At 39.9% G+C, this 50,526-nt stretch overlaps 1 protein-coding gene and 1 pseudogene across 1 annotated transcript; one reads left to right on the forward strand and one right to left on the reverse strand.

Moving 5' to 3' along the window:
* The first annotated feature begins 5,538 nt into the window (after positions 1–5,538).
* LOC101570439 (liver carboxylesterase 1-like) lies at positions 5,539–36,313 on the forward strand. Its single transcript, XM_012515968.2, has 14 exons — positions 5,539–5,572; positions 6,525–6,729; positions 11,215–11,359; positions 14,070–14,203; positions 16,958–17,111; positions 17,886–17,990; positions 21,931–22,035; positions 23,676–23,714; positions 26,165–26,305; positions 28,092–28,172; positions 28,436–28,583; positions 34,478–34,609; positions 35,752–35,824; positions 36,119–36,313. Exons 1-14 carry the CDS (start codon positions 5,539–5,541, stop codon positions 36,300–36,302), a joined length of 1,680 nt encoding a protein of 559 aa, XP_012371422.1. The 3' UTR covers positions 36,303–36,313.
* A 12,123-nt stretch (positions 36,314–48,436) lies between these two features.
* On the reverse strand, positions 48,437–49,033 carry LOC101584432 (annotated as a pseudogene).
* Positions 49,034–50,526: the final 1,493 nt, after the last annotated feature.

The following is a 50,526-nucleotide window of genomic DNA, read 5'->3' on the forward strand; positions in this document are numbered from 1 at the left end:
TTTTTGCCAAATTGAATTATAGTATCTGTAGTACAATATTAGAAATGTATAATTATAAATAGACTAGTCAGATTTTGTTGTTTGTCAGTTAGCAGAGATCTCTTGAAAAAATAATTTGAAAGGAATAAAACCTTGTCTATAATGAATATACTTCTTCTATTTTATTCTATCTTAAGAATACTGGTAACTTTTAGCTCAGTTTTCTTTATATATGCTACTACCTATTCAGACCTTTGGTTCCAGTTTTGTTTACTGTCACCTGGGCATTTATGGGTCAAATCCTGATATAGGCCCCAGAACAGATCTAGCCTCATCTTTGTCTATGGCTGTAGAGCTATGTTTGAAATGTCATTGTCACAGGACTACACACCAACTCCCCAAAACACAGAACCAAATTTTCCAAATCTGAGTTCACGATACAATTGGACAGCTTTCTCTGGTACCCATACAGGTTATTCAGCAGTCTCTGGACAATCATAAACATACTCTCTACTCCAGGTAAATAACAGATTGCATCTCTTCTATTATCCAGTATGGAGATCTTTCCAAAGGATCCTTCCTAATTTTTTTCTTTTACCTGATATAATTGTCATTTGGCTGCTGTACTTCCATCTTTTGTACAATTTAAAAGTTAATAGTATATATGGCCAAGTGAAGTCTGTTATAAGGTATGAATATTTAAGGAAAGATTCCCCCTTTTATTTTTGTTATTAAATTTTGATTGCACAGTGAGGATGTTTAAAAATTCCTTGACCTTCAGAGTTACAAGAAATCTCCATAGTAAAGGAAATACAAAGTTTTGCAAAATCGTTGGAAAGCAGCACTTGTATGTGCTGGACTTGTATATGAAAGTCCTAAGTGCTAGTGGGCAGCAAAGGGCACTAAAGGCATCTAAACAATGTGTAATGACCTGCTAAGCTGCTTCACCAGTGCAGGCAGAAGCAAAGATAAACCCTGAAGAAGTGTTTGCTGAAACTTGCACCCAATATAAAGAAACGAATTCAAGAATGTGAGTGACATCTATTTGCCAAAGATGATTAGGTTGTAACCCTCAAGGGTTGATTCCCATAGAAGGTGAGGGAAGGTACGTTATACATAAGGAACCTTGTTTAACAATTTAAACAAAGGTTAAATTGGAACAGGCCTAAGAACTGTTTAAATAAGGCAGAAGCATTTTGATCAAAAGTGGCTTGAGAAACAGAAGCCTGTAGAATTGTACCTGAAGGAATAACAGTGACAGTAGCCAGCAATTTGTCTATAGCAGCATTTTCCTCAGTGAGAGACCCTTGCAATTGGGAATGGGAACAGACATGATGAATAAAACAAGGAACATGACATGACTGTATGACAAGTAGGACATTGCAAAGTAAATGAAAAAGATCTTGACCAGTGTGTATAGTGGCAGCTTTTTGTTTTTGGATTTTTTGCTGTGCCAGGGATTGAACTCAGGAATTTTCACTTCCCAGGCAAGTGCTCATTCTACTGAGCTATCTCCCCAGTCTTATAGTGGCAGTTTTAATGTGGCATGTGACACCACAGACATAAGTACTAAGAAAAGGCTAATTTGAGTGGATAAATAATCTCACAAAACTCATACAACTGCTTATACTTCAGTCTTTTGTGCAGAAGATAAATCCCTATTCTGCATTCTGGTAGAGGAGGCTGTTATGTGCCCTCCCCTATCTGAAAATGATCCATGAAAATTGTTATGAAACTGAGCTTACTTTTGAGAGAGAAACAAAGGGTGTTTGGGAAGCAAAATTGCACTAATTTATCTGAAGAATAATGACAAGCAATAACACCAGAGGTGTTAGCCAACATAATCTGCAAAAGAATGAAAATCATCATAACCACTGATGTTGCAGCTTGATGCTTGCTGTCTGCTGCTTTCTGCTGCCACGAGCTCTTTCTCTTCTGTGATGCCCCTCTGCCGTACCAACCTGCCATGGAGCCAGCTGAATATGGACTGAAATCTATACAAACTGTGAGTCAAATAAACCCTTCCCCCTTAAACCATGTGAATTTCCCCATGTCCAGCAGAGGACAGCACTGGAACAGAGGGAAAGTTTCCACCCAAGATCTACTGAGCTGTGCCTGAAAGATATTGTACAGTAGAAGTCATACCAGATCATGAAGTTAGGAGCCTATAGTATATATTTTGTTATTTTTTTCTGAAACATTTAGAAAGGGTAAACAGTATAATCCATGGCCTGAAAGTATATTCACAGGCAGAACAGAGATCATGGGATGCACTTTTATTTTTCCAGATTTTGTATTTTGCTTTCTAAAGCCAGGCATTTGGGGATATACATGAAGAATTAATGGATAAACAGATGTTTGGATAATTAGAGGTAGGGGTACTGGAGATAAGAGCTTCATTTACTATAACTGTATTCTCTTCTGAACTTCCCTCTTTAAGAAGGGAGTTCCCTGACCCTGGAGGTATAGAGCAGCAGGCAGAGGCATTGGCCAGAATGTTGCAAATCTACAGGCATCAAATGGGGCTAAATGAAGTGTAATATTGTTTGTGCACTTATGAGCCTACATATTTATGAAGCTCCAGCTCAAGGAAGCTAAGGGATGAGTCCTAAATTCCCAAATAAACAGCTCTGGGGATGTGAGGTGATCTAAAATTTACCAGTTTATTCTGAGGACCCCAGACCAAAACTATGCTGTACCTTAAGACACCTGCTGCTGTACCCGCCACTGAAAAGCTCACAGTACACTGCACTAAAGGTCCCAGAGGGAAAAAGTCTTATGTAAGAAGTTGTTGTGCCAGTTTGTGGCTGGCTGTAATCCAACAGTTGAGTCTGAACTCTAGATAAAAGAGCTTTGATTCAGGCTAGGCCACCTAACTTTGAGCTCCATCAGTCCTCCCAAGAGCTCTGGGGAGGGGGAGGGGTTTTATTTTTTTAATCACCTTATGATTAGGCAATCCAACTGCCTGGGCAAAGCTACAGGAACTGAGCCTCAGCATCTGAAGTGGGACATGAGAACCCCTTCAGAGTTACTTCAGATCTTGCAGGGTGTAGCAGCAGCTGGCCTTCCATGATGAGGATGTATGCTCTGGTTCTGGCTTCTCTCATGGCTTGCAAACCCTGGGGTGAGTCCCTCTGAAATGCAAACCCTTGGGAGCACATTTGGAAATCCTTGTTCTGGAAGAGGTGGGTGGTGATGCTGGGCAATGACAGTTCCACATTCTATAGAGATGTTCACTGCCTGAGTTTGGACTTGAACTTGGAGCAGCCCCGCCACACCTAATGCTACAGAGACAGCAGAGATTCACTGCACACAGCAGTCTCATGAGGGCAATAACCTAACTTCACCCATGAGAAACTAAGAGAGGTCAGTTTATTTTTTCTTTGATTCTTAGCTCAACTGTGGCCCAGTTTTAGAAGATGCTTAGCAGAATAATAAAGATATCAACGAAGGAGCCAGTGTGGAGTTCTGAATCCCAGTTCAGGACTTCTAAGCCATGTGTCCATAAGTGAGATCCTTCCACTGTCGTTGGATCTCTAGAGAGGTAACACCACTGAGGGAAAGGGGAAAAGCCAAAGTCAGGTGGGAGGCATGAGGGGAGTGTGGACAAGGACCTTTATCAGGGATTTCTTTAAAAAGAGGAGGAGAGGCAGGACGCAGGTACAAGGTTGGGTAATTTGAACAACTTCAGGGAATTTTTAGGCACAGGGACTGTTAGTACGATGTCTGGTTGTGCTTCATTAGGGCAAAGTGTACAGTGGCCAGAGATATGAGACCTTGGTAAAGAAGGAGATGTGAGTGTGGGATATAAATGGAAGGGACCTAGGGAGTGGAGTCTCTCCAGGGTCAATAAGGCCTGAGATATAAACATCAGATACAGAAATTAAATAATTCATTAATATAGATATATAGCAAGGAACCTTAACATATATTTGTGCCATTTATTAACTGAGAAACTGAGATTCAGAGTCTCCCCCAAGGATTCCCAGAAAACCATGTCATGGTCTATCCCTGGTTACTGAACCCACAGTAGTACTCAGGTCCTGCCTAGAGACCCCATCTAGGTATTATCTTCTGGTCTTTGGCCATAGAGAGATTTAAAACTGCCTGTAAGGCAGAATTCAGAGTTACCCAAATTTACAGTGGAGCACACCTCCACTACTAGTTACCCTGGAAATACCAGCCACTTCCAACTTTAGGAAGTACACATAAGCTGTTTCTACTTCCTCCTTTTCATCCTCTGTAACTTGCCTCTCCTAAAGCCCACACAGCAAAGTTTTTGAAGGATTGAGTTAAGGGAATTGAAATGCACATCTGGCATATAGTAACTGCTCAGTGTGTACCAAGTCCATGTAATCTAAGAGGAGACTGTTATTGTTACCATCATTGGTTAAGCCTCCCATACTATTCACATGTATACTCTGGGCAGTCTTGCTTCTACCAACCTCATTTGGCTGGAAAGTTGTTATTGGGCTAATGCAGACCATGACTAAAGATTTCTCCCTTGACTTTATCCTCCTTCAGCTCTTTGAAGCATCAGCACTCCTGCCAGCCCCTCTTCCTCTTCTCTCTGGGCTTCCCTGATACTGTGCCCTTCTCCTGCCACCTCTCTCATGGATGTACTCAATGTCAGCTGTCATTTAATCTCTGTGCTTTATCCTTAGCTGGTTCCTCTCACACGGGTGTACTCCAACACCCACGTTGTGCACCCTCAGCTTCAGGTGGATGCCTCTGTCTCCTTTCAGAGACAGAAAGACCTCCTCCTATGGCATCTTCTCACCAGGATTCCCACTTACTCCTCCACTGCCCCTGTCTAACACGGAGCCAGCATCACACACAGGCACTTGAGTCCCTTTCTTTCCTTTCACTTCCCATACAGAGGCTGTCTTCAGAGCTAATTACAGGCATCACTGTGTGTCCTCACAAAATTATTCTTGTAGTTCTCAAGGGAGATCTAGGATCCATGCAGAAGATTTGAAAAGAACAAAGAAAACATTAATCCACATTGTCACCACCAGTGGGCATCTCAGTATACACATACACTTGCATTTATGATGAGATTATGTCCTGATAATCTTGTGTTCAAGAGGTTGAAACCTATTAAGATAGAACAATAGAAGTTGGAGAGAGTTGGTAGATGCCTCCCGGGAAGTGTGGTTCATTGTTATCTGCAATAATTAGCAACAATAACAATCAACCGAAATCCACAGTATGTAATTGACTATTGATACCAAGAGACACTGAGTCTGCTTTGTAATCTGGTTTCCTGTAAAGAGCTTTCAAGGCCACTGGCTGTCTTTTTTAAGATCAAATATGGATTATGCTCTTCTGTTCTGTCACTTAGTCTGAGGAGGCTGCTGACATATTATTTATATTTGAATTCAGGCAAGTGGAAGAAGACTATAAATCATGTCCAATGAGTCACTATTGTCAAATTGAGACTGTGGAGGCAAGACAAGACAACTGCAAGATGGCCATGATTGTGTGAAAATCTACCTGAAAGATTCACTCTCTCTGATCCCACATGGGTAGAACTAGGACTGATGAGCAACTAGGGAAATGAGGAATAATTGTCTGCTTCGCAAAGAGGGAAGTAAAGCAGACAGGAACAAGAATTGTTAGAATAAAGCAGACAGGAGCATGAGACCTACTCTTATTCCCCTCCACAGGCATTCTTAGAGTCATCTGAAGAATATTCTGGAAGCCTATTATGTCCTCTAAGCCAGACTATTCCTGCTTACTTGTTTGTTAAATTAAACCCAATCCCATAGCCTGGCATATGAGGTCCTTCCTGGCATTCACCTGCTCGCTCTGTGATGATCTTTCATGCCCCATGGCCTCATCTGGTGGAAACCACAGGACACTTGCTTTTTCCTACCTAGTTCCTGTCTTTCTCTGTTTTCAAGTCTCAGCACACTCACTTATGACTACTTTATACCCCTGCAGCTTCTATCTTCCTTTACTCACTCCCCGCTGCTGCAAATCCATGATGGGACCAATCGGAGCCCTCATTCACTCTGCCAACTCCTTCAGCACCTTCCTAGCTCTTCTCACAAGCAGCAACCTCCTTCTTCTCAGAATTCCATTAAATGTTTGTGTGGCTCCACCTCCTACAAGCTCAGTCCCCCTGAGAATGGGAGCCACTTCTTCTTCATTCTCTCCTCAGCATGTACTTCAGCACCAGAATCTTAAAAAACACCAGCTTACAGAAGTTTATGCATGGGAAACTCAAGGCCTTGTTCATTCTTCCTTGCAGCACCTCTCCCCTTTTCATTCATTTTATAGTGAATGCTTTTATGTCTCAAATTCTAGTTTGTTCTTTCAAGCAGCCCTCTGAGGAAGGACAGATTTTCTTATCCTCATCTCACATAAGAAACTATTTTCCCATGTTTATTTTACATAAGAAGCCTCCTATTTTACATATAAGAGGGCTAGATGATGTAAGCGATTAGTTCAAGGTCACTGGCCTGAATGTGGCAAAACACATCTGGACTGGAGAAGTAATGTTCCCCTCTGATGAGTCTTCTCCTCTCCTTGTCTGACAGGGGATGTGCTCTCTCCCCCAGTGGTAAATACTCTGTATGGCAAAGTTCTGGGGAAATACTCTATCTTGAAAGGATCTGCACAGCCTGTGGCCATCTTCCTGGGAGTCCCTTTTGCCAAGCCCCCTCTTGGATCCCTGAGGTTTGCTCCTCCACAGCCTGCAGAGCCATGGGACAACGTGAAGAACGCCACCTCTTACCCTCCCATGTAAGCTGGTGAGGCAGTTTTGGCATCTTTCAGTGAGCTTGTTTGTTTCAGCATGATGCAGAAAAGACAAAATCTTCCTCTAAGTAGCTCACACTTTGGTCTGAAATCCTGGAGAACACTATAGATGTTTATAAACATCCACAATCCATCACATTTGTGTACAGCTGTTTATTCAGCACACATTTATTATTTAAATATTTTGTGCCAAACACTTTATAGTTTCTCAAAAGCCATTTATGAGTGAAACATGGATTCCTAGGGGGCTTCCTGGAACTTACTAAAGGGAGAGAGAGAAACAAAAGGTAAGGTTTAAAAAAATGAGTAACATGATATGTTATAGTATAAGTAGTAATTACTGTTTTGGAAAATAATTAGTTGAAAAGGTGAGGTCTGTAAGCAGTACTCTTTTCTGTTTTATCTTGAACTTGACTAACAATTTGTGTGTGGCAGGACATACTGATCTTGCAAGTTCTTCACTCCCAGCTGTATCTAAATTCAATTCTTCAGTAAGCACAGAGGAATGGTTCATGTTCTCTATCCAACCTGCCAAGATTGGACAAAAAAACAGTCCCCACTAACCCCCATGCACCACACTTTTGTAGATTTTTTTTTAATTTCTTTTTCGTTATCTTACTATCTTCCTTTGTGATTAAGAGGTTTTCTCTTGTAGTACTTTTGATTGTTTGCTTTTTAATTTTAGGGTATCTATCACAGATTTTTGCTTTGCAGTAACAAAAAACTTATAAAAACATCCTATAGTATAAATATTATAAATATTTTAAATTCATGGCACCCTAAGTTTGATTTTAAAAAAAAACCCTGCACTTGGCATCTATTCTTCCCATTTTAAATTTTTGAAATCATGTATTTTTGTCTGGTTATCATTAACAAATACATGTAGCTACTATTTTTAATAGCATCTTTTTAAAGATAGAAGTTGTATATGTAGTATAATTATAATTTTTGCGAAGTAATACCTGTCTGTTTATTTACCTGGCTAGTGAAAGTGAACAATCTTTTCATTAAAGTAAAAAATCATGTCTTACATTGGTATCATTTTCTTTCAGTTTGGAGAGTTCCCTTTAAACCGTTTTGTAGGATGAATCAGGAGAAAACTGACTTGAATGCCCTTGGTCACATATAAATAACCTTGGTTGCTGTTTGTCTGGGAAAGGCTTGGTGGAGCGGCCTATTGCGATGTTTGCTTCGTTTCTCTCACTGCATTCAAGGTTTTCTCTTTGTGTTCAATTGTTGAGTACAGGATTATACATCTTGTTGTATGGTCTTTGGAATTGATATTAATATGTGGGGCCAGGGAGATGGCTCAGTGGAATAAACACTTGCCTGGCAAGAGCAAGGGCCTGAGTTCAATCCCCGGTTCCACCAAAAAAAAAAAAAAAGTGGGTATTATCTGTATATTAACATATTCCTCCAGGCTTGGAACATGCTCTTGTCATCATTCCTTCTGACCCTTTCTCTTCCATCCCCTCTTGAACTCAAATAACATGAATATTTGATAATCATATTGCTGATTTATGCTGGTCTACAGAGTGGTGCAGTTGAGGCTTAAGGGGTTTTTTGTACTTAATTCCTTATAATTTTTTATTTTTTTATTTTTGCTCCGAATGCCTTCAGGGCAGATTTGGCTGCCTTGAGTTCTGGGGATCGAACCACAGCAACCTGAGCCTGACTGCTTTGTTGAAGCAGCCACTTAAAGAGCTGAGCTAAGGGGCAAGCCTCCTCCTTATAATTTTTTAAAACCAATTTTGCATGCTTATGCCTAGTAATATGAACAGCTAATGTGAAGACAGCATTATGCAATATAGCAATCATTGTTGAATTCCTACTGTTTTGTTTGGGGGAAGTTCTGCATCTTTTCTCATGTTTCTTCTTTTTCTTTTCTTTTTTACTATTTTGTATTCTCTTTAGATAACAAAAAATTTTTAAACCTGAATGTTTTATCCTTTTATGTTGTCCAATAGATCTCATCTGGACATAAGTTCACTTCATTCCTTCATATTCTGCTTTTGTCATTTATGTTTGCTTGGAGTTATTATCTTTGATTAGAACAAATTTGCAGAATATAACAATTACATTCCTTGTGGGGAGCTTGTGCAGATACATAACACATCTTAGTACTTTTCATCCCCTCTCTCTCCTTCCCTTCCAACTCCCTTCATCTCTCCAACCCCCTCTTCCACTTGAAAAAGATCTAACTGCCTATTCCCTATTATGTATCTTTTGTTTTGCTCTTTAATTTATTTATACTTTGGGTTTTCATGTAACAGAAACCATGTAACATTTAAACTTCTATGTCTGATTTATTTCACTTAATAGTATGGTTTCAAGATAATACATTTTCCTACAAATTATTCAAGTGTATCCTTTGTGGCACAGTAGTGCTCCATTGTTTGTAAATACCACATTTTTTTAATCCACTCATCTGTTGATAGACATATTGTATACTTCCAAGATTTAACTACTTTGAATTATGCTGCTGTAAACATGAGTATGTATGTATCCCTGTAACAGGATGTTTTAAACACTTTGGGGAAGATATCTAAAAAGGGAACAGCTAGGTCAAATAGAATTTCTAGTTTTAGTTTTTGAGGAAACTCCATACTGATTTGATAGTGATTTCACTAGTTTACATTCCCACCAGCAAGGTGGAAAGGGTCCTTTTCCTCTTCAGCCTTACTAACATCTGTGACTGGTTGATTTCTCTATGACTACCATTCTTTCCTAGGTAATGTGGAATCTCAGTGTTGTTTTAATTTGTAATTTTTTAATGACCAGTGATGTTAAATATTTTTTTCCATGCATTTGCTGGCCATTTGTATTTCTTCTGTGAAGTGTCTTTACATTTCACTTGGCCATTTTTGATTGGGTCTTTTATTTGGGGGAGTCTAATTTTTTGAATTCTTTATAAATATTTTATATATTAGTCCTATGTCTGAGGAATAGCAGGGAATTTTTTTCTCATCTGTAGGTTCTTTTTTTGTTCTTCACTGTGTTCTTTTTTTGTAAAGAAGTTGTTTTAATTTGTTATGATTCTATTTCTTGATTCTTATTGCTATTTCTTTTGCTGGAGTATTGTTCAGAAATTTCTTACCTATGCCTATGACTTCAAGAGTTTTAGCTATATTGTTTTCAAACAGATTTAGTGTTTTTGTTTAAATTTCTAGATGTTTGATTTACTTTTATTCTAGTTTAGATATGGCCTTGGATTCAGTCTTCTCCATGTGGATAGCCTTTTTCCCCAGCTTTGTTTATAGAAGAAGTCATCTTTGCTCTGGTCAATAGTTTTTGCCCTCTTACTTCTCCTCTGTGTTCACAAATAGTCCTCTTTCCAGTTCTCTACTTCTTTGTTCCACTTGATGAAGTCTGTTGTTGATGTTTGGTAATGCACTTTTCATTTCATTCAGCTGTACTTTTCAGCTGCAGAATTTCAATTAATTTTAACATTTCAATCTCCCTGTTTGATTTTTTTTTTAAACGGAACCAGGGATTGAACTCAGGCCCTTGCACTTGCCAGGGAAATGCTTATTCCACTGAGTCATCTCCCCAGCCCCCAGTTTGATTTATGAATCGTTTGTCTTCATGCTCTTGAAATCTTTCAAGCTCTCTTAAAACAAACAAGACCTTGGTTATTTGGAATTATTTTTCTAAAAGACGAGGCTTGTCCCTCACTAACTGTCACTCCCTGGTGCCTAACACTGTTCACTGAGCTCATATTTTTCTGAATATCCTTGATAATTGTGGTCCTGTTACAATATCTGCACACTGATTTCCAAAGACTTTAAGCAGACTTAGTGCTGTGCTCTCTGATCCTATGATCTTTACAAACATAGGCATTGTTGTCAGCCCAGATTTGCAATGAATCTTATAAGGATTCCATGGCTGCTGGGGCTCTCTGATCCAGATAGACCTGGGAGGGAAAGAACCAAGGACGAGACCCACACAGTGTTGAAAGGTGCCCAGGGGCACAAACTGAAGCTGGCCTCAGTGGTCAGAAAGACACATTCCCCAGCTCTTTCCATGTAGAGGAGCAGCTGCTTGACTGCTGATATAGCATCCAGACCTGAGACTAATTCACCTCAGAATCTGCTGCAAGGTGGATAATGGTGAGCTCATGCATTGTACTATGGATAGCTGTCCCATAGCAGTGCCTTGTACAAGTCAGATAGTTCCTTCACAATCACAGAAAGGTTTAGAACTGAGATCAGGCCCCCTTGTAATCTGCTGCTTGATTGGGATAAGATGTCAAGGGTTTCTTACTCTGCATAGCCTTTGGAGACTCTAGGAGTTCCCAGAGTCCCCACAAAGACACCTATATAACCTCCAGTCCATTCCTGTGTCTTGGGTCTGGTTATAGCAGCCCTACTGATGGAAATAAACCACCCTGTTAAAGGCTTTGTCTGGGCTCAGGAGAACTTGGCTTATATATGTTTCAATCTCAGGGCTTCTTTCATCTCTCCTCACCAGGTGTTCCCAACTTACAGGAGAAGGGCCAGTGCTCTCTGAGGTCTTTACGAACAGACTGGAAAACATTCCTCTTGAGTACTCAGAAGACTGTCTTTACTTAAACATTTACTCTCCTGCTGACCTGAAGAACAGAAGCTGGCTGCCGGTAAGCAATGGGAATAAGGGCTCCACCCTTGAGACTTTCAGCATACAGAACATTTCAGTGTAGGTTGGAGTGGGCAAAGACAACCCAAGGCAGAGGTATCTTGGTCCATACCCCTGGCTTTATTTGACCACAGGAAAAAAAAATGTGTGATATCTCAGTTTCCTGCAGTGCCATCAAGCTTCCAGAAGAGATTGCTACACATATAAAAGGCATATTTTATTTTTTTCTAAGTTCTCTCAAAAAATAAAAAGAATATTATTTTTTCTTTAGTTGCTAGTTTAAGAACTTAATGTGCATCTCATATAAAAAAGTAATTTCCAATAAAATTGGAGCTTAGAATAATCCTTGAGACAAACCAGTAACACAACTTTTTTTTTTAAACTCAGGGTTTGCACACATTACATAATAGCTTTACCTATTATGGGGTAGCCGAAGCTATACCGCATCCCAAATGCTTTCTTTAAAGAAAGATCGAGGAAGGTGAGCTCACGTATTAGAATAAATTGGACAAGAACTTTTGTTTGTTATCTTTAAGCCAAAAGACTAGGTAATAAAACCAACTGTGTTGCCTTTGCTAACATGCCAAGATACACCTGTGAAAAATTTCACTGTCTCTTAACAAAAGTGTTAGAAGGAGGAATCTCTGATAACTGCAAAAGTGCTTCCTTTTTCTGCCAGCCAAACATCTAGGATTTTTTATTGGCACTTTCTTCCTGCATTGTATGTAACACAGCTCATAATTTGTGAGTCAGTAATTCAAAATGAAGTAGGCTGTTACTTGCATGCCAGATGGTTGGGAGGATCTACTGAAGGAGAGGAACCCCTGGGCTATAAGGGGGTGAGTTTTAGGACCTATTAGGTCTCCCAAGTACATCCTGATTTGGACCCCAGGAGTGAGGGAGCAGGTTCAAACTTGTAGATTAGAAGTTGGTCACACATGTGCTTTTTAAGGCATAAGGACATGGGGACAAGTGCTTCTGCCTTCTTTCATCCTTATATTATGTATTCGTTGTCCCTTCATGCACAGACTTGGGGGTTTGGATAACATGAAACCATGACTACGTAGACCCTACTTTCAAAGATCTTGCCTTCTGGGCTGCACAGATACATCTTAAATTCTTCAGCACATCATTGCCAACCAGCCTTGGGGTCCAGTTTTCAGTCTCAGATTACCTCAATTCAATACCTACACTAGATACAACAGTGGTCAAAGGTGTGAGATAAATATGGGTCCTGACACTCTGTGTCCTTCTATCTACAAATACAGATTATGGAACTACAGAGAGAGGGTTGAGTTTAAACCCCATGTCTGATTTTGCCTGGATGAGACCCTTGGACAATTTTTATACTTCTTCAATTCTGTGTTTCCTCAAATGGGATTAGTTACATATGAGTACTCAGTGATGACTGCCAAGATTTATCTTAGTCCTGGCTAAATACACAGAGCCAGGGCTGATGACACAGGAGGTGGAACTGCAGGATCTTCTTCTTGTTCTAACAGCCACCTTACTATGCTGTGGCCAGAAGGCAGGTTAGCAATGAACTCTGGGTCCAGACAGCCTGGCTCAAATTCTGATGCTACTGCTTATTAGCTGCAGGAACTTGGACAGTTTAAGTACCTCAATTTTTCTGTCAATGGGGCAAATATTAGTACCTATCTTGTAGATAGTTTATTTCTTAAAGTACATAGAACTGTTTGTGATATATGGTTCATGTCATAAATTTTTTTATTTATCAAGCAATACTATTATAATGTTAATTTTCCACTCATTATTTATGTCTAATAAGAGCTTTTAAAAAACAGGTTAAGAATTGTTAGGGCTGGCCTAATAGCTCGGCAGACTAAGGCACCTGCTTAGACAGGCATAAGGGCTGGGGTTCAATTCCAGACATGCAGTGCCAGCTCCACCCCTGGGGCACACTGAGATGGCAACTGAGACTAGGCATGGTGGTATGTGTATATAATTCCAGTGCTTAGGAGGCTAAAAACAGGAGGATCACTATGAATATAATCTGTGTAGTGAGACCCTGTAGAACCTGTACTAAAACACATTTTAGAAAATGACTGCACCTCCTTATTCCTTCAAGTCTTATCACAGACTTGGCACATAGTAGGCACTCAGACTCAGATGTCAGTCAAATGATGAAAGGCTTCCTGAAGACAGGTAGTATGAGCTGGAAATAGGAAGTGGGTAGAATTTGTGCTGCAGAGAAGGCAGCAGTTAGACAAACTAAGAAGAGACACCATCAGACGCATGTTTGATTCTTAAGAAATCTGTCCTGCACAGGGACATTGAATTCACAGATAAAGGATTAACTACAATGAAGCTGAAATACCACAGCTGCCCCATAGTTGCATTCATCTAGCTGAATGGTCCAGGCATAAGGATGTTAGGGTGTTAGGAAGAACATGACATCCTAAGCCCTTTCTAGTCCTGTGATGGCATTCTCAGTTTGGAGGGTCCTATGAGGGTGTGTCATTGGGTCCAGGAGGAAGGCAGGTACCCAGTGGGTGTCAAGTAGGGGAGTATCCAGGGCCCAATCTGAGAGATCTGGGGAGGTGAGATTGCTTTACACAATCTTATTGGGTACTTTGGACTTTGGGTTATAACCTCCTTAGTCTTGGACAAGAGATAGGAAACAAAATCAGACAATTCACCCTCTGTCCTTCTTGCTCTGCTTCTTATAACCAGTATGGTTGTGTCTTCAGGTGATGGTATGGATCCATGGAGGTGGTTTATTATCTGGTGGGGCATCAACATTTGATGGAGTGCCACTTTCTGCCCATGAGAACGTGGTGGTGGTGGTCATTCAGTATCGCCTGGGAATCTGGGGATTTTTTAGGTAAGACACTGGAGTCTTCTCACTTCATATTTCTTATACACAAAAGCTTTTAACTGAGTTGTGGTCTTGCAAGTACTCAAAGGGATCTTAGATATGTTCCTTAATAAAGCATCTATATTTCTTTAAATTTGGACCTCACTTACCCTCTTATTGCCTAGTCAAATTTGTCCTCTTGCTTCTGACTTTTTGCTACCTGTGAAGGCTGTTCAACTCATCTGGTTCCTATTTATCCCTCATGACCCAGTTCTTGTATCTCTTTCCCTTCTGTTGCCCTAGCACACTGTGCTCCTCTTTTGTGACACTGAGAAGGCAGCAGAACAGCTCAATTTAAATATATCTTCTCAGGGAAAGGAAAGAAGTTGCTTTGTGGAGCGAACTCAGTGAATGCTTATAAGTGAAGGAGTGGGTGGCTGGAGAGGGACACTGTCAGAACATCTGACTCCAGCAGGTTGTGTGTCCTGGAGAAGTGCAGGAATCCCCCAGCTCATTTCTTTGTTGGTATTTGGCACACGCAGGATTAAGATAATAGTTCCTTTTCTCTACCACATTGCCTTGGAGTAAGAACCAGATTTTCTGCAGTGTAGAGTGACTGAGTACCTCTTGAGGGTGTGTGCCCCAGAACATATGACCTCTAGATAACTGACAGGTGGTCTGGGGCTGGAGCCCTGGGCACAGCTAAGAAGACTATGGAACTGGAAGAAGCTTCAGGTCTACTGTTAATGGGTTACCCTAGGCCATATATGTCCCCTTCTCAGGTGTCACTCCTTTCTCACTCAGGGACAGTGTTTCGGCTTCCTGTTCCAGTAGCCAGCCACAGAGTGTTTCTCCAACCCCTCCCCCTCATCTCTCTTCTGCCCATTCCAGGCATGTTGTCATTTAGCCATGCCTTTGTGCTGTTCAAGGTCACTTTGGATCAACCTTATGTGACCTCCCAGTAGCACTCATAAATACCAGTCAGCCTCTTTAAAATGTTCTCTTCCCCTGTATCTGGCCATTTATCACCTCCTACTTGCTCCTTTTCAGAACTTTTGCTGGTTTTGATCACTCCCAATCTCAGGTTTCTGTTGTCTTTCTCTCTTCTAATTCCCTGAGTGATCCCTGTGTATGGATTTCATCTTTAACTATACCCTCTTTGTCCCCAGAAAGTGTGTTGGTGACCTTCTATTAATGGGGACAGGTTGAACCCTTGATTCCCACTACAACCCACCCCCAAGCTCTCTTCCTTTCCCACAAGATCCACTGCACAGTTGCCAAAGCTTTATCCTTCCTGTTGCTCAGGGCAAAGTTTTCAAGGGCAGCCTGGACTTTCCCCCTTTTCTGCACCCATATCTAGTTGGCCAGCAAATCTTCCTTCCCCCACCTTTAAAATATATTCACAAGCCAACTCCTTCTTACCTTATTCCTTTCTTGCATCCTGTTCAACATTTTGTGTCCCCAAGCCTGAACGTTTCATATGCTGGCTCCTCCACAACATAGTAAAATAATTGTTCAACACAGATTGAGTCTGTCTCACCTTTGCGGAGGAGTCCCAGCTTCCTTATGAGGACATCTGTAATTCCAAAGGCAGGGTAGTTTCAGGCCGGAAGCAGAATCTCAAGCTATCCTTGGTTAACAAGCTCACAGAAAATGCTCTAGGCTTTTGCTTCTAAACCATCATGCTCTGGAAGGCCACTGGGCCTGTGATGGGAATGGCTATCTCACAGCTTTATGAGGTGGTCTTAACTGGTCCTTTTTCCAGTTGTCCCAATAATTAACGTCCCTGCTAATCTCTAACAAGTAGTCACTTAGCTCATCCCTATATATTTTTTCTTTGTTTCTCTGCTATCCAAGCTGCAAATTTTCTAAATCTTTCCACTCTGCTTTCATTTTCTCCCCAGTCTTACCCTAAGTCTGGCTAAAAGCAGTCAGTGTTATCAAAATCATAGCCTGAATGCTTGATGCATAGAAATTTCTTCCACTAAATAAATCACCCTACTACTCTCAAAGTTAGCCTTCCATGAAGCCTAGGGCATGGATCTAGTTCATGACAGTTCCTTGCAATAATTTAACAAGGATAAAAACTATATCTCTACACTTTTGTCATTTGATCCCTTAAGAGAATCACCCATAACATACCACTTACAGCATTTTAGACATTTACTAGTCTCTTTCTCCAAACTTTCCTAATCTTTCGAAAGTTACTTCCACATTTTTAAGTAGAGCTGTATCAATGAGCCTACTTTTCAGTACCAGCTTTCTGTACTAGTCCATTTTCCTCTGCTATAGCAAAGTACTTGAGGTTGGAAACATCATTTTAAAAAGGTTTAACTTATAATTTTGAAGTCAAAAATTTCAAACAACATGGTGCCAGATACAGTAAGGATCTTTTGGCTGATGGCAAATGCCACCATGATAAGAACACAAGTGACAGTAAGAGAAACCAGAGAGTAAAAAGGGGCAAGTCTTGTTCTTTTGTAACTCACCGCTTTCATAAGCTAACCTAAGCCCCAAGAATAACTAATTACTAGTTCTTCATAAAGGGATCTTCCTAAAGGGAGATCCTCCACATGCCAATCATTTTCCTCCAGTGTCCATCTATTCAGAGTCCTACCACTTTCCAAAATCATTATACTGGGAACCGAGCCTCCTGCACATGAGCCCTTGTGCAACAAGCCGCATGCTACTGTAGCAAGCCCTCAGGCCACCTGAGGTCCCAAGAGCTCTCCATGATATCTCTGTCCCTTCTCCTTTCACCCTCTCCATGTTTTCTTACAGCACTGGGGATGAACACAGCAGGGGAAACTGGGGGCACTTGGATCAGGTGGCTGCACTGCGCTGGGTCCAGGACAACATTGCCAACTTTGGAGGAAACCCAGGCTCTGTGACCATCTTTGGGGAGTCAGCAGGAGGTGAAAGTGTTTCTGTTCTTGTAAGTGTTCTGGCAACCAGACCCCTTCCCAGGTTTCATGAGGCTGCTGTCAGGATGTGCTAGAGATCAGCCAGTCCAGCTATAGGCATCTTTGCTGACAAGTCCTGGATTTGGGTCTGACTCTGCTCATTACACTGCATCAGAGGGTGGAAGGCCAAGGTCAAAATCTCTCCTTCATTCTCAGGAAACTCATTGTAAGGTCCTGGAGCCACAAAAATCTCTAGCTGTATCCGCACCTTCCTCTTATACCTTGGATGTCTCTCTGTCTCTGTCTCTGTCTCCCTGTCTCTCCTTGTCTCTGTCTCTCTGTCTCTCCTTTCTGTCTCTCCTCTCTCTCTCTCTCTCTCTCTCTCTCTCTGTCCTTCTACTTCCTAATTATTTAACACTAAGGCTTACTTTACATAGTGGTGGGTGTGGCTGAATGATCATTGTTTCCTGAGATACGCTCTGAATGATGGAAATGTTGAAACATAACTTGTGTCTGGAATTTGCCAAGCTGTCATTCCATTATTTGGATTGTCAGGATATGCCACAAATGTCCTGTTTGGCACCTGACTCTGGAATCTCGCTCTCCCCTCTTAAGGTTATGTTGGGGAAGCTGAGAGTTACAGTGAGTCCAGGAATCAAAGAAGGCCAGATGAGGAGCTGTCATGTGTACTGAGTCCCAGAGTCTCCTGAGCTAGGCTAAGGCCCATGAAAGAGCCTTGAAGGAGAGAGTGAGTCACTGAGCATCCTCCCTATGAGCATAAATTCTCCTCTACACTTCCCTGCCAGGTATTATCACCCCTGACCAAGAACCTCTTCCACCGGGCTATTTCTGAGAGTGGTGTGGCCCTCACTCCATGTCTGTTCAGGAGGAGCACCCAGCCTGCAGCTCAGGTAGGTCTCACCTGGACAGCCTTTCACCATTTCCTAAGTTGTGGAAGAATCCACAGGGGCCTTTCTGGTAATGGGATTCAATTGAATCATCAAAGAATCACTGAAGTGGCAATGGTTGAATCTGAGGAGAAGCAATCCCCAGTACCACAAAAAAAAAAAAAAAAAAAAAAAAAAAAACTAAGGAGAAGAAGACACCTTGTTTGTCCTCCTAATTTATAACTAGAGCACTGGGGTAGAGCATTAAAAACAATGCATCAAGTGCAGAGGTGGAAGCAGAGCTCACATCATTAGACAGCTGGTAAAGCACTCTATTTACTGGCCACTTTTATCACCAAAGTGCATCAAGACAGGTTGCTGGGCTGGGCAGTAGGGAGTGGCCTGTGATTATTTCATAGCTCTATCATGTTCTGACACCTACTTAAGTGATATGGATCTGGAAGGATTTCTCAGGGAAACTTCATGACCAGGGTTGCTTTCTGCAGAACCCACCCATTCATCCACTCAACACATAGTTTGACATATCCATATGCCTTGCAACCTTTCAAAGTATCAGTTCCATTTGAGGAGGTTGTGTAATTATGCAAATGATATGACTTGAACTATGACACAATGAATGAAGGAGAGATAACAGAATCTGATGTTCTAGCAGAGCCCTAAAGAAGCATTTAGCCTAAGTGTGGTAGAAGGGTTATTAGGAAACACTTTCTGAAAAAGTGATACATGAGGCAAAATTGGAAAGGTAGACACTGTGAGTATAAGACAGTGAAAGAAGACTGATATGGCCAGACCAGAGAAGCCAGGGGAAACTCAGAAAGAAGGGATGGTGAGAACATAGGCAGAGACCATACAGAATGGAACTGTGATAAAGAGTTTGTATTTACCTGAATAGCAGTGGGAGGCTAAAGCTAAGAGTGTTCAACATCTCTTCTGAGGGACTTGTCTGAAGACTCTTCTGAGGACTGGCTTTTCAGAGCACTATGCATTGGAGCTCGTGATGTGGAGGGCTTGGGTTAACCTGTGAGAGCTGGTGTTGGTGGAATCACTGGTGTAGCATCCATAGAGAGCAAGAGGGAAGAAATGCAGGCACCAAGAATTTGTAGAATTTAGAAACAAAAATGCTAGTACATGTTGACAGTACATAATGTTTACGTTCATCATAGGAAGTAGGTATATATACTTAACATACTTTGATTCTTTTTACTCCCTTGCTCCCTTTCCTCTTCCCTCTCTAGATCCCCTTCCCTTGTTATCTTTCTTTCTAATTTTTTTAGTTTATACTTGTGACACATGATTAGCATGATTAGAATGATTATCCATCAGTCATCATGGATAATTGGTACAAATCCTTGAGACATCTTAATTACTTTTATGTCTAATTCCCCTTCTTTCTCCCACCCATCTTCCATCTCTCGGTCCTTTTCCCAAAAGATCTATCTTTCTGTTTATTTTATCTATAGTTTATTTATAGGAAAATATGTACCTTGTGAAAATTTGACATTAAGTGAAGTAAGTCAGACACACAAGCTTAAATACAAGATCAGACTGTGCATGGTGGTGAGTGCCTGTAATCCCAGCACTTGGGAGGCTGAAAACAGGAGGATCACTATGAGTCCAATCTGTGTAGTGAGACCCTGTAGACTCTGTACTAAATACATTTTTTAAAAAACCACAATATGGTTTCTCTCTTAAGAGAAATGTAAAGTATAAATAAAAATTAAAATAAAATAATTTGTAGAACTTTTGAGACTTTGGGTTTTTTCTAAATTCTTCAATCATTTATTGATACAGGGTATCACTACACAGCTGGAACTCAAGGTAACCCTCCTGTCTCAGCTTCTCTAGCACTGGGATTACAGGCACATGTGTGCCACCACACTTGGTTTTGGTGGCCAGCACAGCATGCTGCACCAGGGATCAAACTCAGGCCTTTGCTCTTGCCAGGCAGGTACTTAGACTGCTGAGCTATCTCCCCAGCCCAGAAAATCTTTTTTAGATTGTGTTTTCTAAGGTAACCTATGGTAAGAAAGTGTTATAAGAATTGTTATACACATGTAGGCTGATCACCAATCTGATTTTGACAATTGAGTAAAAATATTTTTATTCATATTCTTAAGATTAGAAAACTTGCCCAAATGGAGCCTAAGTGATTAAAATTTTAAATTTATATGACTACACTGGTGTTCTTTCACATAGTTTTATTTTTTATTTATCTTTGTAATGTAATTAGTACAGGATCTCACTGCACTGATCAGACTCATAGTGATCCTCCTGTTTTCTGCCTCCCAAGTACTGGGATTAGAGGCACATGTTACCACGCCCAGTATTAGTCACCATCTCAGCATGCCTCAGGGGGTGGGGCTGGAACAGTACGCCAGGGATTGACCTCCTGGTTGCTGTGCCTACCTAAGCAGGCTCTTTAGCCTGCTGAGCTCTCTGACCAACCCCTTCACATATTTTTATTTGAGATTTTGTTCTGAATTCTTTGATTACTGGCAACATGGCAAGGTTCAATTCAAGGAGGAACTTATTATTCACAGAAACAGAGGTAGCAGGTATGAGGTAATAATTTGAGCAAACAGAAAAAAGAAATTACACAGTGAAGGAAATCCAACATTTTTGCTCTATCGCTTTCCCTTTCCTGATTCCCTCTTTCCCTCCTTTTCTCCTTCCCTCCCTGCCCCCTCCTTTCCTATCTTCCTCCCTATTTTTCTCTTCCCTCTTTCCTCTTCCTTCCATCCCCTACAACCAACCACATATGAGGTGCTGGGGATCTCAGACATACTCACCATGGCCCACCATCATGCAGCATGTCTCAATCTATCTAAGACTTCTTCCTCTGCCAAAATTTGCTTCCAGTACATATGACCACCACATCTGTCTGTGGGCATAGAAACTCCCCTTGGGTTTCAGAGTAGTAGCTTTTTTTTTCTGTTTTTGAAAATGAGCAGTTTACTTAACAGTTCTTTCTACTGATGAAATTCAAAAACAGCGTTATAGTTAGGGATTGCAGAGGAAAGGAATTAATACAGGATCCATAAATTAGAGGATTATTTTATAACATTAACCCAAAGAGTCAATTGTAAAAGAGCACAAAGATCTGTCCACACACTAGAGACCCCAAGAATCCAGCTGAGGGCTCAGATCTCACAGCAAAATCCTCCACAAGTCTAGCTGAAGACATAAAGTCCACAGCAATCTCTTCCATGAATCCAACTAGAGCCCACAACAATGTCTCCTGCAAGTCTGAATCAAGGATCTGTAATGGGAAGGCCCAAAGAGCAGTGTGGAAGCTGGAAAGTCTGTAACAGCAGGATGAAGGTTCTGTGCCAGCAGACTTAGGCCAAGGGGTCTGCGCTGAAGCCCAAAAGCAACACTCAGGGTAGAGCTCCCTTGAAAAGAACCACAGCCATCCTCAGTGACAGGAAGGACCTGAGCTCCTCTGATGATGAGAGCAGCTAAGTTAATATCAGGAAAGCCAGCACAATGCACTTCTCTAGAGATCAACAACACACCATCTTTCTCTAGTTCTCTTTTTATGCTGTTGGCAATAATTCTTAGCTGGGTCTTCCACGCCCAGCATCACACTGATTGAATTCAGCTGTGTGTCACAGAGTGACCTTTAGTTAATTCACTACAACCACAAAATAGAATTTGGGATTCCATTCTTACAATACCAATCCATACTGCTCTTCTTCGTATATTCAGTTTTTAGATCATCAAACCATTTTAACACTATAGAAGACTTAGCTATTGTCAAAGTTTTAGTAACTAAAGAACACTGTGGAAAACAGACACAATACCTCCTAGTGTAGAATATTTCTGGCTAGTGCTTCCCACTGTTGCATTCAAAAATGTAGCATGAAATAAAATGCTCCTGTCTGCACTTATAAAGGCAAGGGACATTTCTCGTGAACTCTTCTGTTGCCTGTGATCTCTGCAGCAAGTTGCTATTATGGCTGGATGTGGAGCCACCACATCAGCTGCCATGGTTCACTGCCTGCGCCAGAAGACAGCTGAAGAGCTCTTGATGGTCACACTGGAAATGGTAAGCATGTCCATTCTCCTGGCCCTGCCCTGGCCCTTGGCCCTTGACATCAGCACATCAGCTCTCTTGCTCTAAATAAATCGCCTGGGACAATCTCTCACCTACTGAAGGTCAGCCCTCCTGATCCAAACTGGGAATTTTGTATCTCCATTTTTATTGAAAAATACCTTAAATACTAAAAAATACCCAAAAATAGCATAACAAAATTGTATAATTTCCCAAGTCCCAAAACATAATATTTTGCCATTATTGTATTCAGATCGATTTGCAAGAAATTAAATATTTTATATTCACAAAAGTAACAACCCTCTTTAATTTTGAGGCTTAAGATACAAAAGCAAAAAGCTTTTATTAAAAATGTCAATATAAAAAATGTCAATATATCTAATGGTTGATTAACAAGCTATTTAAATTATAATCTTATAGTGGTCCAGTTTTCTAGATTTTCTGAGATTCTGCTTTAATTATGATTACATGATGAACATTTCTCTACCCATTCACCCATCAACTATCTATCCATCCATTTTTGTGTATTAAATAATTATCCATCTATGCAGCCACTAATCTAGACATTCCATTGATATACATCTGTAAATCAAATATCCATTCATCCATAATATTTTATTCATCCTCCTTCAATAATTTTAAAATCCATGCATCTTTCAGCTATCATATCTTTATCCTCTGTCACTATTATGACAAAAGCAATGATCTATTTATCATTATTTTCTAGTTTTCATCCTCTATTCATATGTTCATCCAATTCACCAATACTCCATGTATTGAACCTCATACAGCCATATACACCTGGAACCACCCATGCTAAATGTATAGAGTAAGACCGTCAAGGGAAGAAAACAGCTATGAATAGAGCAAGTGCCTGCTAAAAAGAGATTGTCCAAACAAAAGCACATCCAAGTATCTCATGAATTAAATGAAGTAGGAGCTCAGAGAGAGGGACATTCATTATAGCCAGTCAGAATGCTCCATAAAGGACATGACACTGCAAGATTGAAGGGTGATCACGTCAGGCTGTCCTCACAGGGAACTCAGACAGGATACACATCCTTAGAATATAGCACCCAAGGTCCATAGAAACTACTCATTCGCAGGGCAATGGCATGAATGTGAGCTCTGCACTCACCCAAGCCTTGGGCTCCCTTTCCGGATCTTGGAACCCAGAAGATACTCCTGTATCTTCATGGCAGCCCTCTAGAACAGAAAGAGCTGCCTGTATGCTCACAGATTAAGTCCATTGTGACTTTGGGGCTTGAATCTTGATTCACAGTTCATAAGGTGACTGAGGTTATGCAAAAATTAAAGTGCAACTGCTTTCTAATGCCAGGAAAGAAGTAAATGTTTTGTCTTCATTCTTAGTGGCACAAGATGACCCAATTTATAAGGAAAGTCATTACAATAGCAGACTTCCTTCCCTGAGCTCCAGGAACCTTAGCTTGAGGTCTCATAGTCTATCCTTCCCTACAGTGCCTACCTCTTCCCTGGCTTACTCTTATGTGCTTTACTCATGCCTGATGGAGCTCATGTCCTGCCCACAGATGATAACTTTTTGCACAGCTCAGAGAAAACTAGCCTCTCCCCAAGGAAGCCTTCTTACCCCTTGATCTCCCTTTGTTTTACAGAAATTTTTTACTCTCAATTTACATGGAGACCCCAGAGAGGTAAGGTTATTTGCTTTTTTGATTACAGATTTTCAATGTTAACACCTTTAAGCACCTACTCATGGTAAATGAAAGCACTCTCCTTTGAGGAATTATAGTCACTTCTTGAGTGTATATCTCTAAGGCAGATAGATAGGTAGTGACTTTCTGCTTAACACAGTTAAAAGAATCAGATGCAGGATTGGAATCTACTCCTCTGAGTATCTATCCATCCATTTTTGAAATGAGATCAATTCACCGAGTTGGCAAAGATTTCCCAAGCACACTCTGTTGTAGCAGAACCTGGTTTAGTAACTAGGACGTATCAGTTAAACAGACAAGTTTCTCTCATATGCATGTGACATATAATTGTACCCAGAACCATTTTTCCAGATGTGGACATGTGAATCAATTTCCTCTTAATCTGTGACCATGTGTTTTCATCAAAGGTAAAATTTAAAATTAATGCAGTTATCAATATAATGTTAGCCCATCCCATATTCTTTCTTCATGGTATTCTGAATCAAGGCATCTTGAGGGTAAGCAGCTTAATTTCTTTACAAAGTAACCTTTTGTTAATAAGAACTCTGTTGATAGATGGATAGATGGGTAGACAGACAAATAGGTACATAAAAATGTACAGTTGATCCTCATTGTCATAAATTATGTTTTTGCACCTTTTTCGCAAAACTGTAATTGTGACTTCCACATGAAACACACACCAGGCCAGCCAAATAGCTCAGTGGATTGAAGCACCTGCAAGCAGGTCTAGGGGCTGAGGGTTTGATCCCCGGGCCTGCCATGCTGGCCCAGTCCCCAGGGCCACTGAGACAGTGATTGATATTTACATGGTGGTGCATGCATGTAATCCCATCACTTGGGAGCTGTAAATAGGAGAATCACTACGAGTCAGATCTAGTGGTGAGGCCTTGAACACACTGTAGACCCTTCCCTAAAATACAGAGAGAGAGAGAGAGAGAGAGAGAGAGAGAGAGAGAGAGAGAGAGAAAAGAAAACAAATTTAAAAACACACAGTATTTTATGATTCTTAGCATACACAGGCAGAGCAGTGAGAATTGAGTCATGTGACACACATGCTACCCTTTGAAATAGAATACAGCAAGGCTCTCCCTTGTTTCCTCATGCAAATTAGGACTGTTCATTTGTGGTATACTTAGAGCCATGTGGAATGGAGTGCTTTATTTTCACATTTTAGTGTTTTGTTAGGTGTCTGTTTCAAAGAACACCCAGCTATCATGTTGAAGAGCTCTCTAAGGTTTCTAAACACAGGAGGCTGGGATGTACATAATACAGATGATGCAGGAGCTTCCTTCAGGCTTGGGTTATGGTTCTGTTGACTGTGGGTTTAATATCAAGTGAACAACATAGTTCATTCAAAAGAGGAAGAGATTTAACCACCTGCAGGCGAGGCCACTCCAGAGAACGGCAATATAACATCAATAGTATGTAATACTACTGTGGAAAGAGATAAGTTTGTGAATTCATAAAATGATGAATTATCAAAAAGTATAATGGACAGTATTGTTGGGATATTTAAGTTGAAGAAAAAGTCCTTCCTGATTGGTATTGATCTTTTATCACAAATACATATTACATATGATTAATTCTATGGAATAAGTGTCTTAAAATAAAAACTTATACGTATAACAAATGACAAAAATGTAACCAGAGGGTCACTCCTTAATTCTCCTGAGTAATGACTCAGCCTTCAGTAATTCAGTGTTCATGGCAACTTTATAGAGCATTACAATTGTGAATAACAAAAATTAATTATAGATAGTAATATATATGATAAGTAGATGGATAGATAATATATATATGCATTGAAAATTGAATCAATATTATATATATGTGTATGCATATATAGACTGAATTAATTATCTAACCTATCTGACAGATTAAAGATTCCTAACTTGAAAATATGAAATTCAAAATCCTCACAAATTCAAAATATTTTGAGAGCTGAGAAGATGGAACAAGTGCCCTTCACACACACCCTACAGATACACTGAAAATATTGTATAAAATTGCCTTCAATTTCTGTATAAGATGTCTATGAGAAGTAAATTATTTTCACTCTTGAATGTGGATCTCATCTGTAAGTTCATTATGTCTCATTATGTGTATGCCAATATCCCCAAAATCTGAAAACTACGCCAAATTAGAAACACTTCTGATAACAAACATTTTGAATAAGGAGTTCAATCTGTATGTACCTTCAGTGAAATTTTCCACCCTTTTTTGACCTAACCAGTGGCACTGCTGGTCAGTGTTCTACCCTCTAAGGTCACAAATACTTGGCCCTCTTTTTAAGAGTTTGAGCTTCAGTGGGCCCTACTCAAGGCCATTCACTTCTACCATGTGGGCTTTGCCCTCAGATAAGCAGAGGGAAGGACATAGGTGGCTCCTGGATAAGTGTAATCACAGAAAATTGCTTCTCTCTTACCTAGAGCTACCCCTTTCTGACCACTGTGATTGATGGAGTGGTGCTTCCAAAGGCACCAGAAGAGATTCTGACTGAGAAGAACTTCAGTACTGTCCCTTACATCGTGGGAGTCAACAAGCAAGAGTTTGGCTGGTTTATTCCAACGGTGAGATTGAAGAAGTCTCTTAGGTGCATCCTCAAACTCTTATCAATATTGGATCCACTGAGCTCTTCTGTATCCAAACCTTTTTTGAGTCCAAGACAGATGTCCACTGGGCAGGAATAGACATTTCCTTGGAAACCTGCTCTAGGATGGCTCAGCTGTACCCTAGATTTTCTGTGATCCCTCATCCCCAATTTTCTATGTTCTCTTTAGAGATTCCTTAAGTGCCCTGGATGGGAGACCTGCAGAAATTGTAATTATGTGGGTGAAAGGTGAAAGGTCCCTTAGAGGAAGGAGAAGGAGCTCGGGTACAACAGCACCCACCTTGGGCCTAGACTCAGTTCTTCTGTAAATCACACATGTTCTCAGGGCCATCATTGGAAAGGCTCAGAGAAAGTCATTTCTTCAAGAGTTAAAATTGTTTTCTTTAAAAAGGGTGGGGGAGGGGGCCTGCGCCTTAGCTCAGTTCTTTAAGTGGCTGCTTCAACAAAGCAGTCAGGCTCAGGTTGCTGTGGTTCGATCCCCACAACACAAGCCAGCCAGTCATGCCTTGAAGGCATTCGGAGCAAAAAAATAAATAAATAAATAAATAAATAAATAAATAATAAATAAATAAAAAGGGTGGGGGAGATTTTCTTTTGTTGAAGATAAAAAAGACCCAGACTAGAAAAGGTTTTACTTACTAATACAATCACAATAAGGAAAGCATGAAGCATGACCTGAACTCACATCCTTAATGCCAAAGATTAGAGCTATTCCCATGCTAATGAGCTCAGGGAGGCACTGTAGATGTGAGTGAGGGATAAGTCCACATGGCTAGACCACAGGATCATGCACACTATCTGGAAGAGGAACGGACCCATCTCTTCAGGACAGGAAGCAGGGATGCTGGTGAAGTAAGTCTCCCCCTAAACCTAGGCTATGATCTCCCTAAGTGTTTGCATTTCAAAGAGACTTTTAAAGCTCTTTAATTTTTTTTTCAACCCTGTTCTTGAGAAAAGTTTTAGATGAAAAATTGATTCAAAAGCAGAAAAAGGGTTAATTGTAAGTTTCCTAAAGGAAGATTTTACAGGAGGATTCAAGGGACTATGTGCACTTCACCAGATGTTGACTAGAAGAAGCAGTAATTTCACTTGCAAACACTGATCTTTCTCAGGTGAGCAGTTGGAGGGTCTCATGGCCTTAAGAGGCCAGGTGAATGTTGGACCAAGTTTGTGAAAGAAGAGATTTGAACATCACATGCTGAGATGTCTGCAGTTTCCACTTCAGGAATCTTGGAGGCTACTAAAGACCAAAGACTCTGGACTCTGGTCCACGAGAGATGGTCTGTGCCCTCTGCCCCCCAACTCCTCCATTCCAGCTTTACCCTGGTCTAAATGTTCCCTTGATGCCTGCATGAACTTTGTATGAGTTATAGCTTGATATATAGAGATAGGGAGTGATAGATGATAGTCACATAGATGATAGATGAATAGATAGATTGATAGATAATAGATTGATAGATGATAGATAGATAGATAGATAGATAGATAGATAGATAGATAGATAGATAGATAACAATAGACTGGTACAACTTTTGCAAAACATTTTTAAATAGGTTTTGTACTTCTTGAGTTTCTGGGTAAAAGCCCCATTTAATTCTTTAATTTTATTCAATTCAGTGAAGACATTGGCCCATTAAGGCCTATAAAACAGGACCTTCATTCTGCACTGGTTGGTTAGTTGGCTGATTTGCTTCTTCCTGTTAATTCCCAGTGATTCACAAATGCTTGACCATATTTTTAATCAGATGATGGGCTTTCCACTCTCTGAAGGCAAACTGGACCAAAAGACAGCCACATCACTCCTGTGGAAGTCCTATCCTCTTACAGTAAGTGTCTAAGGAATCATGGGAATTGGTTTGAGAATCAACGAAGAGCAGAGGTCTGGCCCCAAATCACAGACCAATTCATGGTGAAACAGTGTCTGGGACCTGGAGTTCTGTCCCCATTCTTCTGTCTTTTCCACTTTATCACCCCAGGAGGTATTTTTACAGAGTCCAACAGGTACATAATTCTCATAAGCCTTCTTCCCTGGCAGGAGAAACCATACTACTTTCCAGGTGAGGGTGATTGTTTCCTTCATTTGTTTCAGAACATCCCTAAGGAGCTGACGCCAGTGGCCACTGAAGAGTACTTAGGAGGGACAGATGATCCTGTCAAAAAGGGAGAGCTGTTCCTATCCTTGATGGGAGATGTGATGTTTGCTGTTCCCTCTGTGGTTCTGGCCCGCGGCCACAGAGGTGAGTCCCAGAGGTTGGATGAGAGAAAGACACTGATTCACTACCATAGTGTCTCACCACTCCGAGACCTGTTAGCATCATGAAATGTGGAAATTGCTCAGTTAGACCTTTCTAACTGATTCCATATTGTCTGAGGAATGCATTCAAATTCTGGTATCTGATAGACTTTTCAGAAAAGATTGCAAATCCAAGTTATTACTTAGAAAAGTGTCCCAGAAAATACCAGTAAGATGAAGAGGAAGTGACACAGGACTAAGAGGGATGCTCATCCATGATGCACTACAAAGTACCTGTATACAATTGGAAATGGAGAGCTCTGGGAATCAAACAGAAGGCATTTTAGGATTATCCTGTGTGAGTAGCACTGGGGCTAGGTATTCATCCATGGATAAGTACTTGTTGTAGCTCCAACATTGTTCCAAGGGATTGTTAAGTCTTTGTGCTTAGATCTGTTGCAAAGATGGACAGAATAGTTTCTAGCACCCAGACAAACCCTGTCGGCAGAGAGCTACAGCTGCTGGAGATGGAAGTTGGCTGGCCTTTCCAGAAACAGAGGATGTTAGTGAGGCACCAGCAGCATCTCCCTCAGCAGTTTCTCACCTGAAGTTATGACGGAATAACTTCAGTTTCTCACCTGAAGGAATGAGGATGGACGACAAAAAATGAATGATAAATCTTAGAAGATGTATGATGCTCTTCAGGGATAGTGAACAAATAAAATATATCTAGATGAGTGGATTGGTAGATTAATAGCAAGATGAGGGGATTTGTTGGGGTGGAATTAGCTCAAGTGATTATAGAGGCTAAAATGTTCCACTACAGCAACACAGAGAACATAGGATGCTGGTAGCACAGTTCAGTCTGAGTTTGGAGGCCTCAGAACCACAGAAGTCAAAAGTGTAGTTCTCATCTGATGTCAAAGACCCAAGACCCCTGAAGGCCACTGCTATAGCTTCTGAAGCCCAAAGGAAAGAGACATTAGAGTTCTAATATCCAAAGACAAGAGGAGAGTGTCTTAGATATAGAAGGAATCACCTTTTCTCAGTCTTTTTCTGCCCCACTCTAAAACCTAGACAACTGTTCTGGCCACACTGAAGGTGGATCTTCCCCTATTATCAAACAAACTCACAACTCCCTCCCTCCCAGAAGCACCCTCAAAGAAACAACCCCAAAATAATGTCATCTTTTCTCTTCATATTCTTTCATCCAGGTAAGTTGACACCTAAAACTAACCTTCAGAGATTTCCAAGGCCAGAGGGAGCTACAAGTCTGATAAAACTAACAGCGCTAGTGGAAACTGGGGTGGGGGACACAGCAACAGTCATTGCTTCTGATCAAGAAACCCAAAAAAGGGATTGTGGAGATGGCTCAGTAGAATAAGCGCTTCCCTGGCAAGCACAAGGGCCTGAGTTCAATTTCCAGTTCGGCCAAAAAAAGGAAAAAAAGAAACCCAAAAGAAAGAATAAAAGGAAGAATGTGGAGAGGTCTGCAGAAAGTCTGGTTGGCTTCTGTCTGGCTTAGTGTATACAGCAAGAGGCAAGATGAGGGCCAAAGTGGAATCTATCATGAGACCTTTTGACATTGTCCCAGTGCAGTGTAGGTGGCATGCAAGGTTAGGAATGCTGGAGCCCAGCCAGGAGGGAGTGTGTGGTATAATCAAAATATATGGTAGATATATAAATGTTAAAAACTTTTTATAATACACTGCCATTAATCTCCCTCAAAATAGTCCATCTCACTTTTAGCATACTTATCTCATCATTGCTTCAACTTTCTGTAGCAGTTTCAGAATTCCTTTCTTAGTCTCTTTGGTTGAGCCATCACAGATGCCTTAACATGCTGTATTGACTCAAATCTTTCAAGGTCATTTTGACTTTAAGAAGAACCAAAAGTCTTATTGTGGCACATACAGTGAATAAGGTAAGTGAGGAACACTCTAATGGTTTTATAAGACTGCCTTTCCATTGACATCAGCAGTAGCATTCACTATATTTTTAAAATACACTTAAAAAGACATTCATGAAAGAAGACCTGCAGGACTGCTTTAGAAAGTAGCGAGAGTGATGGAATAAGTATGCCCACAGCAAGAGGAAGTATTTTTGAGATGGATCAATGACAGTGTGTCTTTTACTATAATAAATTTTTCAAATTTAATCATTCACCGTATATTTTGGTCATATATCTCCTTCTGAGGTGTTATTTGAGGAAACTCATGTAACTTTTATTTTAATAACTGCTCTCATCTGTCTAGTCTCAAACCAAAAAAAAAAAAATGCTTCTCTGGTCTATTGTGCTATGTTGGAAGGGCTTTAAATGTTGTTGGTTTACATCAGGATAAGCATTAGCTACAGTGGATACACTAGGTGCCCAAGAGCCACTCAAGAATACTGGTATGCAGATGCTAACCACTGCTTAGCTTCTTCCGAGGACCTCCTGAAACCTTTCTCTTGGGGTCAAATGGGATCCATGCTGTGCTTTCACCCACCTGGCTGTGCCTCCAGGAGTATGCCTAACCTATGTTGCTCCTGTCTACATGCTAAGTGATGCCCCCCATATGGGGCTTGTCTTTTACCTGACATTTTATATATTGCATATTATTTACAATTTAATTTTTATGACAATTTTATTCAGAGATCATTTTACAAATTTTCTCAGGGTTAAAAAAAAAACTCCAATGAAAACATCAGATTGGGCACCTAAGTTTACTATTCCTTTCCTCTTAGATATCAAGGCTGGTTGGTCATATTTTGATACTGCAAATATCACTTTGATGAGTCTTATGTGCATAAATATTTATCATATTCCTAGTCATTTTCCAAATACTAGGTTTTGGAAGTGAAGTTAGTGGATTAGATCACAGGAATATTTTTAGAGCTCTTCATACATGCTGCAAAATTACTTTTCGGTGTGTAAAAGTGTGAGCTATTCCTTCTTTTTCTCATTTGAATACTAATTTTTTATTGATTTTATTGAGAAACATAGGAATGAGACAGTTTCAAAGCAGGTTAGTAGGAGAGTTACAATAATTAATACATTGCATATTATTGTCTTTGTAGTAGTTATTCATAGTACAAGTTGCAGACATGCAAAAAAAAATTTTCAAAATTTTGGGCTGGGGAGGTAGCTCAGTAGAATAAGCTCTTGCCTGGCAAACATACGTCCTGAATTCAGTCACCGGTACAAAAAAAAAAAAAAAGACGCAGACATGATATCCTGTCCAAACACTATTAGTACAAATCTTTCTTCTCACTGAATTAAGAGAAAGTAGCTGTTTATCTATCTATCTATCTATCTATCTATCTATCTATCTATCTATCATCTATCTATCTATCCTTCATTTATGTCCCCCTTCTTTGCTTAGTTTTGCCAGAGCTGGGTATTCCATTGCAATTTTTAAAAATAATTTTATTGAGAAACAAATAGCAATCAGACAGTTTCAAAACCAATTAGTAAGACAGTTTCAATAATTAAAACATTGCATATTGTTCTTTTCCTAGTGGTTATTCATAGCACAAGATGCAGACATGATATCCTGTTCACAAACACTAATAATACAAATCTTTCTATTTATTGAATTAAGAGAAAGTAGCAGTATATCTGTTCTATTTTGAATATACAGATACAAAATGGTCCTTCATTTATATCCCCTTTTTTGTTTAGTTTTGTCAGAGAAGGGTATTCCATTGTCATATAAATATTGTAGGTGTGTGAATTCAGCATAATAATCCTATTTAGTCCAGTAGTCTGTAATAGTACTGGGTTATCTGCAGGATTGGCAATGTTAGAAGTTGCTGACTTGAGCCTTTTACAGCTCAGCATATTACTGTGGCTTTACTTTTTATACCTCGCTTTTATACTTTTCTGCTAGATGGTGAGTCACCTACACAAAACATTCTCTCAGGCTTTCACAGAGAGCAAATTGATCAAGCAATGGCCATGACTCATCCACATGGCTGACACTGACAAAGGATCCACAAACTGGCACACAGGTATTCAGAGTAAATCCTGAGGGAATTTGACTGACCTTGTCAGGTACAAAAGTTATATTTCTTGTTATATAGGTCTTGCTTTCTCTTGGTCTTAAAATATTTTTTAAAAGAGACTTCCCTTACCAAAAACAAAACAAAATCACACTACATTTTCATTGACATAATATTTTTTTACTAGCACTTTTCATGTCTCTGCTTCTCATGTTGTTTTTGATTATTACCCAAATTGGGCCCTATTTTTCTTTGAGGACATATTCATGATTGTATAAATGGTATAAATTTCCATGGGGATCATGCTATCTAAAATACATCCTGTCATCCACAAAAGGCCTTTCCTCTGTGTGTGGTCCCAATTCCTTTACTAGGTATTTGAGTGACAGAGGAGATGTTATCTTCCTTCCATGAAGTTCTTGACATTGAAGCAGTAGCGTTAGTTAACAAAAGGGTTACAGAGCCTCAAAAGGCCAAGTGTTCCAAACACCAATTCTTGCTAAATGACATATACAGTGATGGAAGTTGAGAGGGACATTAAATACAATATTCTACATGTGTACAAATAAATACATTGCTGAACTATTTTGCAAATTAATATTAAATTCAGAAGTGGCTGCATATACTACAAAATAACATATATAATGTTATCTTAATTTTGTATACATAGGAGAGATATGTGCTAAAATATCCAAAGAGGCTTTCTTTGAGTGGTGAAATTAGAGTAATTTTGTTGTTTTCTATTTTTCTATAATTTTCAGGTTTCTCAGTGTATCCAAAGAAGAAAAAGGTATAGATTTCTCCAGCAATTTAGGACTGACTTCTACTATGTTTTGTGGCATTTTGACCAGTGCTACCTGTTGGGATGCCAGATTGGGGTCAATGAGTTAGTCCCCAGGAAGCAGGAACTGGTGGCTTCAATGATCCAATAAGAAGGAAAAGTTACACCTTCCTGGGGCTTGCACAGGAGAGTTGGTGGGTGAAAGAGAAAGACAGAGGTGGGAAGAAAGGTAGCTTAACATTTCTCTGACCCTCTTCTGCTTCCACTATTGGAAGACAATGATAGCAGACCATGGAGATGAAGTCTACTTTGTCTTGGGAATCCCATTTTTAAAAGGTAATGTCCCCTTTGCTATCTTGACTTTAGGCTTGACAGGGTGGCCATGAACAAATTTATCCCTCTCTTCTGACTGACCTTTTCAGGTACAAAAGTTACATTTCTTGTTATGTAGGTCTTGCTTTATCTTGGTGTTAAAATATTTTTCAAAGAGCCTTCCCTTACCAAAAACAAAACAAAATCACACTACTACCTCAACATTCATTCAAATGAGGGGTGATTGATAAAATAAGAAACTTGAGGTTTTGCAGTTTCCTGAGACACAAGAGACAGGTTTTTTGCTCATGGCCTAGGCTTGTATTTAATTACTGTTGCTTGAAGAGAAGCTGCTTGGAATTGCTTTACTCTTCTCAAAATGAGTCAGGAAAAACACTGGAATTGCTCAAAACTTGGCTGAAAAGAAGACAATCCCCAGCCTATAGATCTTCTTGAAATAGATCAGCATATTTGTTACCACTGCAGCACATCCACTGTGAACAGGATATAATCAGATATTCTTATATATGAATCAGTCAAGAGGCAAAGGGCTTTACCTGAGTTGAGGCAGGGTCCTTACGATGTCATTTGAAATGGATCCATGATTTCAACGTTCATTCAGGCAACCATCCCACCATTATCTGACTCAAGTCCCATTTTCATCTTACCTAGTTGATAGCCCTAAGTCAGTCAGGATGTTTCCTGAAACTCTGTCTCTCTCCACTGATGAAAATTAGAGGTTTTCTACATATCTAGAAATCTTGACACCCATCAGATTTGCATCAGGTAGTGTTAACTGTTCATGACCCATGTCTTCTCAGATACCGGAGCCCCCACCTACATGTATGAATTTCGGTATCGTCCAAGCTTCTCATCAGATTTGAAACCCAAGACAGTGATAGCAGACCATGGGGATGAAGTCTACTTTGTCTTGGGAATCCCATTTTTAAAAGGTAATGGCCCCTTTGCTATCCTGACTTCAGGCTTGATAGGATGGCCATGAACAAATTTATCCTTCTCTCCTGACTGACCTTGTCAGGTACAAAAGTTACATTTCTTGTTATATTGGTCTTGCTTTATCTTGGTCTTAAAATATTTTTTAAAGAGACTTCCCTTACCAAGAACAAAACAAAATCACACTAAATTATCATTTACATACTATTTTTTTACTAGCACTTTTCATGTCTGCTTCTACTGTTTTAGTTTCTTAGTTGAAAAAGCTCTATTGGGAAATACCTAGGATTTCCCTTGCTCTGAAACACATGCATGAAGATGTGTATTAAGTGCCCCAAACTATAGTCACTCTCAGAATCCTGACCTGGACATCAATAACACAGGCAGTGGATCATCTACGGGGTCCCACTTTTGGAAAAGAACACCACTATCAGAATGTGAGTGAGGGGAAAATAGAATGGATGCTAACTTTGAGTAGCATCTAGTTCATATCAATACATTTCTAGGCCTGTGTATATCTATGCATTTTAAATTCATATATTTTAAATTTTATTGTATTTAAAAATATAATACTTAAAGAAAATGTTTCACCAGTGTTCTCAATACTTTCATTGCCTGTAGTGGCATGTTACTTACTTCTGATCCACTTTGTGGCTGAATCAACCCATCCCTCTGGGCACCTCTCACTGGATGACTTCTTAAGACCTTTGCAGTTCTGATGTTTTTGAGATGATAGAATGTGGGTGCATTTGGCATATTAAGGAGAAACCTGGAGGAACCACTAGTCCTTCAAAGTAAATTCTTGGGTGTAGCATTATGACCCTGAAAAGTACAGGGAGCTGGATAGATATGAAAGACAGTGGAAGTCAACTCATGCATGGACTACATGGCTAATATCCTAGATTGGCCATTCTCAAACTGGAAATGCACACAATTATCTTCTGCCTTCTTAAAAATACAGATTTTGACTCAGTATGTATGGAGTAAGGGCCAAGACATTGCATTTCTTTTTGAAATTAATTATTGTTCCATTTTAGGTATACATAATGGTCACATTCTAGAAGCTTTTGAGTCATGCTGCTGTTGCTTGAGATCCATGAACCACACTCCACATAGCAAGGATTTTTCTTTGTTCCCCCAGAGCATGCCTCAGAAGAAGAGATACACCTCAGCAAGATGATGATGAAATTCTGGGCCAACTTTGCTTGCAATGGGTGAGGCTGATGGTGAAGGCTTAATGGGTGGTGAGTGAGATGGGGTGTGCTAGGGTGTATCTATCAGAAAGGTGGCTTCTAAAGATTCCATGATCAAACTCATCATCCTGTAACCATAGTGCTCTGACAAATAGTTGTCTACTCACCCGCAGGCTGTCCACAGAGATAGAGAGATCACCATCTCTCAACAAATAGAGGCCTCTGGGAAGATAAGCCAGAGATCCCTGAAAGTCTCAGAGAAATATGGGTACTATACAACACCCTTGGGAAATTTGTATTTGATTGTGTTCCTAGGAACCCCAATGGGGAAGGGCTGCCTCACTGGCCAAAGTACGATCAAAAGGAAGGATATCTGCAAATTGGTGCCAGTATCCAGGCTGCCCAGAGGCTGAAAGAGAAGGAAGTGACTTTCTGGACAAAACTCAGGGCCAAGGAGGCAGTGGAGAACCTACCCCAAGGAGAACACACTGAAGAATGAGGATCAGCCAGCCTCAGGAGCCTGGGATGGCCAAGACAGGTGTACTCTGCAGAAATTGTTTATAGGTTGAAGGCACATTTTGTGGAGGCTGGAGAATTGTTTGTTTAGCATAAACAGCAGACAGGGAGAAAGCATCTTTGACCATGTGTCTTCCATTTGTGAAATAAATGTTCCCCCTGGAAATCAAACCAGTGTCTGTGTCTTGGGCTGGGATCTTCATAGAAAGAGTATGTAGAAAGAGGCTTAATCCATAGGGAAATTCTACCTCTACAGGGATGGCTTGGCCTGTAGACACAATACCCATCAATCTAGGCAACTAGAGGTTCTAAGGGGATTCTGGACTTGTTCCATTATTCTGCCTCCCCTCAAAATTTCCAACAAGAGATTCTGGTGTAGACAGGGTGGAGTGCCTTTCTCCTCTATTTGGAGATGCCTGTGGAGACTTATAAGGCACATGCCAATCATGTTTCTAGAAAAAGGAAAGGGAGAGGTATGATGGTAAATCTGTAGCACTGTTGCATTGTCTTACTGATCCTTACACAAGTCTGCAACCCCTTTTTCAATGTACACAATAATCTTCCAGACCACTTTATGAGACTGTGCCTTCCAAAACCTGCTGTGGTTCACTTCAGGTCCAGACAATGACCATATTGCCTGGACCTGAAGTCCCTCACAAAAGTAGTAGACTCTTCCAAAATATGCGGGGTGACTTTTGTATTCAGCTGGCATGTGAAAAGCTCTACAGAGTCTCAATCTCACCTCTACAATGAAGAGCAGCTAGATGATCCTCAAAGTCTTAGTCTTTGCATCAAAGATCCGAAGCTGAAAGGGAAATGATTAGTCTAAAGTTAGGGGGAAGACAGGCATTTTGAGGACTGCTACAATTAAGCCTCAACTTACTTTCTATCTACAGATGGAGAATGGAGTTATGTGATAGTTGGCCAAATTTAACTAAGGGCTAAAGACTAATGTGTCTAGGATGTAAGTATAAAGTCCTTGGAATCTGAGTACAAAAAAAAAAAATATACTCAGTTTCTTCACCTATGCACTCACAACACTGACTACTTCTGGCACTGAGTGTGCCCTCCACCCCATGCACCAAACAATTCTGTAGCAGACACCAGCTGAGTGTCTTCTAACTCTGTTTAGTTCTTCCTGAGTACAGTCTTGTATCTCATGGGCTGAGGGTTCAATCTAACAGGATTCTCCCTCCTTTGGATATCAATCATACCTGTGCTTCTTACAGTCTGTGTAGAACTTGGATTCTCACAATCCCCTTCTGGAGTTTGATAAGCTTGCTCAACTGGCACATGGATTTCAAGGAAACACATTCAAAGGTTTAATACCAAGGGTACAGATGAAAGTGATGCACAAGATGAAGTACAAAAGAAGAAACACAGAGCTTCCCTGGCTTCTCAAGTGCTCTACCCTCCAGGAACCACCACATAGCCAGCTATCTTGAAGCTCCCCAAACTCTGTCCTTTATTTGTGGAGACTTTCTTATGTAGACATGATTAGTTAAATCATTGGCCATTGGAAATCAACTCAATCTACAGTCCCCTTTCCAATTCCAGGAGGGCTGGAGCTGAGACTCTAAGACCCAGATCTCTAATCCTGCCTTTATTTTTCTAGTGACCATTCCCCATCATGAAGTTAAGGTGCCAGCCAGTCGTCAAAACAGTAGTACACAATGAGTCACCATGTCAGAGATTCTGTAGTTTTCGGAAAATGTGTGCCAGAAATGAGAATAAGGAACAGAACCACAGTCTTATAGATGCACTGACCCACAGGGGTGTTTACACCCTTTACAGACTCATTTCCAGGAACCTTTATCAAGTACTCGTGGAGAAGGTTGAAAGCAGATAGCAAAACTGAGGAAAATGCTTGAAAATGCAAACATTTAGCCCTATCAGATCTTTCTCTTTTGAGGAAAAAGCCTACAATCAGTAGGAAAGATTAGCAAAACTGATATCTCTCAGGGACTCTCTTCATAGCTCTACTGAGGCTGAGGAAAATGAAAATTTTAAATTTTATATTTACTAGTGTGGGACAGGAAATTATTCTCAATTCAAATCATTAAGTATTTTACTGCCTGAGAAAGCAGAATCACAGAGAAAGACATCTTAAGACTGAAGAAAACAGGTCCCCCTGAAGTTGAGACTAGACTATGGCAACAGAGGGTACACATAGATGTCATCTTCAAGTCAGCAAATATAGCTAGCAAGTATCTGAAATCTGCTAGGGAAAAGTGGACATGTAGTCACAGGCCACTCCAGAAGGACAGGTGTGCAGGACAGGTCTTAAGCTGAGGGTGAAACAAGACAGCAAAAAACCCTTTCAAAAACCAGCTCTCACACAAGTATGCTAGAAAAGGCAGAGCCCAAGGTGATAACACTAGGAAAGCAGATCCTAACACCATGTGCACCCTGTAATGCTCATTGATTCTTGTATGCTTAACAAAAGAATTCAGACAAGACATGTAAGCAGTCCTACAGAGTACAAGCAGAATTTATTGCAGAATGGTGGATTTTTCAGAGTGACAAAAACAATACATTTTCATGCTTGAATATGGGTAAGCACCAAGACAGTTGTTGCATCTACTTAAGGTTGGACAGTGTTTATGTGATTAAAGCGGCTTCCAGGGATATCATTTTCTTCCTCTGAGGTCACTATTCTGTTTCAAAGAAAACAGATTTGCTTTGACCTTTCCTTCACGTAAAATGTTTTCACTGATTTGGTTTGAAATCTTGAGTATTTTTCAAGCCCTCACTCTGGTCTGGACATTGTACAGGTCCTGAACCTTATCAGCATGCTTAGAGGAGGTCACATTCTCTTGTCTTATAGCTTCAAACTAAAACTTACTCTGTTTTTATATATGGCTAATGATTAAGAAAATGAAGGAAATAGAAAAAGAAATCACATCATTTTTGCTTTTTATGCCCCCTTTGCTTTTGCTGTAGCCCTCCATTATCTCTCCAGGGACGCTAAATTCTAAATCCCTTCCTAACAGTAACATTTAAATGATTTGAAGAAGGTGAACTTAAGAGGTTTGTTATGACTCACATCCAGTTGTCTGCACAAACCTCATGGAGTTGCAGGTAATGCTTTTAGAAGCCAAACTAAGTGATTCTGCCAGGGACCAGGGGTCTCATTTTGCTTACATCCTTGAACCTGTGCAAGAGGATGGTATGCAGGTTGTGTAGGTGGGAAGCCTACTTACAATATAAGGGGAAGAAAAGAAGATCAATTGCCCCCTTTTCTGCTCTTGCTGTTTTCTGCTGGCTTCTGCCACCCTAAAGTGCTGCCCCTATGCCGTGCCACCCTGCACTGGAGCCAGCTGATTATGGACTGAAACCTACACAAACTGTGAGCTAAATAAACTTTTCTTCCTTAACTTTGGGTGTCAGATATTTTGTCTCAGCAATCAAAGAAGAGTAACTAGGACAAGGGAATATATATTTAGACAAATAATAAAATATTAAGGAGCCTAACACATTTTGCCATTTCATGGCATAATCGTGGATGTGCCACACACACATTTATTCTTTTGAATATTTCCATTGATTAATTATTTTGATTTCATGAGTTTTATTGTGTTAAACAATGAGTGCCAAACAGGAAAAATATCAAAAGAATGAAGTACTGCATTTTTAATGTTTCTTGAGTTTATAAAAAAGCATCAAAACTTTCAATATTGACTGGGTTTTGTTGTAGAAAGACTAAAAAGGAACATCAGAACTAATCTCCTATATAAATTGCATTGAAAATACCAGTAGCACTCTACAAAAAAATCTTTACTTCAGTTATCATGCAGTCTTCACTCATGACAACAGCATGTTCAATATACATGTATCACTTACACTGACAACACATGTGAACTATCATCAAAATTCCAGTAACACTACAACAAAAATAAACTTTGCATCAATTGTCACATGCAAAGCAGTCTTGACACATAAAATTGCACACTCCACACAAAAATATTGCTTACACTGACAGTACATGTTTTGTTTTCCTGTTTTTTCTTGTATGGCACAACTGTCACTTTTTAAAATTTTCTTCTTGTTGCAATAGGTTTTGTGATGCTACAGCTGTCTATGTCTGTCAGCTCACCAATGTGGTGCACAAATATTGTGGGTGTAGTTTTTGATCTGTGTAAATGATCTCTTATGAGTTCCAATCCCAGTTCTCTAAGGAAATTTCTGTATGATATTTTGCATTTATTTTCTTTGTCATAACTCATCACCAACAAGGTGTACTCTGCCTTTCATTTTGCTGTAGGAAGTTTTCTTCTCAGGCTTCCGCTTTGTCGAGGTCTCCCTATCAATATTTCCATCAAGATGCAGTGTTGACAACAGCAGTATCCGTCTATTATTCTTTGCCATACATGAGGCAATGTAAATCTTTCTGAACTTCAAATATTATATTATATAACTCTGTTTTAAAATTGCAAGATATCATTTGAAATTTCTGCTTTGTTCCACATACATTTCCTGTGCTGGTTAACTTGCACTGTTAGCAAACGTAACATAAACTGTTGAATTCACATTCTAATTAGTTTGGAAGATGGGAACAACAAATCTACTCACATCATTTGGTTTATCATTCAAATAAAGACCCGATGGCTAAGTTTCAGGATAAATGTCTAAGTTCAGTCTAAGTTGAAAGAATAATATATCTTCACACCTACAAGGGCACAAATTTTCACACCATATTTTGACCAATTACTTTTCCATAAATCTTTTATACTCTTGAAATCACCATGAGAAATCTGTACTAAGTACAGTGGACCTATGAATGCTTTCAGTTCAGCTAGTGAGGTTTCATAATAATTATATTTTTGAATATGGTCGTTGAGGCATACAGAACATTTTACTTGTGCTTCAGCCTTTGTGATGTATTTCACATCTTGTAGCATTTCACACTGAATATCAGTGCTGGCATTCTGTCCAATACTTTTAACTCCTGCCAAGACCTTCACTGTATCCTTCAACCTAGTTCTAACCTTGGATCATTCCATTTGGCTGCAGTCAAACATCTATCCTCATTGTTCTTTTCTTCATCATCTGAATTTAGGAGGTCTGCATTCCCTGTGTCTGTATCAGTCAATTCTTGCTCCTTTTCACTGTCACAGGAATTTTGCTCACATGGCCATTGTCAAAGTCAACATCATCAACACCACCCGCACCACTAAGTCTTATGAAAACATGTCTTTTACCATAATGGATCATCTTCATCATCTATACTTGAGTATTCTGATCACTTTTGACCTCCTCCAAAACTTGCAAATCTGTTTGTTCGTTTGCCATTGTATTGATTTTGGGCTACTTTTACCATAATTATTTTAAAGCAAATCCTGGAGTGACGAGGGTCTATGGGACCTTTTGTGTTGCTCAGAAGTGCAAAGATTGTTCTATGGAGGATAATGTAGGTGTAAGTCCTGGTTTTACACTTCTATGCAAGTGTACACACTTTGTCTTTCAAGTAGGTGAACATGAATATGACTTTCTGTGTCCATTAGAGAAAATTGCTGAGATGCATAGGGTGTCACATACATACCTGTTAATTTACAGTAGCAAATTAATGGGTGTGTATGTGGCACCCTATGTTATTCTTGGAGGTTAAAGGTAGCCAAGAGCAAACACCATTACACACATAGAAGCAAGGAAAAGCATTACTGAAAATTTCTCTTTGGAAATTAAACAAGCTAGAAAATATTGGGACACTATACATGATCTTCATAGTGCCAAAACCAAATGCATTCAACTCAGAATTTTAAGTCCAGCAAAGTAAAGGAATAAAAATTTTACAGACACACTAGCAAGAATTTTATTATTAGCATGTCTGTGTTATAAAAAAAGGAATTTCCTTATGCAGAGAAGATATAACACACAAGACAAAGAGTTAGTGTATAGTAAAGAAGTACAGAGGTAAAGACCAACATAAAATTTTACAATAAAGGTAAATGGTTCCATACTATTTTAAGTTACTATGTAAAACAAAATACTACCTAAAGTGAGTTTACTGCTATAAATTTCCCTATAAGAACTGTTTTAATTGCATCCCATAAATTTCAATAAGTGGTGCTTGAATTTTCATTGTATTTTAGATATTGTTTAATTTCTTATTTAATATCCTCTGTAGCCCATTATTTGCTTAGGAGGGTGTTGTTTAGTTGCCATTATTTATAGGGTTTTTGTGGTTTCTTTTGTCCTTTATTTCCAGTTTCATTGTACCCATCTATGACAAAACAAAACAACAAGAAAGGAGGATATAATAAAGAAACATTTTGTTGTGAATATATGTATTATACATATACAAGATACTTAGGGTAATCAGCTACTTTCTCTTAGTTCACTGAGAAGAAAGTTTTGTAATAATATTGTTTAGACAAGATATCATGTCTGCATCCCGTCCTCTGAATACCTACTTTGAAGACAAAAATATGCAATGTATTAATTATTGTAACCATTGTACTAACCTGTTTTGAACTTGTTTCATTGCTATTACATCTTTTTTTCTCATTAAAATGAATAGAAAACAACATACCACCAAAACCTGTGGGTTTAATGCATGGGTAAGAGCAAAATACATAATAGAAACAGCACAAATGTATCAGATAGGAATTTAAGGTACCTGTTGTAAGGTTTTTACATGTCATGTGGTTGGTATTATGCACAATGTAATTAAGCAAAAATGTGTATTGTGTATCTAAGATAACCACTGAAAAAATTTTAAAGAGGCACAAGTAATACCCCAACTGTGAAAATAAAATAAATGATGAAAGTACCTCAATCCAGAAACAAGTACTTAAGCAGGAAATGGAAACAAAAAACATATGAACAAATAGAAAAATAATGTGAGGATGACAGATTTTAATCGAACCATATCAATGATTATATGAAATTAAAGTGACTTAAACCCATCAATTACAAGAGGTTATCAGTTGGATATACAAACCAGGGCCAGCTATGTACTGCAAAGTAAAAGTCTGACTCCACTTTATGCTATTTGGTTGCTGAGCAGTTTTAAGCCTCTCTGATCCCTCTTTGTTCCTTGTCTGGAGAAGCTGATAAGAAAGCCTGGGCATTTCTTCCTTTAGTGCCAGTACACAATCCAAATCTCATAAAGTTTATCATGATCATTACTCTAGCCAAACACACACACACACACACACACACATACACACACACACACACACACACACACACACACTCACACACCCTAAGCCAGTGTCTTTTCCTTCCTGTCTCAAACAATGTTGGAGCATTGGAGCTGCTAGAGGGGCCAGGCTTCTCCCGCAGAGTCATCAATAAGGCTGTAATAGAACTTTCACTGTTTCAGGATCAAGGGGTAGCTTAGCTAGTTTTGACCTGATAAGCAAATCTTGAGTGAAAATAAGAATATAATAATATTAAAAGGAAAAGGAAAAAAAAAGACAAACAATGCACACTTGAAAGTTGAGTGGCTATGTTAGTAATAGATGAATTAACATTACAAAGAAGAAAGAGGGACATTGGACAATAATAAGGGAGAAATTCTCCAAGAAGACATGACAGACTCTAATGTATACACATGCAAAAATGGAATCACAGAGGCCTAGCATAATGTCTTGGGTTTGGTCCCCCCAAGAGCAGGTAGCAAGCCAAGGATCTGAGTGCAGTCTTGTGTGTGTATGTGTGGGTATCCAGGAAGGAGTGGAAAAAGAGTAGAAAAGAGACAAGGACAGAATTATGCAGGTGTGCCATGCACAAGCTTCCTAGTGGACTACTGGGTTCAGACCTGAAAAATAATAGGGGATGATATAGAATAAACTCCAGACCTAATCTTCCATATGAACAAGGAAGGGAAGCTATGTATACAACTCTCTGTCATGACTTAAAGGTTGGTCCTGAGCAATGTGAAGGGTCCCTTCGGTAATTCCATGGCAGAGTGTCACAGGTAGGGAGAAGCCACCCAGATGTGTAAGAATCATGAGCAGAAAGTTGGACAGGGCATGGAAGGTGTCTACTACAACATCACAGATGGAAAGCCACTGACTATCTCTATATAAGCAAAGAGTGAGTCTTACAGAGGAGGAACTGAGTCAAAGTCCCCTAGAAGTTAGTAACAGAACCACTGGAGCCAAACTGAGGACCCCTTGTCCCTATACAGGCTTCCTTCAGCTACACTGCCTGGACACCCCAGACTGACCCCACTCTATGTGGGTGTGACATTCTGAAAACAGAGACAGTGCAATCAAAGAAAGAAAGCAAAAACTTGAACAAAGAGATTATAGATAAGAAAATGCAAGAAGGATTTAAAAAGCAAAAACCTGCAGAGGCTGAATCATTGGATGAGAGCTCCCCACTTGGCTTTCCATTAGTACCACCTGAACCATTGCTCATGTCCCAACCTCGTGCTAATTCCTATAGCCCAGAAAGAAACCTGGACATTGCCATTCATTAAGCCCCCTTGTTCTGGATAAAAGGAAAAAGAGTGCTGTGCTTCTCCCCTCACCAAGGCTCAGAGAGTAAGCTCCTGTCTTCTGAGACAGGACAATCAGGCATTGATTCCACCATGAAGAACATGATGGTGCCTCATATTGGGTGATTCCCCTATGGGACCCCCAGGCCTTATAGTTGTGACACTAGGAAGACACCCTTGCCCCTGTTTCAGCTCACTCTTCTTTCACTGAATAATCTAGGGTTTGAGCAGAAAGGTAGAAGAGGAGCTTGTCATCTGGTTAACCTCTGCTTGGCGATAGAGGCAGCATTTGTGAGTCAACAGTTCCTCTTAATCTTCTGACAAACCCGGAGTAGGAAGTTGTTATTCTTCTGTGGTTGATCATGAGCAGGAGGAATGCCCTATCTGAGACCACACAGCAGGTTCAAGGGAGCAGAATTTGAGGCTAGGGATCTCTGTTTTCAGATCCAGGGATCCATGGCCATCAGTCCTTGTCCTCCATGGTGATTGTGTATACATTTGCACAAGGAATCGCAATGAAGTCAGGTTAATGGTGATCACAGTTTTTCCCAGGAGACTGTGGGTTCCTAGGGTAGGCAGCAAGGTCATACTTGTTTTCATAGATCCTTAACAAGTGCTAGGCAATGGGACCAAAGGGATTAATCAAATAATGTCCAGCCATATTATTCAGCTATAAAGAATGATAAACTCGAAGCCTTTATATATAAGTGGATGCCACTTGAATATATACTCATAAGTGAAATAAACCAGACTCACATGTGTAAATATCATATAGTCTCCCTAGTATAAGAATTCAAAGGAAGAAATAAAAATAGAAAGGCATAACACAATTAAAAAGAAAGTGAGGATTACACAACGAAGAGAGAGAGCAAGGAGAAAAGCTAGGAAATACGACAGAGGCAAAGTCATACATTTATATGCACAAGATGGGTAAGGCAATTGTCCTGAGAATCTTCAGCATGTTTTTTAAACTATCATTTAATTGGTAGGATTCTCACCCTGACTAACTATATATGCTGATACCTGCGAACTAAGCAATTGCACTAAAGATAGCAATGTATAATGCCTGGAATGCCTGTCATTCTGGTCTTCTAAATACGTACTTCATGTCATGACATACCAATTATTGACATAGTGTCTCTCAAGTAAGTGTTTGTTTTTTTTTAAAAGGGTAATAAATGAAAACAAGAGACAAAAAAAGTCACAGGACTGTTCTGCTGCAAGGATGTATATGGTTAGATTTCTAAATTTCTGTGTAAAAATATGTAAATACTTATTCTTATGTTTAAATTTTTTATCTTCTTAATTTTTTTCTTCATATTCTGGAGAAACTTAAAGTTTAACATATCAATACTTGATGGAAAACACCTGTTCCATGTTATGTCTAAGATGTTTGATATCCACACAGATAGTGAGGTTAAGCTCAACTGCCTATATAGAAAGGTAATAATATTAAGCCTCTCTTCTGGAGGGTTAACAACCTAAGTATGCAGACCAACAATTAGATAAAAAGAAAGGCTGCAAGACAGACAACATTTTGGCCCTAACTTTTCAAGGTCAGTGAAGACTCAGGACATAGGAGAACCTGTACTGTAACATCCTGTAACTCAGTTGTGTCCCAAATTTTCTGATTAAGGAGATTATGGGACCACAGAGGAAAATGAATGGTGATGTAGAGTGTGCCTAAGGAGAGTCACATGGAGAGAAAATGTTCTCTCAGACTTTCACAGAGAGCAAATTGGTCAAGCAATGGCAGTGGCTCATCCACCTGGCTGACACTGACAAAGGATCTACAAACTGAGGTGCAGGGTTTCAGGTCAAATCCTGAGGGGATTTGACTGACCTTATCAGACACAAAAGTTACATTTCTTGTTATATAGGTCTTGCTTCATCTTGGTCTTAACCATCCAGCAGAAAAGTATGAAAATGAAGTATGAAAGGTAACGCATATTAATATGCTGAACTGTAAAAAGCTCAAGTCAACAACTTCAGACATTGCCAATCTTATGGAAAACTCACTACTATTATGGGCTACTGGACTATAATGTGATAATTTGCTGAATTCATGCACCTACAGTATTTAAATGACAATGGAATATCCTCCTCTGGCAAAACTAACCAAAAAAGTGGGATAGAAATGAGTGACCATTTTGTATTGTTATACTCAAAATAGTTAGGATAGATGTACAACTCCATTCTCTTAATTCAGTGAATAGAGAGATTTGTTCTAATAGTGTTTGAGACAGGATATCATGTCTGCATCTTGTACAATGAATAACCACTAAGACGACAAAATGCAATGCATTAATTATTGAAAATGTGCTAGTAATCAGCTGTGAAACTGTCTCATTGCTATTTGTTTCTCAATAAAATTATTTTAAAAAGAAAAAAAAAACATACATTTAGTTCAAAAGGAAAAAAATTTCCGTAGATAGATATATTAGTGATGTCCGCCTAATAACACAAACGTGCGTAATTTTATACTTTAAAATGATAACATTTATGTGATGTATATTTTATTTCAATAAAAAAAAATTTTAAAAAAAGAATAATGGCCATCCAGATAAGAGGACATTAGTCTTTGGTGATTATGGACCATACCTTTGAACCCTAGATAAAGTAATAGAAGCTAAAATTTAGTAAATATTTATTATGTATTTGTCATTAATTATGATTTTCATTTATTAACATTAATTCACATAATTTCATAGCAACCTGAGGAGGTGACCACTGGGAATCAGACCCATGAAAGGCAATGAAAACTGTAAGAAAACTCATGTACCACACAACAGAACCAGCTCCATAACTGACTGCACAAAATAAAAATGTAGGAGCCCTCATTTTATTCATTTTTTTATTTTGAAAGATGTAATACTGTTCATTTAACTTGTAAAACATCTCAGCAGCATTCTAAACATACAAAAAAAAAAAAGAAAAGAAAAAGAAAGAAAGAAAGAAAACCTCCACTACATTGCAAATAGTGTTTAAGTACAGAAGCTTCTTGAACCTTCTCTGACCCTTTGCCAATGAAGAGTTCTACAGTTTGGAAACAATTTAGCACTTAACTAAAAAAAAACAAACAAACAGTAATGAATCCAAACACTTCTCCTGTCATCTGACTCTCACTGTCCAACTAAGATAGGACAGCAGTATGCTAGGCCATTATATTCAGAAGCTAACTGGATATCTGCCACAGCAACAGCAACAACAGGTCCAAGGTCCCTTCTCAGTGGTATTTGTGCCCCCACCCCCACCCCCGCCAGCCTCAAGCGGGAAGCATGGAGGGTTTTCCCGGGTTGCTTTGCTCTTTTTACAAACTCTGGATACGTACAGTTGGGAACTCAGGGTTTCTAGCCAATGACCCTACAGTTAACATCACCTTACAACTTAAAAAGCGAACGCCAGAGACATCTCCAAATGCCATTTCACAGCCGCAGCGAAGTGCACAGAGCGAGGAGAACACAGGATGCCTTTTCAGTTTAAAAATGTTTAGAAGCACATACAGCTTTGATACAATCTCACAGCATTCTGGATCCCCATGGCCACGTTGAGCAACTACTGCCAACTTTCAAAGCATTTGAGAAACTACGCGATCACAATCCGGTTGGCATTTAACCTAAGAAACAGTCAGGGCGCTCCCCTACTTTAAGGGATTCACAAAGAGACAAGTTTTTTATTGATCCTCCGCCTCCTCTGCGTCTTCCTCCTCCTCTTCTTCCTCTTCTTCTTCTACCTTATTCTGGGCAACTTTAACAAAACCCTTTGTACCATCGACCTTTCCTTTAGACTTATAGTCAGCTACGTCCCTCTCATACTTCTCCAGCTTCGCCACCTTGGTGATGTCCGGCTGCTTTTCACTGTCACTTAAATTATTCCACATCTCACCCAGCTTCTTGGCCACATCACCAATATAGATAACAGGGTTGGTGGATTTGATCTTGGGGTGCAATTCCAAACAAAACAGGAAAAATCCAGACAGTGGTCTTTTGGGTGCATTGGGGTACTTTTTCTTCTTGCCTCCCTTTGCAGATCCATAATCTTTCACGTCTCAGTCAGAGCAAACTTTATCTGCCTTGGCCATTTCATCAAACTTAGACTTCTCTTTTCCAGGCATCGTCTTCCACCTCTCTGAGCACTTCTTGGAAAATTCTGCAAAATTGACAGGGACTTTTGGGTTTTTCTTCTTGTGCTCCTCTCTGCAGGTCCGCAAAAAAGGTGTATGCAGACATCTTGCCCTTTGGTTTCTTGGGGTCCCCTTTAGCCATCCTGACTATACTGTCCACGAGTCTGGGCAGCACCAGAAGCCCTCGTTTTAAAATAAATAAGGAACGTTAAGACAGTAACAGCAGAGCACTGAACAGCTGTGGAGTCCTATGAGAGGAGGGTCCCATGGCCACAAAGTTGCATGAACGTGAAGCAGCCCTGGTGACAAGCTGGGATAGGAGCCTGAGAAGCCCAGATGTAGAGCCTGAATTCTTAAATGAAAAGCAATCCTGCCTCCTTACTCAGGACTTTGTTTAAAAACACTTACCTGGGACTCTAATTTCAGAGGCCTGATTCTGACCAAAGGCATAAATTGGTTCATGGTTCTCTGCTGCTCTCTTGTGGGAAGTTTGTACATAGTCATCCCCGCTTCAAGGATGGAATTAGACTTCCTTCTCTGTCCCAAATAGCATCATTATGCCTCGTAGGGCACAATCAGAAGAACATTAAGACTGCTTTCTTGCTTCTTTCAGCACCTCAAGTCCAAATAATGCAGGGTTCGTATGGATGATAATTTCTCATATTTTATTTCTTCTTCAACCTGCATCAAATGCCTCTTGGTCCAGTAGCCTGCAGCCTCTAAGGCAGTACTCATCCTGTTCCTGGCACCTCTTGAGGGCCAGAGTTAAAGCACTTTTCTGCAAAGAGACTATCTTTGCCTCTCACCTGGGCTGATGTTCAATATGGAATAGTCAGGTTTTTCTCTTCTGTGTTCCTACTCATTCCCAGTGACTCACTTCTGACACTTGCAATGCACTGGTTCTCCAGTCAACTAACCTACAATTCATCTCAAGTCTGACAGTCCTCCAGGAGACAGCATCAGCTCTCACAGGCCTTGGGCTTCCTCCCACAAGATTGGCCCCTGAGTCATGTGCCAGTCACAAATCTCCGGTTGCAATTGAGGAGCAGATTCACTGCACACTGATTACCAACCTATCCACGTCCTGTGAGATATAAAGCCTTCATACCAAGTTTTATGAAGCCAGTGTATTAACTCCATACGGTGCAAAGGATAAAAGCCTAGGATTTATAGCCTCTGTTCATCTAAGGCCCGAGGAAAACTGACTTGAGCAGATGGGATCTTACTTGCACACATTTAGAAGACCCTAGGAAAACAGCTTGCCCTGGGGCTTTATATTCTGGGGTTATTATGACACACTGGGTTGAACTCTTAAAACTCATTCTGTTCCAGGTGAAGACAAGAACAGACCCCAGGGCCAGGTAGATAGCTCAGTGTTCTAAGCATTTGTCTGGCAAGAGCAAGGACTGGGATTTGATCTCTGGTACTGCATGCCATGCCAGCCTTGCACTGTGCTGGCCACAGAGACCAGGCATAGTGGTGCATCCCGTAATCCCAGGGCTGGGAAGGCTGAGACAGGAGGATCACTATGAGTCTGAGCTGTGTAGTGAGACCCTTTACCAAATAAATAAATAGATAGATAGATAGATAAATAAATAAATAAATAAATAAATAAATAAATAAATAAATAAATCT

Source organism: Octodon degus, unplaced genomic scaffold (genome assembly GCF_000260255.1).
Source record: "Octodon degus isolate 3935 unplaced genomic scaffold, OctDeg1.0 scaffold00085, whole genome shotgun sequence".
NCBI classification, from domain to species: Eukaryota; Metazoa; Chordata; class Mammalia; order Rodentia; family Octodontidae; genus Octodon; species Octodon degus.

What these genes read in the sequence shown, in the direction of transcription:
- LOC101570439 (XM_012515968.2), top strand. Translation starts at nt 5,539, where the DNA reads ATGAGGAATAATTGTCTGCTTCGCAAAGAGGGAA. An exon ending in TCTGCTTCGCAAAGAGGGAA is followed by an intron (nt 5,573 to 6,524) that starts GTAAAGCAGACA and finishes CTTGTCTGACAG; the next exon opens with GGGATGTGCTCTCTCCCCCA. An exon ending in TTGGCTGGTTTATTCCAACG is followed by an intron (nt 26,306 to 28,091) that starts GTGAGATTGAAG and finishes ATTTTTAATCAG; the next exon opens with ATGATGGGCTTTCCACTCTC.